The 72,089-nt window shown below is 34.4% G+C and overlaps 4 protein-coding genes, 1 long non-coding RNA gene and 1 other non-coding gene across 9 annotated transcripts; 4 read left to right on the top strand and 2 right to left on the bottom strand.

The window, feature by feature from the left end:
* Window positions 1-18,115: 18,115 nt before the first annotated feature.
* LOC141701549 (uncharacterized) lies at window positions 18,116-18,505 on the bottom strand. Its single transcript, XM_074505182.1, has one exon. The coding sequence runs from the start codon at window positions 18,503-18,505 to the stop codon at window positions 18,116-18,118; it is 390 nt and encodes a 129-aa protein (XP_074361283.1).
* An 8,574-nt stretch (window positions 18,506-27,079) lies between these two features.
* LOC141701547 (uncharacterized) lies at window positions 27,080-30,162 on the top strand. Its single transcript, XM_074505181.1, has 2 exons — window positions 27,080-27,685; window positions 29,761-30,162. Exons 1-2 carry the CDS (start codon window positions 27,194-27,196, stop codon window positions 29,803-29,805), a joined length of 537 nt encoding a protein of 178 aa, XP_074361282.1. The 5' UTR covers window positions 27,080-27,193; the 3' UTR covers window positions 29,806-30,162.
* LOC141701546 (uncharacterized) lies at window positions 30,034-35,455 on the top strand. Of its 2 annotated transcripts, XM_074505180.1 has the most exons (4): window positions 30,034-30,163; window positions 32,234-33,276; window positions 33,900-34,157; window positions 35,177-35,455. In XM_074505180.1, exons 1-4 carry the CDS (start codon window positions 30,133-30,135, stop codon window positions 35,243-35,245), a joined length of 1,401 nt encoding a protein of 466 aa, XP_074361281.1. In that variant the 5' UTR covers window positions 30,034-30,132; the 3' UTR covers window positions 35,246-35,455. The 2 variants fall into 2 exon arrangements, with proteins under 2 accessions (XP_074361281.1, XP_074361280.1); XM_074505179.1 differs by lacking the exon at window positions 30,034-30,163 and having other exon boundaries at window positions 31,870-33,276.
* A 4,616-nt stretch (window positions 35,456-40,071) lies between these two features.
* TRNAA-AGC (transfer RNA alanine (anticodon AGC)) lies at window positions 40,072-40,144 on the top strand. Its single transcript has one exon. It is a non-coding gene; the product is annotated as a tRNA-Ala (tRNA).
* Window positions 40,145-44,326: 4,182 nt separating this feature from the next.
* LOC141701544 (uncharacterized) lies at window positions 44,327-45,410 on the top strand. Its single transcript, XR_012566819.1, has 4 exons — window positions 44,327-44,469; window positions 44,549-44,577; window positions 45,015-45,082; window positions 45,213-45,410. It is a non-coding gene; the product is annotated as an uncharacterized LOC141701544 (long non-coding RNA).
* A 9,213-nt stretch (window positions 45,411-54,623) lies between these two features.
* On the bottom strand, window positions 54,624-60,909 carry LOC141701545 (DEAD-box ATP-dependent RNA helicase 11-like). 3 transcript variants are annotated; one of them, XM_074505178.1, is made up of 7 exons: window positions 60,712-60,909; window positions 59,617-60,464; window positions 59,442-59,525; window positions 57,538-57,780; window positions 57,074-57,241; window positions 56,175-56,288; window positions 54,624-55,547 (listed from the first exon to the last, which is right to left on the bottom strand). In XM_074505178.1, exons 2-7 carry the CDS (start codon window positions 60,322-60,324, stop codon window positions 55,050-55,052), a joined length of 1,815 nt encoding a protein of 604 aa, XP_074361279.1. In that variant the 5' UTR covers window positions 60,325-60,464; window positions 60,712-60,909; the 3' UTR covers window positions 54,624-55,049. The 3 variants fall into 3 exon arrangements, with proteins under 3 accessions (XP_074361279.1, XP_074361277.1, XP_074361278.1); XM_074505176.1 differs by having other exon boundaries at window positions 59,617-60,445; XM_074505177.1 differs by having other exon boundaries at window positions 59,617-60,409.
* Window positions 60,910-72,089: the final 11,180 nt, after the last annotated feature.

Below are 72,089 nucleotides of genomic sequence, written 5' to 3'. Positions count from 1 at the left end.
GTAATTTTGTGAAGTCACGAGTTTATAACAAAAATTCAGGTAATTTCATAATTATTTGAGTTTTAACTTTTAAAGCACGATTACCTATACATACAAAAAAACATATACTCCGTCGGTCTCTTTCAATTATTTACATTTCTGAAAAAGTGTCTGACACGCGTTTTAAAGTGCATAAAAAATATAGTTTTGTAACTTATTTTTACAATTTTCTTTTTCTAAATAAATGTTGAATGTTTTAATTTTTATTCAGAGAAAAAAAAATTATAAAAAAAAAATCACAGAATTATACTTAATATGCACCTTAAAATACTTGTCAAACATTCTCGCAAAAATATAAATAATCAAAAGGGACGGAGGGTGTTTAACAATAATACATGATTTTATTTCGAAACGCTTTTCTGGGAGAGAAATGTTAAGAAACCAAAATTGAATATAAAAAATAGTTCTAAAATAATGTGTCACGTTCTATCATTTTGAACTATTTTAACTAGAGTGATTGATATTAATGTATGCAGATTTCTTCAATTGCTTTTATCTCATAGACTCTCAACCGGATTATAATACTCTAGTCAAGCCTAAAGTATGTACATAAATTCTGATTGGTCTGGTTAAATTTATTCAACTATGTGCGAACTTGACTAGACTCGGCTTGCAAACTCGAAAGCCCGGAATTAACTCGAACTCGTTAATGATTATATTAAATTATTATTGTAATTTATTTTTATAATTGATAAATTCAAGGTTACTAATATTTTCGATTTTTATTAATTTTCAAATTTATGAGCTCGAGAGTTAACCGGTTCGTCTGGTATAAATTTATTAGCTCGCAAATATGTTCAACTTAAATAGTTAATGACTTATTTAAACTTGACTCAGTTAACTCGCGAGTGTATTTGACTCAATTCGCCCAGGAGTATATTCAACTCCTTAGATTAACAAGTCAAGTTACATCAAAGATTTGAGCTAATTAATCGGACTCGTTTATCAAGCCTCCCCATGCACTCTTTTTAGTCAAAATTTGAGGAGAATTAAACAAAAAACGCCTCCAACAGCTTACTTGTACCTCCCTAAAATATTAGGATCTCTAAATCTTTCCTCATTAGTGAGGAGCATCTCTTGTCTCCTCTTCTCATTTTATATTAATATATATTGAATGCAGTGAAGTACAATCAGGAACCTGGATCCTGTTTTATTCATATTTAATGAAAAAACAGAAAAAAAAGATTGATAAAGAAGAAAACTCAGAAGGCTTGTTGGAGTGCAAAGAAAAAAATAGATGTTAAATAACTAAGAGGCTATATAATAATATATTTAATGAACAGAATGATAAGTAACTCTTGGAATTGCTCTTATAGCCCTATTTTGCATCTCTCTAATATGAGAGGAGCGGTATGAGTATGACACACATCCATATACTTCCCCCCACACGTCGTTAATTTTCTAAATCCAAAATATTATAATTCCTCTCGTTTTACTTATTTTATAGCACTTAAACCTTAAACCTCAAATATCTACGTTAAAGGAATGTTCCACCGATAATTATATTTGTCTTGTTATATTTTGGAGCATTATTTACATATACAAGTTAATACGCTACCATGATTCTAATATATTTTTAAGTTGAAGCTGGTTTCCCAACCATCTAAACTAAATGCCCAAGACTTTTATGCTCTCATTATTTTTATTGAAACCATTTTATTTCCATTTTCTTTTGTGGGGAGATGTATTTTTACTTAATATAAATTATATGGAAACATTTATTGGATTTTCATTTAATTGTACACTTGTTTTATATTTCTAGCATTTTACAACAAAGCAAGCATTTAATTATTTATTTACTACGCCATCCGTCCCCCTCATTTCCTTATGTTTTTTTTCAACTACTCGACACGCACTTTAAGACTTCTATATAGTATAGTTTCATAAATTATTTTCAAAATTTTCTTTTTCTGAACTAAACTTTAAACATTTAATTTTTATTCAGAAAAAGAAAATCTTAAAAAGAAGTTATAAAAATATAATATATAGAAGCCTTAAAATACGTGCCGAGCATTAAAAAATAAATGAGGGGGACATAGGGAGTATTTAATAACGATCAGTTCGCATATGACCTCATTGTGCTCTAATTCTTGTCAAACGGTCGGGATGTGATGAAGCTGTCGGAATAGGCATTGTCAGTAGGGGTGAAGGCCTCGCAGAATCTCTGGCGGTATGAGAATGAGAACGTGATCTCGGAGAACAAAGATAAAGTAGAGATAGTATAGTTGTGTGTATAAAATTGAAATTATCTCAGCACTCTATCCTTAGTCTATTTATACGTCAAGGATTTGGGTTTTGGGATGTTATCTCGTAATTTGAACTGTTCATTAGCAGGACAACAGGATGTGTGAACCGCGCAGATGACGTACATGTCCGCGAGGCGCCTAATGGTGAACACGTGTAAACATCCTCTTGGCGTGTAAAAAGTCACGGATGAAATGTGCTGATAGTGACAAATAATCATTCCTGCTATTATTTAGAGTATGTGATATAATATTCGCTCTGCCATGTCAGACTTTTACGGGATCACTGACACGTTTCTTTATGATAAATGGTTTGATAAGTTTGAGATTAATTTTTTTTTCAATATATATTATGTTGTCTGGATGCTCTGTGACAGCCGGATGGATTAAGTAGTCCGGACTTATTATGTCGTCCGGATTAATACATATAAATCAAATAAGTGTGTGCGTGAGTAAACGAAATCAAACAGAGAAAGAAAGGATATAACCAAATGGAGATCCTCGAGTCCAGTTGAAACTGTCTCCTTAAAGCTATTTCACCTCTCACCGTATGTGCGAGTCGATGGCCTCCCAGGATAAAACGAGATACCAATATAATCGATAGATCGAATATACTCTCAGCGAACTTGAACTAAGTCCGAGAACTATCACCAGAATATTGGAAAAACTTAAGACTAAAGAGACCGATAATGAAAGAGATGACTCTTATTCCCTTGACTTAATAAAACTGATGCCCTAAGACTCTATTTATAAAGAGAGGCTTGAAAGGACTTGTTTTTCTTTTCGATGTGGTACATGGTATTTATAAGAAAAACTAAGGAATAGGTTTGTGCTACTCTCGATGTGGTACAAAACCACTTTTCATATTAAAAGGTAAAACTTTGGAACATCAGTTCTCATTTACCTTTTACTCATTTTGAGCGTGTAAATATGCTTTGGAATCCCCTCGAAGAGGAGAATACGTTCCAATAAATACACACCACTAACACATAATGTGTCTCACTCATATAGAGTCTCAAAATGATTCACAACTTAGTCTAAAATACTAAGTTTGTCCAACAATCCCCCACAAATGAGATTGATGGTCCAGTAGCACGCACCACATAGACAGACAGACATGAACTTGACTTGGTGATAGTTCCGGCGGTCAGATATAGCATACGATAGGTAGAGAATGCTCCTTGAACCTCCGCTCGAATAAATATATCGACTTTACTGGTAGACAGTATGACACAATGTCCTTGAACTGTTCGACCGTTTGTGTAAACGATGACATACTTATCACTATATCTTTCCTGACTCATTCAATTCTCATGATTATGTCCATTTTGGCCATGGAACATCGTCCTGATTCTGCAGGAGTTTTTAAAGAATTGTGCCTCGCAATTCTCCTTTGAAGCGGCCCCACTTCTCTCCCATATAGGTGATCTTTATCTTATAGAGTAACCCGCGTTTACTCAACTGAATTCCATGCATTCACTCCTGAACTCCATGTATTCATAAAAGATCATTAAAAGCTCAAACCTTAACCTCGTACCTTATGGGTCTCACTGTTTCCTCATCATAGGAACAGGCCAGGGGTTACCCCCACAGTGATTTGGTCATCATGATTTAGTTGTCCCATTGAACCAAGTTCTTGGGATCTCCAGTTAAGCAATAGGCTTAAGGCCCATCCCTCTCGATGATTTCTCAACCACTTCTTTTGATAACCCTTTGGTTAGTGGATCCGCGATATTATCTTTTGACGGTATATAGTCAATAGTGATAATTCCGGTTGAGATCAATTGTCTAATGGAACTGTGTCGTCGTCGTATATGACGAGATTTTCCATTATACATCGTACTCTGTGCTCTGCCAATAGCGGATTGACTATCACAATGAATCCCTATTGCAGTTACAGGCTTTGGCCATCTTGGAATATCCTCCAGAAACTAACGTAGATATTCAGCCTCTTCGGCGCATTTATCTAGTGCCACAAACTCAGCTTCCATCGTGGAATGAGTTATCACCGTTTGTTTTGAGGATTTCCATGTTATTGCCGCTCCAGCTAATATAAACACATAGCCGCTCGTAGACTTAAGTGCTTTCTTGCTAGAAATCCAATTTGCGTCAGTATATCCTTCTAATACTGCTGGGTATCTGCCATAGTGCAGTCCATAGTCTCGAGTTCCCCTCAAGTACCTTAGTACCCTTATGATCGCTTTCCAGTGATCAGCTCCCGGATTACTCATAAACCTACTCAACTTGCTAATTGAGTATGCAATGTCTGGTCTTGTACAACTCATGAGGTACATCAGACTACCAATTATCCTCGAGTATTCCAATTGGGAAACAGCTACACCTTTGTTCTTGGATAGGTGCAAAGTCATATCCACAGGTGTCCTAGCTTTCTCAAAGTCATCCTTAAGAAACTTCTCAAGGATCTTGTCAACATAATGTGGTTGACTTAATGCGAGACCCTCTGATGTTCTAGAAATTTGAATTCCCAGAATTACATTTGCTATGTCGAATCTTGATTTCAACATGTCCTTGGTAGATTTGATCACTTTATCATTGCTTCCGGCAATAAGTAGATCATCTACATATAGCGTCATCATGACATAGCCACTCTCGTTATCCTTGTAATAGGCACAACTATCACATTCATTGATTTTGAAGCCATTAGCCAGCACGATCTCGTCAAATTTTTCATGTCATTTCATAGGCGCTTGCTTCAAACCATACAATGATTTCACCAATCTACAAACTTTCCTTTCTTGTCCTGGGACAACAAACCCTTCGGGTTGTTCCATATAGATTTCCTCATCTATGTCCCCATTTAGGAAGGCTGTTTTCACATCCATTTGATGTACAGTTAGATTACGCATTGCAGTAATAGCAAACATTATCCTTATGGACGTTATTCTCGTTACATGAGAATATGTATCAAAATAATCAAGGCCTTTTTTTTGCTTGTATCCTTTAATCACAAGTCTGGCCTTATACTTATCAATAGTGCCATCAGTTTTCAACTTCTTCTTGAAAACCCACTTGCTACCTAATGGTTTGCAACCAGTTGGCAAGTCCACTAGTTCCCAAGTATGATTCTGCATAATTGAATCAACTTCATTCTTGATGGCCTCTTTCCACATAGGTCTATCAGGTGAGGTAACCGCCTCCTTATAGGTTTTTGGGTCACCTTCTTCGAGCAAATAGGTCATAAAATCAGACCCATAGGATTTCTCCGTTCGTTATCTTTTGCTCCTTCTCACTACCCCCACATTTTCGTCTTCACTTTCGTCACTCTCATTATCGTCATCTACAGACTCATGAGATCGTTTAGACGTCGTAGGTTGTTGGTTTCCTGGATTACAGGGAAACATCGTCTCAAAGAATGAGGCATTCCTTGATTCCATAATGGTATTCTTTTGAATATCAGGAATCTTGGATTCATGAACAAGAAACCGATATGCAGTACTGTGTGGAGGATATCCGATGAAGATACAATCCACAGTCGTAGGACCTATCTTCACCTTCTTCGGTGTAGGGATCAGTACCTTTGCAAGGCACCCCCACACTTTCAGGTGTTGGTAACTTGGTTTCTTTTTCTTCCACATTTCATAAGGACTTACATCCTTATTCTTGCGTATCGTAATATTTAAAATATTATTTGCGCTTAAGATGGCTTCTCCCCACATCGATTGTGGAAGCCCAGAGCTTAACAACATCGCATTCATCATTTCTTTCAGAGTGCGATTCTTCCTTTCAGCCACACCATTTGACTGAGGGGAGTATGATGCAGTGACCTCATGGATTATACCATATTGTGAACAGAATTCTCCAAATGGTTCAACATATTCACCTCCACGATCACTTCGTATCGTTTTGATTTTCTCAGTCTGTTGTGTCTCAACTTCTTCCTTATAGATTTTAAATTTATCTATAGCTTCGTCTTTGCTTTTCAACAAATATACATAGCAGTATTTTATACAATCATCAATGAATGTAATAAAATACTTGTTTCCTCCTCTTGTTGGAGCGAATTTTAAATCACATATGTCGTTATGTATTAGGTCTAGCACTTTGGTGTTCCTTTCCATACGTTTAAATGATGATCTCCTTAATTTTGCCTCAACACAAGTCTCACACTTATGTTTTGAATCGATAGTAAGTTTATGTATGTATTCTTTTGCACTTAAACGTCGTAAAGTGTCATAATTTACATGTCCTAATCTAGCATGCCATAAATTAGGAGACTCAAGCAAGTAAGCAGAAGAATTCTTCATTTAATTATCGTCCTTAACGGACATTACATTGAGCTTAAAAAGCCCATCGGTTAAATAACCCTTGCCTACAAACATACCACTCTTAGACAAAATAACTTTATCTGACTCTATTACAATGCGAAAGCCATGCTTACTCAACAGAGAACCAGACATAAGGTTCTTGCGTATATCAGGCACATAAAGTACATTCTTCAAAGTCAGATTCTTCCCAGAGGTCATCTTCAGGATCACCGTGCCTTCACCCTCAATGGTAGAAGTTGCTGAATTCCCCATGTAGAGCTTCTCACCAGCATCGGAAGCTTTGAGGCTAGAGAAAATCACCTTGTCTGAGCAAACATGCCTAGTAGCACCAGTATCAATCCACCATTCACGTGGATTAGAACCGACCAGGTTCACTTTAGAGACCGTAGCACAGAGGTCTGTATCACCTATTTCCTTTGAGATATTCTCTACCATGTTTGCTTCTTTCTTCTTGTTGGGCTTCTTGGGCTTCTTGGGCTTCTTGCAGTCAGAAGACCTATGACCAACTTTATCACAGTTGTAGCACTTCCCCTGAAATTTCAACTTCGAAATCCCTCATTTGGGTGCCAGCTTTGCCCCTTTACTAGAATTAGTCTTCTTGGGCTTGGAGCTTTGAGCATGCTCCACCATGTTTGTCTTCTCAGTGGCAACATTAACTTTCTTCTTGGACCCTCTATTTTCTTCTTCAATACGAAGTCTAACAATAAGATCCTCCATAGACATCTCCTTTCGCTTGTGCTTAAGGTAGTTCTTAAAATCTTTCCATCCAGGTGGAAGCTTTTCAATAACAGCAGCAACTTGGAAAGACTCACTTATGACCATTCCCTCAGCATGAATGTCATGAATGATCACCTGCAGTTCCTGCACCTGACTGACCACAGTCTTAGAGTCTGCCATCTTATAATCAAGAAAGCGGCCAACAATCCACTTCTTTACCCCAACGTCCTCGGTTTTATACTTATGGTCAAGTGACTCCCATAAGACCTTAGCTATTGGCTTCGCGCTGTATACATTATACAACGAGTCAGACAAACAATTTAACACATAATTCCGACAGATGTAGTCGGAGTGCTTCCAAGCATCAGCAGCATACACAGTCTGCATGTTACTCTCAGCAGTGAGCAACGGTGGTTCTTCCTTAAGGAAGCGATCCATATGCAACGTGGTCAGATAAAAGTGCATCTTTTGTTGCCAACGTTTGAAGTTCGTTCCATTGAACTTCTCAGGTTTTTCAGCATGTGTAGCAGTCACAGTTGGCATAACAGGTGCAGCAGGCACCACAGGTGGAACAGATGGTACGTGCGTCTGTACTACAGGTGTAAGCACACCAGTAGGCACCGCAGGTATGATCGGAGGATTGAATCCTGTCGATATCTGTCCAAGAGGAACACTAAACTGTCCAATGACAGTGTGTCCCACAGGAACATGTCCCGAAGGCACATGTCCAACAGGCGTTTGACCCCCAGCAAATAGTACGATCCGTGCGTTAGGGTTAATCGGCTGCTGGTGAACCCCATCAGATCCAGTGATCTGTGCGTTGGGATCAGCCATCATGTTCATCGGATCGTTCACAGTTTGGTTCTCCATCGATCTGTTACTCAACAAAATAAGCAGATACAGATGTATCAGTCACAGATGTATAAAATATAATAGCTTTAAGATTGTAAATACAATATGTGATTAATACATATAAATCAAATAAGTGTGTGCGTGAGTAAACGAAATCAAACAGAGAAAGCAAGGATATAACCAAATGGAGATCCTCAAGTCCAGTTGAAACTATCTCCTTAAAGCTATTTCGCCTCTCACCGTATGTGCGAGTCGATAGCCTCCCAGGATAAAACGAGATACCGGTATAATCGATAGATCGAATATACTCTCAGCGAACTTGAACTAAGCCCGAGAACTATCACCGGAATATTAGAAAAATTTAAGACTAAAGAGACCGAGAATGAAAGAGATGACTCTTATTCCCTTGACTTAATAAAACTGATGCCCTAAGACTCTATTTATAAAGAGAGGCTTGAAAGGACTTATTTTTCTTTTCGATGTGGTACATGGTATTTATAAGAAAAACTAAGGAATAGGTTTGTGCTACTCTCGATGTGGTACAAAACCACTTTTCATATTAAAAGGTAAAACTTTGGAACATCAGTTCTCATTCACCTTTTACTCATTTTGAGCGTGTAAATATGCGTTGGAATCCCCTCGAAGAGGAGAATACGTTCCAATAAATACACACCACTAACACATAATGTGTCTCACTCATATAGAGTCTCAAAATGATTCACAACTTAGTCTAAAATACTAAGTTTGTCCAACAACAACAACTTAATCGTTTATATTGATATCACCTTCATATGTATTGTCTCAATATGAACCTTAATTGAAAATAATGCAAGTTAGGCTCTTTGAAAAATAATTAGAATTAATCAACAAAGTGTTATAGTATTGGTTGATATCGTCATTAACGGAGGTCAAAAGTTCGCATTTTATATACGTTTAACTATCATAAAAATGATTATTAGAGTTAATATACATAATTTATGTATGATAAAGTATATAGAGGAAGAGAGAAGAGAGAAAAATAGGGTTTTATTATAATGTTGACATGTTCTCGGTTATAATAGAAGAGGGCCTTTATATAGCCAACAACCAAATAATAATAAAGTAAAACATCCGTACAAGAAAACTAATACAATAATGAAACAATCCAATAATAATATTATATATTTTAACACCCCCCCCCCCCCCCGCAAACTCACGATGGTGAATTGAGAGTTTGCCAACAAGAAACGGAGTTACAAAACCAAACGATTCAAAGTTGCAACTGAGAAAACAAAAGTATCCAAACGAAACCAAATATAGTCAAAAATCCAGAACAATCAAAAGCTTCCAATAGAATCCACAGCGCATCAACAAAAAAGAATGCATCAACAAAAGAGAAATCGTCCAAAGACGCAGCAACCCAAAAGAAAACAAAGCAATCAAATCACCAAAGTAACAAATCTGTAACCATAAAAAATAATACCAAAATTGCATGCGAAAATTAATCAAAATCCAAAACTAAACTCTATAATCAACCCAATACAAGCTCCAAATAATCGAATTCAAGTCAACAAACAATATCCAATCCTCAACCAAATAAAAATTGTATACCAATTCAAACTGTATCCAAATCTAATCAAATCTCGTGAAGTGCCAGTGTGCCTAGAGCACCAGATAAACTAAACCAATGTGCCTAAATCACCAAATAAATTAAATCAATCCCCACGAAGGGCCAATATGTCTAGATTACCAAATAAACTAAACAAATCCCTTAAAGGACCAATGTGCCTAGAGCACCAAATAAACAAAATAGTCTCTCGTATGGCCAATGTGCCTAGAGCACCAAATATACTAAACCAATGTGATTAGAGCACAAATAATCTACACCAATCCCGTGAAGGGCCAATGTGACTAGAGCACCAGATAAAATAAAACAAAATGCAGAGAAGTATACAGATGTGCCTAAAGCTACCCCAATTATCAACACAAGAAAATGAAAGGAAGATGAGAGGGAAATAAAAAAATAATATTATCAAGGAGCCAAATATCATTAAAGCGGGACCGAGAGTGTGTATTAGTGTCCCAACCAAATCCAGCAGAAAAAATATATGAGAATTCCCACCAAAACCGGCAGAAAATTGTATGAGAGTTCCAACCAAAACCAACAGAAAAGTTGTATGAGAGTCCCAACCAAAATCAGTAGGAAAAAAAACTTCAACCAAAATCAAGTACCCATGAGAAATCCAACTAAATCGAAGAAAAAAAATAATGATTATGATTAAAACTCAAAATCATCCGAGAAAAAGAAAAATAAATAACGGATTTGAATAAGAAGAAGACAAGAAGAAAGAATAATCATAATACACATTTTAAATCCAATATATGAAACCCAACTTGATATAACTAATTATCAACATATCCCGGATCGAACCATAACTCTTTTTATACCATGATAAAGTATAAAGAAAAAGAGATAAAAGAGAAAAGTACAGTTTTATTGTAATATTGACTTGTTCTGAATTATAATAGAAGAGAGTTATATAACAAACAACCAAATAATAATAAAGCAAAACATTCTAACAAGGAAACTAATACAATAATGAAACTATCCATTAATAATTATATGATATATGTTAACAATGTAAAATATGCACGCTTTTTACTGCGACCCTTGTGGATCGATCGATAAATACTATAATTTTTTTCCGTTTTCTTAATATTTACTGTATCAAATGCTAGTAGAAAACATAATTATTGTTTTTTTCCTAGTTATAAAACATATTTATTGTTGCAAGAATAGCAGTTATAAAATGGATCAAAATGCAAGAATTATCAAACAATGAAAATGGATACTGTTGACAGAGGAATTTGGGAACAATAAAACTTGAGGTTAGTAGCCGGAAATAAGATCTGTGATGGCAGTTCTTCGTCGGAAACGTGAACAGTAACCGATGAATCCGATGAACAGTATTCGTCGGAAAAGATGAACAATGTTTGGTGGTGATGATTATTGGGGGCTGAGATTGCTTAGGGTTAGTGGTGGCTCCTTTGCGCTCTCGCTTCTGACCCCTCACAATGTGCCTATGTATCCCTATTTATAGGAAATCAAGCCCACATAGTTCTTGGGGAACAAGAAACCTAATGAGCTTAGATTTCTTATCCCGAGGCCCAGTAGAAAACCTACCGAAAACCGTCTTCTACTAGCTTTAGGAATGTCCGCCGATGAGGCCCAACCACAAAGGCCCAAGGCTCGTCCGCGGCTTCGAGACTTCACGGATAAGGCATCTCCCTGGCCAAGGATAACCCTCCGCTACCAGCTGTTTCTCTAGTCCGCGGACGCAGGTATAGCCGTGGTTCACCCCAAATGTTGGACGCATCATTGTCCCCCGATAAGGAGCCCCTACCAGATTGCAGAACAAGTGATCCCAAGCTTTTGGGTGCAAAGTGCAGGATACTCCAAAGTCTCCCAACGAGGACACCCGTTGACTACAGGGACAAAGCTCCCAAAGCACATACCAGATTTCACCCCACATCCCCAATGAGGACACCCATTGACTACAGGAGGAGGCCTTCAGTCCAGGCATACCCCTGGAGGTCTCTAACCACGGACACCGCCCTTCCTGTAGCTATGCTACAGGAAGGAGTTCTTCAATAGAGTACCTGCATCAAATAGGTTAGTAATAACATTCTCCATCTTCCTTGAATCTTCCAAAGAGTCCATCCAAGTAGCATATCAAAGTTGCATTTATATGTCAAGTAGAAGGTAAGGGCGCGCCCTTACATTCCTGTATGTTGGCGCCGCCCTGTGTCGTCAGCCTTTGATCTCTTCCTATATCATTCTACATCATAGGGCGCGCCCTAAATTATTCATCGTTAGGGCTTGTTCTAACTCTGTCCAAGCCAAGGTGTGAGTCTGTCAAAGCAATCCGTCCAAGGAGCCTTTCTTACTTAGGGCGCGCCTTAAAGCTCTCCGTAGGACAGATTCCAATCAAGGAATTCTTCTCCCATTTTTCAATCATTGGACGCGCCTCCTTATTACGTTTGAGGGCTCCTTTGGGGATAATAACCACAACCGTTAATCAGCTACCCAATCAATGGGGTGCGTCCCTAGGGCGAGCCTTCTTTTTTATGGAAAGTCAATCTTATCTTTTCCTAGATTTTAGGCGTTTCTCCTTCGATTTTGCCTATTTTATCAATCTCAATCTGAATATTGTTTATACCAATTTTTGGGCATAATAACTACACCCAAATTCCACATGTCATTGAAAATGGGATTGGAATTTTTCTTATCCTTATCAAAATCTGTATAAACAAATCTTCCAATACTTTTTACAGGGTGCGCCTTAAACAGGGCGTGCCTTCCAATTTCTCCTTACAGTTTCAATGATGCCATCATAACCAAATAAGGCGCGCCTTCAAGAGGGCGCGTCTTAAAAGTTCAAAAGGTTTAAAAATAGTCCCCCTTATTATTAGGGATTCGTGATTGATGTGACTGATTTGACAGCTGTCTTCTTTTTTACTATAAATACTAGTCACAATCAGTCATTTTTTTCTTTTACTTTTACCCTCTCTCTTACTTCACCCCTTTTTTCCTTTTCAGAGTACCACCACCGGCGGCACTATCCTTCTGCTCGGAATCCTCTCTCTCGGCCACCATTTCTCCAATTTTTTCCGATCATTCTCTTCTCCATTCGAAAAGGTATGTAAAGCTTCTTTCTTTTTTGAATTTTATTGCATAAATCACATTGCATGCTACATTGTCTTTTCATCTTCCTTCACTGTTCTTGATGATATGCATAAAATGATGTATATATCTGTGTATGTATATGTTTAATTCTGACTTCTTGCTGTTTTTAGATCTAAATTTATTAGGTCTAATTTCTAATTTCATGTTTCTAGGAAGCCTAATCGTTTATCCCTAAATTCAAAAGCATATATTTTATGATAAGGCGCGCCTTTACATTTATACTGGGCGCGCCGTCGTCATCTACTTATCCGATAGCTTATCGCTCATAGCAGTCTCTATGGATCCTTTAAATGTTAGGACGCGCCTTCTTAGCGTACGATCCGTCTCAAAGTAAATTGTCATAGATAATAGGAAACATCATTTTCTTAAGCCTCCTCTTATTTTCTCTATTTCTTTCATACTTTCGTATCTCATTCTTTCGCACAGGGCGCGCCCTCAAAATTTCTTTTGGTTTTCTTGATAGCTAGAAGACGAGGGCGCGTCCTCTCCTTTTCACCCTTTCAAGAATTTCCTCACAAATTTGGGGATCTATTCGCCTCCAAATACTTACTTTGATCCTCAACCCCCAAACGCCCACCATACTCCTGACTTTCTGAACCGGGTGGCGCGCCTTCTTCAAGACTCCAAAAAGGGTACTTTAATGGCAGATTCCTCAGGTAGTTCTTCTATGGACAACATTCCTTTGTCTAGTAGACATGGGAAGAATAAGCTGGTCCAAAAGGACAGATCCCCAACCCCAGATAGGACAGAACTGAACGACGATGACTGGTTTGAGAGTTTGAATGCTGATAGGTATAGGGGTGTTGAGAGGGGTGTCAACGTAGGTGTAGGACCTTCTAAAGTATCCTACAAGGCTGTATCCCCAAGCCCATCTCCTCAACAAATAGAAGACGCGCCTACCTCTCCCGTCCCTGAGGGCGCGCCTGAAGTAAGTGTGTCACCTCTACGTGATGAAGAAAAATTCTTTGACGAGGAATCCTTCCAATTTTCTACCTCTCCTGAGCCTTCTCCAATTCCCTTCCAACACTGGGAAGTTTCTGATAGTTAATTAGACTTTGATTGGGATGAATTCGAGCCATGCAATGAAGCTGTGAAGAAACGTTTCAGGAAGGAGCACGGGAAGCTTTTCTGCGTGGGCCTGTCCTCAGCTTGTTCAGATGAGCAACCGGGATGGCTCATGGAATTTTATGACATGGAGGGCATATGGGCGCGCCCTTTAAGCATGATGCGGCCCCATATCTTCAATTATGGGAGAAACTTTAAAATTTCCAGAATGGTGACCAGCCCCACTCCAACTTTCTCCCAACAGCTACAAGTTTATCCTGGCTCTGTTCATCCTCTATATGGACTTGGGTTTCCCTCAACCGTCAATAGCAGAAGTTGCTATTTTTTCAATCTAAGAAAATCTGACCATGGGTACTACTATTTGGTGGTGGACAAGCAGCACAACAAGAAGAGTTTTTCCTCTGGCAAGCTTAGCCATGAAAAAGGTTGGAAGGAAAACTTCTTTTACCTGTACGATGTTCCCAAAATAAGGATAAGATTTAACAAGTCACCAAGTAAGGGCGCACCCTTTCGTTTCTTTCCTTGCGTTATTTCTATGTTCTTTCTTTCTTTTCTCATCCTTATACTTTTTCAGACAGACCAGCGTCCAAACCTCTTAAAGGCGAGCCCAAAAAATGAGCTGAAGCCCTCCTTAGAGTGGCTGCTGACAGGTGGAACTTAAAAACCTTAGTCACCCGAACTAACTTGATGCGAGTAGGAATTCTTTCTAACCAAGTAAGAATGAAGTGTAAATATGTAAAATTTAGGAAGGGTGCTCCTGTTTCTCGTGTTATTGACTTAGACAGTGAAGAAGAAGCTGAAGAAGAAGAAGAAGAAACAGAGGATGGCTCCTTACAAGGCCAAGATCCTTCAGGTTTATTAATTGTAGAATCTAAAGGCGCGCCCTTTTACTATTGGCGCGTCCTTCTTCTCTTCTGTTAACTTTTTATTGTCATATTGGATAAAAACTTCTGTTTATTTAATCTTTCCATGTCTTCAGGGCGCGCCCTTTTGCTCTAGGCATAGCATTTTACACATGTTTATCGATATTGCCTTTATCAATTGCTTTTATTTATTGCTCTATTCAACATACTTAACTGTCATGCTTAACTAATATGTTCTATGTTTTGTGCAGAAATGGCTCCTCCAAGAATTCCTAAGTCTTTTGGGGCGCGCCCTGGTGACAAGCCTAGGCCTAAGCGAAAGAAGGATGCTCCTGCAACACAGGCGTCCGTTCCAACTTCTGCCCCCATTCCTCAAACAACACCTGTTCCAAAAAGGCCCATAATTGATCTCACAGAGAAACAGGGCACGCCTAAGAGGCATAGAGCAAAGGGCGCGCCTTCTGGACCTTCTGCTGCCTTGAACGCTCTTGGCCCCATGGGTTCCCTTCATGTTTCGGATGAAGAAGTGGAGCAGTGGCAAGCCATGGATTTGGGAGATGCCACTCGTGCTTCAATAAAGGCATCTTGCCAATTGTTCATCCACTCCACTCGAGTGGTGGACAAGCTACTTGAAGAGGGGGCATGCCTAGAGAGGCTGCAGGGCGACAACAATATTCTGAGAAACACCCTCAAGGACAAGGACTTTTTGCACGCTAAGGATATTAAGGCCAAGGATTCTGAGATTTCATTCCTCAAGGATGAGGTAGCCAATCTCACTTCTCAGCTAGAAATTGCCAACAAAAAGGCTACCTCTCTCCATACTGAGCTTGGTGCAGCCAACTTGAGGATTGAGTATTTAGAGGAGCAGCAGAAACTGGGATGGCCTGATGAGAAGAGGGAAATGACTGATGAGGCATTTGCCAATGGCTTCCACTTCTACAGGGTTGGTTTTGTGGCCAATGACCCTGATTATACCTTTGAGAAGTTTGGGGAGGAGACAGTTGCCGAGATGGTGGAGTTTAAGAAAGAGCATGTTGCTGAAATCAAGGCGAGGAGGATAGAACTTGGGTTGGAGGAGGAAGAAGGTGAGGGCGCGCCACAAGAGGAAATCCCCAAGGACGCGCCTGAAGCTGATCCCACTATCCCTCTTCAAGCTATTCCTCCAACAGACCTATCTCAAGGCGCGTCTTGATTTATTTTAGCTTAAATTTTAAATACTTCTGAGGAGCCAGCCCTCTTTTGATGCTGTGCAAAGTTGTACGACTTACTTTTCTGCTACTCTTTGACTTTTGCATGTATGGATCAACGTTAGTTTTATCTTTCCTCGTACTCATAAAAATTTGTTAAAGCACTTTGATGTTTTTCTTGGCCATGACTTATATTTTCACGATGGCGCGCCCTCGCATCACCATAAATCTTGTCAGTTCATTATGTCTGATGTTGCTACAAGGCGTGCCTTTTGATATCAGAGCTTGTTTATTTATCATGTTTTGTGGGTGATTTCTTTTTACGTGATCTCGAAGTTATAATCGTCCTTTTTATTGTAGCGCTTAGATATGAGGGCGCGCCACATTGCAAATGATACATACTTTTTCCTACCAGTAGTACCTTTGCAATATTTTACTTACCTATTAGTCCAAAGGCGCACCTTAATTTGGGGAGCTTTTGCCTCAGCTTATTTTGCTGGCCATGTGCATTTATTCCTTTCATCCTTGTCTACTATGTCTATCTTGATTATGAAGCAGAAGTTATCAGACAGGGCGCGCCTCAACATAAGGCGCGCCTCTGATGTTTTTCAAATGAGAATTTTCATGTCAAGCAAATAAAGTAATTTGAGGTAACTTTTCTTTTATTGATAAAGCGCTCTAGTGTATATATTACACCAGTCCCATGGCTATTATGCTCTATGGGGAAATCATTAGAAATTTTTTTCTTCCTTCTGCTAGTTTCAAGGTTCGCAGTCACATGTACTACCCCCTAGGCTGGGAGGAATTTATTTGCTACTAGCCTATTACATAAGAATCAAAATAAGAAAATAAGGAGGACACAGCCATACCCTACTGATAGTACTTCCGTAAATGTTCTGCATCCCATGCTCGAGGAATAAGTTTACCATCCATATCTTCTAAGCGATAGGTTCCCTTCCAGAGTATAGCTTTAACTTTGTACGGTCCTTCCCAATTAGCTCCAAGCACCCCGTGCTGAGCTATCTTAGTGCTGAGCTATCTTAGTGTTAGGCATACCTTGCGACCCTCTGCTGATATGCAGCAAGCTTCAATTGAGCGTTTGTTCGGGCTTCGTCTAACAGATCCAAGTGGAGCCTCTGGTTAACTTCTGCATCTTCCTCGACAAACACGTCTCTCCGTAGGGATCCTGCTCCTACCTCCACGGGAACCATGGCCTCATACCCATAAGTCAGCAGAAAGGGGGTTTCTCCTGTGGTCGATCTAGGGGTCGTATTGTAAGACCAAAGGACCATGGGCATCTCTTCTGACCAATCTCCTTTTTTCTCTTCTAACTTTGCCTTCAAGGTGTGTTTTATGATTTTGTTTATGGCTTCTATCTAACCATTACTCTGCGGATGATAAACCGCGGTGAAGTCTTTTTTAATCTTTAAGTCCTCACAAAGTTTCCTTAACTCTTTACTATCAAATTGCTTTCCATTGTCTGAGATGAGTTTGTAGGGGATACTGAACCTGCATACTATGGAATTGAACACAAAATCCCTTATCTTCTTTGTCGTGATTGTGGCTAGTGGCATAGCCTCTGCCCATTTGGTGAAGTAGTCCACAGCCACCACGGCATATTTCACACCCCCCTTAGCTTTGGGCAATTCTCCAATGAGATCAATTCCCCACATGGAAAACGGCCAGGGGCTTGCCAACGAGGTAATGGTGGATGCCGGGGCGTTGGACTAGTTGGCGAATCGCTGGCAACGATCACAAGCCCGGACAAAATTGAAGGCGTCTTCCCTCATAGTCGGCCAGTAATATCCTTGTCTGAGCACTTTTAATGCCAAAGAACCACCCCCCGAGTGATTGCCACAAATCCCTTCGTGCACCTCTCTGAGAATATAATTTCCTTCTTCCATATCCACACAACGTAACAGTGGCTGATTAAACCCCCTTTTGTTAATATCCCATCATATTCCACATACTTTGCAACCTGGTACCGAAGACGTCGAGCTTGTAATTTGTCTTCTGGTACAACTCATGTCTGAATATAGTTATGGATTGGGGTCATCCAGTTTTCTTTTGGGATTTCTTGCATTTGAAGCACCTCTACCTCCGGAATACTTGGAATTTCCTGGATTCCCAAAGGGATTTACCCAAGTTGAACGCTGTCCATCTGTGAACCCATCTTGGCCAAAGCATCTGCATTACTATTTTCTTCTCGCAGAACACTTTCTAGCCTGGCGTTTGAAATTTTTTTCAGTGGGCGTTGCGCACATCTCATATATAGCTCCGTTCGCGGTCCCCGGGATTGGAATCCTCTGTTGACCTGGTTCACAACTAATTCGGAATCACTCTGAACTATCAGATTCACGGCCCCTACCTCTAGAGCTAATTTCAGACCGTTGATCAGGGCTTCATATTCAGCATCATTGTTAGTAGCATAAAACTTGAAGTGGATAGCACTCATCAAACGGTGCCCCTCCGGCGTGATCAAGACAACCCTGGCACCTGACTCATTGTTGTTCACTGCCCCATCCATATGTTATATCCACCAAGGGTGGGGCAGTCCCTGCTTCTTTTCATCCTGATGACTTTCTTGCGAGGTTGGTTCTGCCAACACTATGGCCTTATCATCAACTTCTTCATCGAACTCAAGTATGAAATCGGCCAGCGCTTGTCCTTTGATTGCCGTGCGAGGACAATATTCCAAATCGAACTGCCCTAGCTCCACGGCCCATTTTAACATTCTTCCTGACGATTCGGGTTTATGTAGAATATGCCGGAGCGGATAAGCGGTGCGAACTTCTATTCGGTGAGCCTGAAAATACGGTCTTAACTTTCGTGCCGCAAGAATAAGAGCGTACACTAGTTTTTCCATGTTGGTATACCTGGTTTCCGCATCCAACAACCTTTTGCTTACATAGTATACGGGCCACTGATGGCTTGCTTCTTCCTTTACCAATATTGCACTGACAAAATATTCAGACACCGCCAAGTAAAGAATCAATGTTTCTCCGTCTTCTGGTTTGGCCAACATCGGAGGATTTCCCAATTGCTCTTTGATTTTCAGAAAAGCTTCTTCACACTCAGGAGTCCACAGAAAATCCTTTCCCCTTCCTTTGATTGCCTTGAAGAATTCTTTGCACCTATCCGACGACTTTGAGACAAATCGATTTAGGGCCGCAATCCTCCTTGTCAGACTTTGTACTTGTTTGACGCTGGTGGGGGATTTCATGTCTAGCAGAGCTTTGATTTTTGCCGGGTTAGCCTCAATCCCCCGGTGATTGACCATGAATCCCAAGAACTTCCCCGACTCCACACCGAACACGCACTTCTGCGGGTTTAGTTTCATCCTATATTTTCTCAAAATATGAAACATTTCAGCTAAGTCGGCGATGTGGTCTTCCGCCCTTTTCGATTTGACGAGCATGTCATCCACGTACACTTCCATCGTCTTCCCAATCTGCTTCTTGAACATTTTATTTACCAATCTTTAATAAGTGGCACCGGCGTTGATCAGTCCAAATGGCATTCCGATATAGCAGTAAAGCCCTCTATCAGTGATAAAAGATGTGTACTCCTGGTCAGGCTCATACATAAGGATTTGGTTATACCCGGAGTATGCGTCCATGAAGCTGAGCAAAGCATGTCCTACCGTGGCGTCGACCAACTGATCAATTCTTGGTAGGGGAAAACTATCTTTCGGGCACGCCTTATTCAGATCGGTGAAATCCACGCATGTTCTCCATTTGCCGTTGGACTTTTTTACCAACACCGGGTTTGCTAGCCATTCGGGGTAGAAGGATTCCCGAATTAGTCCAACGTCCAGGAGCCTTTCTACTTCCTCTTCCAGGTCTATAGCTCTCTCTCCGCTTACGGCCCTTCGTTTTTGTTGAACCCCTTTATGCTTGGGGTCGATATTCAGTCAGTGGCACATTATCTCTGGATCAATTCCTACCATATCGGAATGGCTCCATGCAAATACATCAAGGTTCGCCAAAAGAAATATTGAAAGACCTTCCTTCAACCTTGGTGCCAACTGGGATCCTATTCTTAAGACTTTACTCGGATCTTTTTCATCGACAGGGATTTCAATTGTATCTTCTGCTGGCCCCATCTTCTCCGTCGGCATTGGTATCCGGGGATCCAGGTCAGGTGAATCATGGATTTCATTGTCTTGCGGAGAGGGCGCATCCCCTTTAGGAAGAGTGTCGACTTCTTTAGAAGGCGCGCCTTGCATAGCAGGGGCATCAACTTCCTTGGTATGTTTTGCGGATAAGGGTGCTCCTTCAGGGGGAAGGGCACCATCCTGTTCGAGGCTTTGCAAGATATCGAATCTCCCTTCTAACCGTTTCCCATGGAAATCTTTTTGGACTATGGTATCCATCGCCTCCTCTTCTTCTAACATCTCAATTCTGACTGCGTCTTCTAAGTACAACATTGTTGGGGGCAACCCGGAGGGATGCTCATCTTCTTGCTCAACATAATAGTGGACTCGAATTTCCTCGGTTGGTTGCTCAATGCTTTTCTCTTGGTCTACGTCCGGAGTATCTTCGGCATGGGAGTCTTTTCTAAAGCCTTTCATAGCTTGCCTGTAGCACTCCCGAGAGTAATACTGAGAACCCTTTATACTCCCCACCCCATTTGGCGTTGGAAATTTGATAGTTAGATGGTGGATTGAAGTGATAACTCTCATCTCCCGCAGAAAAGGTCGTCCCAGCAACACGTTGTGGGATGATTCCTGATTCAGGACCTTAAATTCAAGCATCTTTGTCACCGACAACAGGCTTTCCCCCAAAGTACATGGAAGCCGAATCAATCCCATGACTCTAACTCCTGCGCCGGAAAAGCCATAGACCCACGAATCTTCTCCCGACATATCCCGATCAGGCAGTCCCATCTTCTTAAAGGTGTTGTAGTACAAGATATTTGCCGAGCTTCCATTATCCACGAAGGCCCTGTGAACATTTTTGGTTCCGATCTGGATGGAAATAACTAGCGCATCATTGTGGGGATGGTGTACCCACCGGGCATCTGCTTCTCTAAAGGTAATATCCATGGACTTGCCCTTAAACACTTTGGGCGGTCGAGTTTCCAACCTGTGAATGTCCGTGAGAGGCCTGAATCGAGCTTCCCTGGCGTATCTTGCCAAGGCTCGGTTACTGCATTCTATCCCGGGATCTCCCCCGTAGATTGTTCGGATACCGCCATCCCTGACAAATTTAATTTCCTCCAGGGTGTCATTGTTCCACCCGCGCGGGGCTCGTCTTTCTTCTTCCCTCGTTCTGTCATCCTTATGTTTTCTTACTTCCTTGACTACCCATTCTCCGAGGTACCCTTCCTTGATAAGCGCTTCGATTTCATCTTTTAAATGTCAGCACTCATACGTGTTATGTCCAGATGATTCATGGTATTCGCAATATTTTTTCTTATCTTTGCTTTGCCATGATGATAAAGCTTCAGGTTTTCTAAATAGCCCTTTATTTTTGTTTACTTCGTAGATATTATCGATAGATGCGACCAAAGGTGTGTACCGGCTTGTCCTGTAGTCATAGTTTGAGGGAGGACTCCATCCCCTCCTTGTGCTTACTGTATTCACCCGGTCCGGGCTTCGACTATCTCTTCGGTACCTTGGGCTTGGAGACCTATCCCTCTTCTTTCCTTTGTTTCTTTGACTCGATTGTGAAGTCGGTTGTACTTCTGCCAAAGATTGTTCTATAGCTTTAAAATATTCTGCCAAAGCGAAGACATCTGCTAGAGTGGCCGGATCTTTCCCTTGCAAGTGCTTCCAAAAATCCGAACCAACCCTTAATCCTGCGATCAAGAAGCTTTTCAGGGCTTCGTCCGATACTCCCCTCACGCTAGTAGATTCAGCGTTGAACCTTTTGAAGTACGATGTCAAGCTTTCATTTTCCCTTTGCCTAACATTGGCAAGAGTTGTGACAGAGGGCGCGTATCTCACCGCGGCTTGGAACTTGGTTAAGAACAGAGTCTTCATCTGATCCCATGAGGTGATCACTCCTGGCCCGAGCTTTTGAAACCACTGCTGGGCACTTTCTCTAAAGGTTGCCGCCAATAGACGACATCGAGCCAAGTCCGGGACTTGGTACACATCCATCTCTATATTAAAACGACCCAGGAATTCTACCGGATCTGAGTTTCCGTGGAAACGGAGATCGCTAGTAGTGTTGCGATACCCCGCCGACAACTATGCCTCTCTTACTGCCACCGAAAATGGGGAAGGGATTTCGGCTGTGGCCGTCACCCTGCCCTCCAGGTGGTTGAGTAGCCTTTTTAAGTCTCCCACATTGAAAGTTCCCACGCCTGGAATGGTCTGCATTTGAGGCTGCGGACCTTGGGGCTGTAATGGAGGTACCTCCACTTGATTCCCTCCGAGAAGGGATTGCTGCTGGTTCGTATCCTGGGCATCTTCGGGTATCACAATTACTTCAGGATTTCATCCTCGATTTCTCCCTTGATTCTCTTCTCCACCTTGGCCGCGGCCTCGAGCCGTACCGCGATCATAGTTTCCTATATTTCTGTGATCATCATGTTCCGCATAATCATAGCCATCTGCTTGGTTATTCCAGCGGGAATCAAGGTGACCGCGGTAATTATCGCGATGGTATCCCTCTAAATATCTACCTCGGCCTCCACCTCTTCCTCTCCATTGAGGCCTTCTCCAACGATCGTTTCCATACCCACGCCCATATTGATCCAGCGATCTGCGGGGAGGAGCTCTCTCATGATCGCGGTGCCGCTCCCGATTTTCCTGGGAATTCAGGGGCACACGCGTTGGATCGCGGTGCCGCTCCCGATTTTCCTGGGAATTCAGGGGCACACGCGTTGGATCGCGGTGCCGCTCCCGATTTTCTTGGGAATTCAGGGGCACACGCGTTGTATCGCGATGCCGCTCCCGATTTTCCTGGGAATTCAGGGGCACACGAGTTGTATCATGGGGCGTCACATCTCCACGATCAGCTTCTTTCTGCCATTCAAGTAACACCATTCTCAAATCATCATCGCCCAAGCGAATCCCCAAACGATCTTTCAAAGCTGCGAAGCCCCGTTGCTGATTCTCCGGCATCGACTCCGCCTGTCGGCGTTCCTCGAGACTACGTCCAGACCGGTGCGGATGGGTGGCTCCCCGGGTGTCTGTTCGCAGAATTTCCCGTCCATCAGCATCTTCTTCCACTAGCTCGATGATTGGGGATGTGTCATTAGAATAGTCCAGGCGTCGCGGGGTTATCGGCACACGCTCTCCTTCAGTACGGCCATGGCCGGCTGAGACATCCCTATCAGTCATGGGTGCTTTTTCAGGTGCATGAGTCGCTCGGTTGTGGCGAAGACCCCTCCTGGCCTTGCGTCGTTCCACAGTGCTCAACCTTGAATCGAAACCATTCAAAGCATCGCCCATGCGATACAGTTGTTCCAACAAGTCGGCGTGGCTGATGAGCACAGGTGGCTGTCCTCCAACGTCCGGCGTGGGACGATCAGTCATTGGCGGAACGTAGGGTTCATATTCATAGCCATGATAAAAATCTTCTTCAGAACTTCCATCATAAAAACTTCCATCATGATATTGAGACATCCTTCCTCCCAGATGTAGATCTTGATTAGCCCCTCCTTCTAGCGCCAATTTGTTGACGGAGGAATTTGGGAACAACAAAACTTGAGGTTAGTAGCCGGAAACAAGATCTGTGATGGCAGTTCTTCGTCGGAAATGTGAACAGTAACCGATGAATCCGATGAACAGTATTCGTTGGAAAAGATGAACAGTGTTTGGTGGTGATGATTATTGGGGGCTGAGATTGCTTAGGGTTAGTGGTGGCTCCTTTGCGCTCTCGCTTCTGACCCCTCACAATGTGCCTACGTATCCCTATTTATAGGGAATCAAGCCCACGTAGTTCTTGGGGAACAAGAAACCTAATGGGCTTAGATTTCTTATCCCGAGGCCCAGTAGGAAACCTACCGGAAACCGTCTTCTACTAGCTTTAGGAATGTCCGCCGATGAGGCCCAACCACAAAGGCCCAAGGCTCGTCCGCGGCTTCGAGACTTCACGGATATGGCATCTCCCTGGCCAAGGATAACCCTCCGCTACCAGCTGTTTCTCTATTCCGCGGGCGCAGGTATAGCCGTGGTTCACCCCAAATGTTGGACGCATCCTTGTCCCCCGATAAGGAGCCCCTACCAGATTGCAGAACAAGTGATCCCAAGCTTTTGGGTGCAAAGTGCAGGATACTCCAAAGTCTCCCAACGAGGACACCCGTTGACTACAGAGACAGAGCTCCCAAAGCACACACCAGATTTCACCCCACATCCCCAATGAGGACACCCATTGACTACAGGAGGAGGCCTTCAGTCCAGGCATACCCCTGGAGGTCTCTGACCACGGACACCGCCCTTCCCGTATCTATGCTACAGGAAGGAGTTCTTCAATAGAGTACCTGCATCAAATAGGTTAGTAATAACATTCTCCATCTTCCTTGAATCTTCCAGAGAGTCCATCCAAGTAGCATATCAAAGTTGCATTTATATGTCAAGTGGAAGCTAAGGGCGCGCCCTTACATTCCTGTATGTTGGCGCCGCCCTGTGTCGTCAGCCTTTGATCTCTTCCTATATCATTCTACATCATAGGGCGCGCCCTAAATTATTCATCGTTAGGGCTTGCTCTAACTCTGTCCAAGCCAATGTGTGAGTCTGTCAAAGCAATCCGTCCAAGAAGCCTTTCTTACTTAGGGCGCGCCCTAAAGCTCTCCGTAGGACAGATTCCAATCAAGGAATTCTTCTCCCCTTTTTCAATCATTGGACGCGCCTCCTTATTACGTTTGAGGGCGCGCCTTTGGGGATAATAACCACAACCGTTAATCAGCTACTCAATCAATGGGGCGCATCCCTAGGGCGCGCCTTCTTTTTTATGGAAAGTCAATCTTATCTTTTCCTAGATTTTAGGCGTTTCTCCTTCAATTTTGCCTATATTATCAATCTCAATCTGAATATTGTTTATACCAATTTTTGGGCCTAACAGATACCAAAGTACTAAAATATTATATTAATTGAAATGAACTTAAATGAACAAACTCTTACTGTACTTGGCAATTCAGTTTAAAAAATAAATAAAACTAAATTTAATTCCGATCTAATTCCGGACCAAACCAAATACCATTAATAAATCCATTCTCATATTCATTTTTCCCATTCCACTCTTTCTATCTCATTTATTTTGATAATTATTTTTTCCATTCCACTTTTTCTATCTCATTCCTTTCGATAATTCAAGTGCCCTCTTCTTACATTCTTAAATAGTTGTGTTGTTTGAAATTTGAACAATCAAGTCAAATAAGAAATTTATAAATACTATTTAAAATTCGTACAATGTACAAATACTTATTATTATTTAAATATGTATTATAATAATATTAGATTGATAAGATTTAAAAATAAATGCTTAATTTAGTTAGTAGAAGGGGGATCTGAAACTGAAAATTTGGTTGATCAGATTTTAAAATTAATGTTTAATTTTAAAATTAGTTCATAATGATCTGGATGATTCATGTCAATAACTTTTCTGAACCATTAATATCTTTTTCGTTTACAAGAAGGTGGTCGTATTTATTTTGCAATCACAACATTCCTCAATTCAATGTTAGCATTTGATTACTTTTATAAAATTAATGAAATATGATATTTCCTCCGTCACAAAATATAACTTCTTTTATTTTTTACGTGTATTTTAAGTTATATAAAAGTAATAATTTCGTATTTTTTTTAATTTGTTTTTTTTCTTAAATTAAAATTTAATATGCATACTTTTATTCAAAACAAGAAAATTTGAAAAATGATTTGTGCAAATATCTTTTTTATTCACCATTAAAATACATGTAAAAAGTCAAAATGACTTGTATTTTGGGAAGAAAGGAGTATGTTCATTTTATTCCATAAAATGAAGACTTTTTGTTGAATTTTGTTATTTTTAATTTTACATTATACATTTTAAATTAATTAAAAATTACACTTTACATTTGGAGTTTTAAATCTATAAGTAACCTATAGTTTATAACAATATCTAGGTACTTATTTTTTTGCTAATATAGTTTATAATCTTACAATTTAATATTGGTTCTAATAAATTTTTGGGATGAGTCAGAGTCGGAATCAGTACCTCGGACGATAAAGTTAAACCGTTAACCATTTCTCTAATTGAATTAAAATATTTTAATTAATAAGATATGTCAATAAATGAATATGTAAATGATTAGCAGGAAAAAATAAGAAATATTATTATTCAGACGTTTTAGAAATAAATTTACCAAACAATATTAATCATCCAGAAATTTATATTTATGATTCATTCATTCATTCTTTTAATTATTCAGATATTTCTGGTTCAGATTAGCCAAATGACCCCTAACTTGAAATTTTTGGTGATCTATAATTTTAGTATTTAAATTCAACAATTATGATAATTTGATTTAAAAAATCTAACAGTCAAAATTGAGATTGAATCAAATTATATCATATTTCAGTTTTTATATGTAACTGAAATAGTAAAAAAAAATCATTTTAGTATGTAATGGAAGGGGGTATATTGCATTAAACTAGGGTGTAATCGAGTCGAGTCGAGTCGAACACTGTCAGACTCGAATTGAACTCGATTAAAATAGCTCGAGCTCAAGTTCGACCGAACTTTTACTTTAAAATTCAAAACTCGACTCGTAAAAAGTTCGGCAGACTCGAGTTTATCTCGAAAACTCGAATTTCTAATTTCCCTAAATATTAACAAACCTCGAAATATGATCGGTTTCCCTCGAGTTCGATTCAATAATAAATATAGTAAAAAGTTAAAAATAATATTGATTCAGTAAGCCTCGCAAATTTTACAAACTGAATAATTTGAAATTTAAGCTCCACTTAATTAATTTTCTGAGTCAAATTTAAATTTTATATGAACTAAGTTCAAGTAACTTACCAACAATTTGACCCGTTTAAGCCCGTCAGTCGTGCTTTGGACATTTGAAAACGTGACGGCTAGAAAAAAGATATGCGAAGTCAAAAATCTTACTACCTAATTACATTTCTTTTCTACTTCGATTTTCATTTTTCGATAATGTTAAGTTATCTTCCAACATGTGCAAAGACAAAACACAACTCAAACCCCTATTCCCAACAACTCAAACATAAACTCTCTCAACTCAACTCAAACTAAACTCATCTTCACCACTTCCAATGTCTTCCCAACCTCAAAACCCCCATCTTTTATTACAAATCTTGATTATAATCTCTCTTACAACACACTCAATCTCTTCAAGCCCACCAACAGTCTATGAACTCCTCCCTAAATTTGGTCTCCCAAGTGGTCTTCTCCCAGACAATGTCAAATCTTACACACTCTCAAATGATGGTGCTTTTGTTGTTGAGCTAACAAAGACTTGTTATATTGACTTTGATTATACAGTTTATTATGATAAAAAGATTACTGGGACTTTGAAATATGGGTCTATTAGTAATCTTGATGGGATTCAAGTTAAAAGATTCTTTTTGTGGCTGGGTGTTGATGAGATTAAAGTTGATTTGCCACCTTCTGATAATATTTACTTTCAGGTGGGCTTGATTAATAAGAAACTTGATGTGGGTCAGTTTGAATCTGTGCATGCTTGTGGTGATAAGGTTAATGAGAGGGTTGGATCAGATTTTCAGTCTTGGAAAAGGGTTCTCGAGGTATGTGTTTTGTTAAATGTTTTTTTTGTTGTTTTGGATTGGGACTGATTGTTTTTTTTGCGTGTTTTCGGGTTTTTTTTGTTGTGGTTTTGGATTACAGAAATTTAAATACTTGTGCATATGTGTTGTTTGAGGTTTGGATGTATGATTAGGGAGAGGGTTATTGAGGAGAGGTTGGTTTGGTTTTGAAATTTTTGTTTAGGAGGAATTAGGTAGTGTTTGACTGTTTGGTGAAAGTTGGCATGTTTGTAGGTGTGATATTTGAAAAGTGTCGTAAATACCACATTTCTTAGAAGGGCCTATTCAAATTGCTTATATGAGAAAGGTAAAGGGTAAAAAATGGTGTGGGATATTCCACCCTGAAGTGCATATCTGGGAGATATGCATCAGGGAGTTGCAATCTTGCGGATCTCTAAAACATTTTTAAAAGAGATGCATATTCCAACCTTTTTGTGATAAAGGCCAAAGGGTGATTTATTACTGTCTAGAGATATTTAGTTAGGTTAGGCTAATTGGGAAAATGCATGATGTGAGTCAGTCGGGCGGTCATTTTTGTGTTGATCAGGGTAGCAATCCTTTTGTCCATCTTCCGAATGGGGGTTTCGGGTATATAATCTTCTAACAATCTTGATAATTTTTTAGTTTTGCTCCTGTATTTGACAAAAGAGAATAAATTTCAAACTTTTTCAAGTCTATTTGGAAGATATTAAATTTTAGACATGAAGTCATTAGGTCCTGACGTCCTGTTACTTTAATAACTTAATGTATAAAATGGATGAACTATTTCAAACTCGCTACTGATAGCAAAATTTGTTTTTGTAAAATATCTTTATAGAACTCTATTTAAGATTAAAGAATGCTGGGATTTGACTTTAAAAAAGCAAAGATTAGTCTATTTTTGTGGAATATTTTGATGTATTAAAGTGACAAACACGTCCAAGGATTCATGTGTGCATCGTAGAAGCAGTTGGGACTGAATAATATAAGTGGGAGTAGTTGTGCTCATCTATGTACTTCTAAATTATACGATAATTTTATATTCTCACTATTGTGACATCTTCACTATTTTAGAACTACTTGTTGCCTTATCTTGAACTATGGAAAATGACTTCTTTAGACATGATATATGGAAGAAATGTTTAATTTGACTTCATAACATTTTCCTTTTCCTCTTTGATCCTCTATATGTTTGAATATTGAGTATATGAAAGATTGATGGAAGAAAAAGTTGAATTCATCAAAAGAAATGAAGGTTCGGAGTTTAAATGCACTGTCTAAATAAATATTTGAACTTGTTGAATAACCGTCGAGCAACTATTAGAGATATTTAAGTATTTTCTGAGAGATAGACAGTGTGTAAAATTTCATTTATTAGATCAGAAAAAAAAATTATAATATAATAGGCTCTAGAAATTTTTTATTAGGGTTAACATCGTGCAATGCCAATATATCGTATGATCAGAGAGGTCGTAGTCAAGTACTTCTGCTGCTGTCTGTTTTCTTCTCTTCTTACTATTCCACATAGTACCTTCTGTCCGAGAGTGTTTGTTAGCTGCTTGCCTATCAATTCTTGGAGAGATTGTGTTACTTGAAAAGAGTCAGTGCACTACATTTGAGTAATTGTAAATTGGGGGCCTAGTGCACTGCATTTGAGTAATTGTAAATTGGGGGCCTAGGTATAGATTGGCACGACTAGGTGCGTATTGAACGATAATGCGGAGCCCTGGCCGTTTATATACATCAGAGTTTTGCGTGCAACATATGGTCAATTTTAGATGTATTTTTTTTCCTCTTTAATATCTCTTTGGACGTATATCTCTTCTTGTCATTGCTTTGAGCAGAATATGGGTATCTCATTTCTGCAACTTCTGTTGAATAAGTTTCTCAAAGAATTAGACCATAATGTGATGCCTAGTGTTGTTATATATATCCAATTCACCGAACCTTAGATGAGCACACACCCATACAATACATCTTGTAAACTGTTATTTTAACTTTTAAGTAGCCATTTTTAGGGAAAGTATTTTGTTATTATTGAAAGTAATCCTTACCAATTGTAGCTTTCCTTTTGGCAGCTCCCAACTCCTGTGGAGGAAATTGAAATGTTAATCACGGAGTAGGCTACAGCATAAATAGTGAAGTGTACCGCAAAGCAGAGAGGATAATGGAATTTTAACCCATTTGCATTTCTAGTTTTGCATCTTTGAAGTTGTATTATCGATAATGTTGCTGCAGCCATGTTGATCTTGCTACAAGTATGTGTACCACGCCTAAAGATGTGCCGAATATATACTATATGTATTATAGTTACTTTGAAATGTACCACGACTGAAGTATATTTCAAAGGCATAGTATAACTGTCTGTAAGTTCCACTTTGTGCAGTAGCCTTCAAGTACTGATCTCCCAGTACTCAAAAAAACACTGTACCTATGAAGTTGTATTATCAATGTTGTCGTCGACATTTGGTCTTGCTTCAGGTATGTGTGCCCCTCCTATAGATGTAGTCTATATAAGTTTACATTTCAGTAACCTTCAGTTGAATATATATATAGTTATACTAATCAAGCACTCGTCACCCATCCCGGATAAGATCTTCGGGTTTCTTGTATACCTCAACAGCTTCCCAATTTTTTTCCCTGCATTGTTAGAACATCATAAACTGAACTCATCATACTCAACTACTACACTATACACAAGTGAAATTCTTGATGACAAGGTAGCCTATCACATTAAGAGGTTCTTTTTCAACCTTGTTTTCGGTACTCTTCGGAAATGTACTAGGACATGAGTATAAAATCAAAGTACTCAGAAAAGGCTCCAATTCTCTGCTTGTTCAGCTGATTGGATATGTCGAGGAGATGTTGACACACACAGGGAAATTTGATACATTAAAGTTCCAACACAAAATGAACTGACAAAAAAGTGCTCGATCTAAATTTAGAGGCCCATTACATAAAGTTGAAAGTTTTTTTGCTAATTTATACACTTGCGTTACTCATTTTTTTATAACTAAAGCATGAGTGCAAGACTATAATTTGGAATGCCTAGCCCAGCTGTTCTGATATGTAGAATTGCACATATATTACGTCAATTTTAGTGAATCAGTTTTTCCAAACTTAATAATAATATATTAAATAATTATAACCGAAATTTTTGATAAAGAGACTAAAATTATTTTTGCTTAATTTTTTAAAATAATTGTGTATTTTTATTTCAACTGTAAATATTTTCTTAATCAATATTGACATTATTAATTGAATTTTGAACAAAAATCTTATAAAATTTCCCCGTTTTTCAGAAAATTTAAAGCAATTGCTAAAGTTATAAGATTACAAAATGTGTTCTAATTAGTACAATTTATTTTATTTTTAAAAAAATTATTCTTTTCCATTGACTTTTTTTGAACATATGCTAATAATAAAATTGCATGTTTGTGTTGTATTAAAGATAAAACATGGGGAAAAAACAACATTTTCTAAAATTAGTTTACGCTTATTTATTTATTTCTATGGACACCAATTAATAGGCACATATTTAGAATATTTTTTCAAAGTATAACAATTATAAAGTACATGGGGTTTTCGGCAACTCTTGGACTCTAGGGAATGTAACCAAAATATTGTTTTAATTTTGAGTTATAAAACCCTATATTGGATTATTTTATTAAATATTTTTTATATCTTATTTAAAAATTAGGCTTGCTCTTACAATATTTTCGGAATAATATTAGGTTGCAAAGTAAGTATAAAAAAATGTAAAAATAATGAATTTGGTGGCATATTTCATTATTTCATTGAATTGTCAATAGATGAAAGATCATATTTGAAATCATACCATTTAGTTGTGAATGTGTATAGTATTAATCTATCAAAAGTTAAATATTATTTTTGTTTAATATTTATTATTTTTTCTAGAAATTTGAAAGTATTGTATTTAATTTTATATTTAGCTATAATAAAGATATCTAGTAAAATGATAACAAATAATCATCTTAAATATTTTAATTGATAAAAATGTTGTATTGGTCGATTCAATAATAAGAATAACATTAATAGTTAATAGTTCTACATAAATAAATTAAAAAATAGAATAATGTTACTAGTCATGTGAAGATGAAGATGTACACTGGGCGGTACACTTATAAAACATTCACAATAAACGATGAACAATGTACACTAACATTAGTCCCGAGAACACTTGTCAACCATGCAGGAACTGAAATGAACACGTGTATCTCACACCATGTTGCTCGTTGGAATTTTGAAGGCGGTTTACTCTAGCACTTGCACTTTCATCATTCATATTTGTATTCATACATATCAAATAAACCTACAAAAGCATAAAAAAGATATCATAGAAAAAGTTCTCTCTTCCCATAGCTTTAGCTTAAGAGAAAGAAAAGATGATGAATGGTGTGGCTTTACTTCTTATTTTAGGTTCAGTCATGAGTGGAAGTGTCCTTTGGTCTCCTAAACTCACTGAAAACGACCAAGATCCAAATATTATTCTAAAGGAAGGTCATTCTGTTGTTGTGGTTGAATATGCAGGTGAGGGGAAAGAAGGTAACACTAAAATCTCGATTTATCCAAGAGACTATTATGATGGTTTGGAAAAACACTCAGTGAAGGAGGCTGTGAGTGAAAATGTTGGTAAGATGAAAGAAGTTGTGGGTGAAGGAAGTAGTAAGGTTATGGATGGAGTTCATAAAGTAGAAGAGGTTGCGGGTGAAGGAAGCAGTAAGGTTATGGATGGAGTTCATAAAGTAAAAGAGGTTGCTGGTGAAGGAAGTAGTAAGATTATGGATGGTGTTCACAAAGTCAAACAAGCTGCGGGTGAACAAAGCGATAAGATTAAGGATGGAGCTGAGAAAGTAAAAGAGGTTGCGGGTGAAGGAAGTGGGAAAGTTAAGGATGCAGTTCACAAGGTAGTAGAAAGTGATATAGTGGACACACCCAAAAGAGCAGTAGAGGATATCAAGCGTAATATTTCAAACCTGGCAGAAATTGACAGGACTGATATTGAGGAGTTTGTTTGTGATGCGTTCGGTAGCTGCAAAGAAGGTTTGGAAAAAGCTAAAGGGGCAACAAAGGAGGGTGTGACTAAAGGTGCTGGTAAAGTGAAGGAGATTGTGGCTGACACTAGTAGTAAGGTCAAGGATGCAACTAAAAAGATAAAAGATAGTGCTGTTTTAGATACGCCTAAAAGAGCAGTAGAGGATATTGAAAGAAATGTGTCCATGATTGGAGATACTGTGATAGAAGCTGCTCGGATGAATTCTCTCATTGGAGTGGTTCAGTTGCTAGGATTTTCCATGTCTTTTGGAATGTCGATGTGGATGACATTTGTTTCATGTTATATTTTAGGTGATGCTCTGCCAAGGGAACAATTTGGGATGCTACAAAGCAGGGTTTATCCTATATATTATAAGATTCAGGCGTATTCTATTGGAGTTGCTTTAATAGCCCATCTATTCAGCTACTGCAAACAGATTGTCTCAAGCAATGCTGATATTTTTTACTCCGTAAACCTAGTTATGTGTCTCCTGATGTCATTAGTGAATTTTCTATATCTTGAGCCAAAAGCCACTCAGGTATGCATCTTTACTTGGGAGTTTCTGGATAATGTTAGTTTTCATTTTGCATCATGTAACTTTTGAGTATAAGTTGGATACTGAACTGAGAATGACATTTGTTGCTTACATTTTAGTATATTAATATACATCCCATCATTCCTTTAATCTCTTTTGAGAGAACTTTGTAGTAAGGGCGGATTCATGTAGGGCCAGCGGCTACATATAAATATGTAAATTTTGTAAAGTGTCTCCACTAAAAAAAAATTAAGTGCCCCTATAATGCTAATATATCTTTCATAATTTGAGTTTTATTTAGTTTTATTTATAGTTATATGATTATAAATTGGATTTTAAATGGTTGAAATGCTAATTTTGAGCAATTAAATATCAAAAAAATCTAGTAAAAATGATCAAAAAAAATTGAATTTGGACAAGTGACACTTAATATTGCCAGTTAAGCACACGGTGCCCCAGAGAAGTTGGAAGTTGGGGGCTGGATCCGCCACGGGTTATAGGAGTCTAGTAGATCTGTTTCTTTCTTTCATGTATAAGATAACTTTCTAATATTTTGCAAGTGTCATGCATATATTTGTGAAAACTGATATAGTCATTGAGTTCTTTTTTCTTTTGATTAATCACAGATAATGTCAGAAAGATTTAAAGAGGAGAAAGAAGAAGGGCGAGAGAGAGTGACTTCTCACCCCAGGTCTGGCATAGCTGATGATGCAGGAGATCCAGTGAGTGCAACTACAGAACATCAGGGGGAAGTGAAAGCAGAAACGTACACTGCCAGGCTGAGCGAGAAGTTGCAGATGATCAACCGACTTTCTTCTTATGCTAATATAATGACACTGATATCACTTTCGATGCATATGGTTTATTTGGGACTCCAAATTCAGGTACTTAAAATGCTTGGTAACAATCAGTTGAATCTCAAAATTAATCACAATCTTAGTGCATGTAAACTACTACTTCTAATTAGCTGAAATAACTAATGCACCTCTTTGAATACTCTACATTCGGGCTAGGCCATAATTTTACTTCTGGATTTAGCTAATTAGCTCTACATGACAATCCGACAGAGGCACAGAATCACAGTTATTTGATTATGAAAACATTATCCAACAAAAAGTTACAAATCTTAACAATCTCGAGACTTCTAACACCAGTGATTTTGATCAAGCCTGGATTTTGTGATTTCAAGTATAGGCTTAAGATCTCAAACTGTGCATGTGCAGTGTAGTGTTTAATAACCACTAGATTAGCAGTTATAGAGCTTGTGGTTACTGAAAGAAGTCTATATGTAGTACCTGCATTTCTATTCAGCTAAAGCCTAAAATGAAGGAACAATTCCTGAATTCTAACTTATAAGTCGCATATAGCTTTACCCTATTTTATCTCAGTCATTTTGAATACATTAAATGTACATATCTGTTCCACAAGCATCTTGTGCTTTACACATGTTCATTGAATTTTAAAGTCGATGGCTAGGTATTGTAGTCGTTAACGTTGTTTTGGCAATATCAGTTGCATCACATATATTTGTGGGAAATATTCACTTCAAAATTCTGGTAGTTTGTCCTGATGATTTATTGTCATTGTATAAAAACTCAATCTTGACATGCTTTGGCTCAATCATTTTTAGACTCCGTGCTATCTTTAGACGCATCAAAACATTTGTTTTATCAGATTAATTTCCTGGAAATTCAGGACAGGAAATATGACTATGACGGCTACTCAGAGCTTTTTATCTATGGTAACACACATTTTTCATCATCTTTTGTGAAGCTGTTGCTATATACAGACTAAGTCGAAAAGCGTTCCCGCGTCTCAGAATCCCGAATGCTCAATGGCCGAGTTATGAATCAGTTGATGACTTGATGTGCTAAATGCTAATATTACAGTCCAAAAATTGCAGGATTCCGGTGCTGAGAAGGTTGGCTTTGGACATGCCACCGGTGCTTTTGGAGGACCACCGCCTAGTTGAAGCTTTGCTCAAAGTTTCGATATCATGCCGGAGACATAGCTGTGATATCTGCAAAATAGAGACCGGTTGGTTTCATGGTGTGCACTGGAACATCATTTCTGGTGCAATGTATGTTTGTTTATATTCAAGTGTGTCATGTAACATCTATGTTCCAAGACCTTTCCAGTTGTGTAAACTTGGGATATCCAACTAGTTTGTTAATTAAATAAGTTCTGTTTTAATTTAATTAAGCTTCAATATATTTTTTTCGAATTTGTTCAGCTAACTGCAATCAAAATTAAACCGAAACCGTATAATCATCGTATAATCCCTCTGGTCCATTATGTAAATTTTTATTTTTTTTATATTTGGCACGCATTTTAAGGCTACTATAGTTTTATAAAAAAATTAGAATTTTTTTTCTGTATAAAAAATTAAATATTATATTTTTATTTAAAAGAAAAAAAATATATAAAATTATTTAAAGAAACATGATTTACAGGAGTTTTAAAATCCGTATATCACTAGTATTGATATCACTAGCTAGTTACTAACTTACTATATGATAAGTTTGTAGATTCATGCATCATGACCAAGTTATAACTAGTTACTATGATAAATGAATGTAAGATTAACGTGATTACTATTACTTCTCATGTGTTCATATACGTGATGTTTTCTTTTAAAATAGATTGAAATGTAGTTGCTTAAATGCAATTATGTTTTTATTACTAGTAACTAAGATGTTGGAGAAAACCAATTTTATTTGAAAAAAAGATCTGTTAAGAAGATGAATATATCATATTATTTAGAATAATTTTATTTGTACAAAATTTGAATCAAGTTTGTCGGATATTACATTCGACAAAATTACCATTATATATTAAAATCATTTAAAATGTTAAAATTTGGAATGATTCATGTCTCCATTTTTACTAATTCTTATCTAATTTTGTTACTTTGATATTTTCATAATTTTTTAAACGGTTTCATATGTTTATTCATTTCTCCTACGGTCTTATTTATTTGTTTTTGTCCATTTTACTAGTACAAACTATAACTAATTCACTTTATAGTAAAATTTTAAGTTTCTTAAAATACATGGACAATGATTTTAATTTTTGGTCAAACTTTATTTTATTTAATTAATTATATAATAGTTAAAACCGACACATTGAATTTGGAGTCTAGTTTTAAATGGACCAAAGTTTGGGGTGGCATTGTTAGCGCAAATCTAACGGTAATCCAAATCTAAATTTAGGGCAGATTATCCCAAATTTCATTTCAATAGTAATCCAAATTTGGATCAATTAAGATTCAAATTTGGATCACTTGATATAATATAAAATAACTGTTTTATTATTGTAATTTATGAGATTTTAAATTAGTTTTTAATTTTTTAATTATATAATTAATAACAGAATGTAATTAATAGTTAGCAAAATTTATTTTTTAACATAAAATTTAAAATAATGAGAAAACATAATTTAATTAAAATTTAAATAAAAGTACAATATGATAATCGAAGACGAACGTGATTTAAGTGTACCAATTGAATAGTGAGAAATGTCGGATCTATTAATTGAGTATTTGTGGGAGTAATATACTAATTCCGAAAATTAGTGTGTATCAATGATATTTTGTATGTTAATTATTACAATAAATGTGTTTTCGTGAATTTAGTGCACAATATTAATATTTTTATGTGTATTATTTTTTTTTTTGATTTAATTAATTTATGAAATGTTATATAATTTGTTAATAATGATTAAAAGATAAATTTAAGATAAAATTGCTTAATATGATATTAATATATTATTATATGTAAAAAGTAATTTGGATTAAATATTTGGATCACACTGTTAGAGTTGGTCATAAATTTGGATCAGTATTTGGATCAGTTGTTGATCCGAATTTAAATTTTTGGATCACAATTGTTGGAGATGACCTTAGCATCTACGCATTAACAATTAAAAGTGAATTTGTTTGATAACAAAAAATATATAATTCATTCCATTAATAAATAAAAATTATTAATATATGTGAACTAAGTGTATATAATAAGAGGCCGATAATATTTAGATGTATATTTATAAATTTCAACACAATTTAAATATTTTATGTTATTATTTCAATGCTAGTTTCCCAAAATTCATTTCCTAGACGCTAAGAATGAGTTGTCATGGTGGTATTAAATAGTTATTTTGAGAGTTTGAGATTAATTGTGTATTAATATGAATATTGTTAAATATATTTTACATGTCATGTCTAATATGATTAATATTTAGTTTTCAGATCTTAACAAACATGAAATATTAGGTTTTACTGAAATTAGGACTTACTAGAAGTCGGGACTTAATATCAGAACTTAAGGTCATATCAGAACTTAAGCACGGGAAAACTTTGAGGAAGCAAGCGCGGGAAAACTTTCATATAAGGAAGGAAACTGATTTATCGAGACTGAAATAAAAGAAGATATGCATGGAAAGAATTAGAAGACTGGAAGATTTGTAGAAGATATCTGATTGATCTAAAATAGGAGACAGAATTATATTTCATATCAATTAGAAATTATTTTGTAAGTGTGTACTATATAAACATAGACTTAGAGTTTACACTATATGTGTTATCATTATCGAGAATATTATACATTGTAACCTAGCAGTTCTTAGTGATATTTGTTCAGTGAGAGAATAACCGTTTTTATTGTAACATAATTTATTCAATATACTTGATCTTTGTTATATAATTGTGTTAAATCGATTTGATTGTATTAACAATATATTCAACCCTTTCTATAGTGTTGTGTGACCTAACAAATATCACTAATGAAAAAAGACATTTGTCATTTTGAGAAAAAATTTGAATTATTTTTTGGATATGTAATATTACTCTTATTATTATCTTTTATTCTAATTTTTATACGATTAGAATGTATAAATAATTTAAAAAATTTAATTAAAATTTAAAAAAAAAACACAATTTGAACAAAATTAAAAATCTCAAAATTTCGCAAAAATCAGAACCAGGACAAATATATTTTTTTTCACATTTTGATATTGGTGCAGGTTCGAAACATTCCAGATTCCAACTTATACATGATTTAATTAATTAATTTCTGATCAATTTTTTACAAGATACGTTATTGATTCGATTTTTGAAATTCGATTAGTTTTTAAAAAATTTCTTTATCGAGGTGTATTAAATAATTTAATAAAATTGAAATATTATAATCATTTAAATATAAAGAATTATAGAATTAATGATATAATAAAAATATATTGGTTAATAAATAACTAGTATTATCAAAAAAGGTTAATTATATTTTTAATATTAAAATACATCCCATTTTTATTCCGAACAATTTTTTCTATTAATATCCAATTTTTGATCAATTTTAAATTTTTAACTTGGCCGATTAAGGCTCCGTTTGGTATTGGTGTTATAGATAGTTACAACAGATTTTTGCTCAAAAGATATCACAGAAGTGTTTGGTAAATTTTAAAAACTTCTATTTGAAAAACGTTTTTGGTCTAATTAGCAAAAACATGTTCCCATACTTTTGGAAAAAACTGTTTTCAGTTTTTCATTAAGTAGTTATCAGTTCACCATCAAATCTTTTCAAAAATATAATTTTTATACACATCACTTTTTTCACTGGCACTTTTTCCCACACCCACAGCAATTTTAAACGGCACTCCTAACAAATTCCCCATTTCTACAAACCTGTCAAACGCCATTGGTCTTCTGTTTTTATTAGAATTCTCCAAAAAAAAAAAACAAGTCATTGACCCTCCTAAAAAACCAAACACAAACACAATGCCTCTCTCTCTTCAACTCCCCTGTCTCTTCATCTTGTTCTTGATCACAATCTCTCTAACTTCATCAACCAAAGACATCCATGATCTTCTCCCAGACTACGGTTTCCCAAGAGGGCTCATCCCAAACGCTGTCGTTTCCTACACTATATCATCCACTGGTGACTTCTCTGTCATGCTAAGTCACCCATGTTATGTTGAGTTTGATCAGCTTGTTTATTATGACAAGGTAGTTAAAGGGAAGATGAGTTATGGGTCAGTTACTGATGTGTCTGGGATTCAAGCTAAGAAGTTTTTCATTTGGGTTAATGTTAATGGGATGACTCTTGATTCTGGTAGTAATATGATTGAGTTTCATGTTGGTGGCTTGTCTCAAAAGTTGCCAGCTGATCAGTTTGTTGAGATTCCTGATTGTAAGAATAAGGCTTGTCAACATAATCATACTCTTCTTCATCAAACAATTTGAGGAGGTATGTTTGTTGATTCATCATATATCTATAAAATAGACCGGTACATAACATAAGTGATACTCCCTCCGTCCAAATTATCTGTCGTATTTGACTTTTTGTGATCAAATTGACTCAACTTTGACCTTAAATTAAACATCAATCGTTCATTATTTTGAAAAATCGAAATAATACATATTGAAGTAGATTACGTGTAATTTCTAGTGATATAAATTTTTACAATTTTTTTCGATTATATACTATATGAAATTTTCAGTCACAATTGGGTCAATTTGACCGCAAAAAGTCAAACAGTACAGATTAATTGAGAAGGACGGAGTAAATGATAACCTGTTATCCTGTTATCGATATGTGTTTGTGAATATTTAAATTTTTGCATTCGGCCTTTCAAAAAATTAAATTTTATGTGTGGACTTTGATTGTTTGTTGCCTTGTGGTGACCTAGTGCCTAGTGTTATAATTATTGTATATTTGTTTGTTCTTTAACTTTTTTTAAATATTTCTGTTATTAAACCTCTTAATAGTGTTATTCTATAATGTAAGGCTATTTTGTATATCGTCTGGGGATGTAGCTCAGATGGTAGAGCGCTCGCTTAGCATGCGAGAGGTACGGGGATCGATACCCCGCATCTCCATTTTTTTTGCTTCTTACTGGTGGGAACTTGAAAAGTATGAATTGTTTAGGACATCTCAAGACTCCAACTGCCTTTACAATCCTTTTTCTTATTCAGTTCCATTTAGTTTCACTATTTCGAATATTAACCATCGAAAAGTATGAATATTTTGGTCATTTTATTTTGCAAGTTACTCATGTTTGAGGACTATCGAATCTATTTAAATGTCGTACAGATGTAAATGATCACTCCAGCCCCAAATAATAGTTTCATGGCTGTTTGGCACACATGTTTAGGAGTAAAAAACACGTAATTGCGTTTAATAAAAGTTATCAACTTTTATCAAAAAAGAATTTAGAATTCAAACTTTGATTTTTAGCATTGGCTACCTCTATTGTTTTTCGTTCTTAAATATGCGAGCCAAAAAGTAAAAAAAAAAAAAAAAACCCTATTATTTAGAACCGGAGGATGTAGTAGTAAGTGGTGACTAGCATTCCTAGTGTGCTTCATTGTAGATGTAGTGTATATTGTTTTTTTGTGTTTACCTAATGTATCAGTTGTTGGTTCCAAATGTTAATCATAAGATTAAACTTGAGAGGCTAACAGCTTAGTCTATAAAGTTTACTATGAATTGTGTTAATCTTCCTTTACTCTTATCCCTTGCTCCCGAGTTTTAATTAGGAAGGAAAGCAAGTGGTGGGTGAGTAAAGTAGTTTCACTTGCATTCATATTTGTGTTCCCGAATTTTTAAAAAGAGTGAAAGCAAGTGATAATGAATGTAAATTTAACAAACTTTCATTCCAAAACTTTCACTCCAAAAATGGCATGAAAGTACTTTACCTCCTTATCACTTACTTCCTTCCCTTTAAAAAACTCGGGAGCGAGGCCTTAAGAAGACAAAAACTGTCTTTGACTGCTAAGCTTTTAGTTAAGTTCTTTCATAGACCCTGATTCATTAGTAACTGATATTACTCGGATTCTATGGCAGGTACAGGCCATATTTACAGCTCCAGCAGGTCCAGGCCAGGTCTTTTCTCGCAATTTCAAACGTATTCTCATGCGATGAACAAACTTAATGCAGGCTGCCTTATTTGCATATATCTGTTGTTTTGATAAAATAATAAACTTCAGATTCACCTCAAATTTGTGGGATAAGGATTGTGTGAAAGGTGGGAGTGTAAGCGTCTTTCTCAAATTTGTATTGTAAATGTCAAAGTTGTGTCGTATATACTATATATTTCATAGTAACGTAAAGAATATTTCAGAGTTCGGTGCAAGTCCGTATTCCTGAGGATTTTCTGGAATGTGTGTTTGAACCCTTTGTGAGGGTGATAATCAAGTTTTAATTCTGTTATTCATTACTCCCTCCGTCCTTAAAAACGTTTCTTGTGTTGGACACGTTTGCCAATCCACGCTTTTAATTTTTAATATCTTTAATTTCGTATTAGTATTAAGAGTTAATTGCACTTTGCAATCCCCACCTTTCATTTAAAATCAAAACAGTATACATACTTCGTAAAATACAGTTTGCAACACTTAACTTTTAATATCAACTACAATGCATCGCTTGCAGTTATAAAATTGAAATTGAGATGTTAATATTAATAACTAAAATTTCATATTAATTAAAATATTTATTTTAATGCATTTTTTACATGAAAAAAATTATAACTAATTTCTATTAGTAATACTCTAAATTAATCATAATACTAAATACTTAAAATATATTTATTAAGTAAATTATATATTTATATATATAATCATAAAATTTCTAAATATATCTATATTTTAAAATTTTAAAAATTATACCGAGTAATAAAATAATTGACATTAATATTATTTTTATAATTTGAAATTCTAAATTTTAGTTTAATTTTAAAAAATTATTATTTAAATGTTTTGCTGAATTTCAATTTTACCCTTCACAATATAAATATTTTTAACAAATTGGTTAAAATGATGCATATTATATTTGATGTCTAAAGTTAGGGGTTGCAAACTGTATTTTTGAAAGTAAGTATATAGTTTTGTTATTTAATGAAAGATAGGGGTTGCAAACTGTAATTAACTCTAATATTAAATATAAAAATTTCATTATATTAAAGTATTAATAAATACGAATCCAACAATATCACTTATGACTATATTTGATTTTATAAATTAGATGTAAATTAATTGTCAATCATTTAACATAAATAGTGTCTTAAGTTAATATAGGAAATGTATAAAAGGACGGAGGGAGTATTATTTTCCTTTCTAATCAACCAAGCTCACACACTAGCCTTCTCTTTTGACAATATTCAAACATTCACATCTAGTGAAAGATATATCATTATACAAAGAGGTGTTGGGTTTCTCGAATTCGTTATTCATTTTTTATTGATTCTTTAAAGTGCATCAATGGTTTACTTCTTGTTTAAGCATATTCAAGTCATTACACTTACATCGAGATAGCCTAAAAATTATATTATCTTTAAATTCAACTCCAACTCAAATATTTACATCATTTTTGTATTATATAAATTATTTTATTACTAAAAACAAAATCTATATTATCTTAAAAGCTATTAATGCCCATTTAGAATTTACCCACTAAATTTACCCATAAATTTACCCATGATCCATTTTATTGTTTTACACATAAAACTTTATATTATACACATATTCATGGATCTTTCACATTTAAATCCATTATAACCATTTAGAAACTAACCTAATATACACCTAACCCACTCCCTGATTGTAGCAACTGAATAGTACGTTTGAATTTTTTTGAATTATTCTCTCTCAGAACTGCTGCATAACTCCAGCCTCCTCTGATCTTCTCATTCATTCCATGCTCCGTCGACTACGTCTACAATCACGATATCAGTATCCATACATATCTCTGTGAATCTGTAATATGTACACACATATATATATGCTTATCCATGTATTTGATTCTTTATTTGTATGATCCTCATAATTTTGAATTGTATTTTTGCAGATGATTACCGATGGATGCCTCTGAAAAGCGGGTAATCATTGTATTTCATTAATGATTCAAAAGCATGCCTATGTTTTCATTAATGTTTCGATTATGTAAAAACTTAGGTTTTGCACTCCAACTGTTTGATTGTGATTCTAAATAACTATGTTTTGTTATTTTTGTTGTTTTCTTAAAGAATGGTTTTAAAATGAAGGATGAGGAAGTGTAAATTAATTTATCTTATGTATGTTTGTATTTTTCATCTATCTAGAGATAGTTACTTGGTTTTTTTACTGTTTCAACTAATTTGTTCTCAATGTTATTATATATTATTAGTCTAACCAAAGATGATTTTTCGTGTTTTTAGTAAGCATGTGATTATTAGAGTTTGTCGAAATTAGGTTGAGTTTAATTATTTGATTATTAATTGTGTATATGTAAATGTTGTCTTACGATGTTGCCTCATTTTCATAATTTGATTTTAGGAACAACTATATTTTCGTATTCTTAGGTTTTAGCTAAAAGTTAAAGTTTGATGAAACTGAATGATTTGTTTATTTTGTTGTGGACCTCAATTGTTGTTTTTATAATGTGATTTTGTAAGCATCCACTGAGGCTGCATCTGCGAAGAAAAAACGGTTGACGCTTATTGACTTTGACATTGGAAAGCCTTTTGGAAGAGGAAAGTTTGGGCATGTGTATCTACTAAGGGAAAAGAGGGTCAGTCCTTTTTTCAATCTTTATATTCTTGAATTTAGGTTATTTTCGTATAAGCATTTGGATTCATATACTTGATCTCCATCTACTTTCCCACCATATGTTGTCTTTTTGTTTTGTAAAAAACTAAATATTAGTTTTTTGATGATTGTGTGGTGATTGGAAAGTATATGCACAATGAGTTGGCCCTGATGGAGCATCAGCTACGCCACAAAGAAGGTATCCAAAACTATCACGGCACCCTAATATTCTAAGGCTTTATGTATATATCTATGATCAGGTACTCAAAAATAGTTAGCTCAATACATCAACAAAAATTGATCAAGCAAGAATATAACAATAATTTTTTTGAGGAGGTTTTTTACAACCTTCCAAGAATTTAATTTTTTATTAGGGTCCAGATTAAACATTTAGCATATGTGTTTATTTCCTTTCATTTTTATTAGAGTTCAGCAGGTTGGATGATGTTTGTATATGTTATTGTATTTATCATTTTATGTTGACATATGTAGGCTATGTATTTTGGACAGTGAATTTTGATGTATGAATGGTCATGGCTCAGCAAAGTATGCAGCAAAATTCTTTTATTTCAGGTTCTGTGGGATTTTCGCATAGCAGTGCTAAATCACCAAATCAGCAGTGCTAGGATTGGCTCAACAAAGTATGCATCAAAATTCTTTTATTATGATTTGATTTTATACTCATCATGAAAATCAAACCAGTGATACAATTATCTGCAGCGATGGAGGACACACAATGCGAACTTCAGGTCACTACTTCATTTTTTGTAGATTCTTCTTATAAAAATCGAATCAAGTTTTCTCACCTTCCCATCACGTCACCCTAATATTCTAAGACTTTATAGATATATCTATGACCAAGTACTCAAAAATAGTTAGCTCAATACATCAACAAAAATTGATCAAGTGAGAATATAACATCAAATATTTTTTTTGAGGAAGTACTTTACAACCTTGCAAGAATTTTTTTTTATTAGAATTCAGATTAAATATTTTCCATATGTATTTATTTTCTTTCATTGTTATTAGAGTTCAGCGGGTTTGGACAATGTTTATATATGCTATTGTATTTATCATATTATGTTGACATATCTAGGCTATGTATTTTGGACAGTGAATTTTGATGTATGAATGACAATGGATCAGCAAAGTATGCAGCAAAATTATTTTACTTCTTTTATTTCAGGTTCTGTAGGATTGTCGCGTAGCAATGCTAGATGAGCGAATCAGCAGTGTCAGGATTGGCTCAGCAAAGTATGCAACAATTTTTTTTTATTATGTTTTGATTTTAGACTCATCAAGAATATTAAATCAGTGGTACAATTATCTGCAATGGTGGAGGACACACAATGCAAACCTCAGGTAACTACTTCATTTTTTGTAGATTCTGCTTTAAAAACCGAATCAAGTTTTCTCACCCTTCTAGAGGACATGTCACTAGCAGTTTCTAGAGCACTATTGTGGACATGTTCTATGTTGAAATGGAGGTTCCAGATCAGTACTTTGTTAATCCGGTACATTACAAAACTTGGCCCGATGAAGAATCTTGAAAAGGCCCCTCACTTCATGATTTTCTATGTATTTTTTTCTGGTATTTTTTAATGCCTTTTGTCTCTATATTCTTATTATTTAAGAGGGATTAAAGTTTTCGAAGACATGTATCTTTAATTTTTAGCTTCATGACTACGTGATATTTTATTATTATTTTTGTGTAGAATAGACACTTTGAAGAGGCATCTCCCCTTATATGGACAACGGGGATTGCAAGAGCTCGAGAAAATTTATACTGTTGCAACCATCCAGGTTATATACCCGCACATTGCGTGTATTATTTGAATGTTACAATACGTTAACTCTATTTTGTCATATTTTCTTCAGAATATTCAAATTTTAAGAAAGTTGATTATTGAATGCAATGTAGCTTTGTCATGATATTTTTATTAAAATCTTGAAATTATTCAATTTCATAATGATTATCAAAGAAATTTTTTATTATATATGCCGACTATAGAAACAAAGTATATGATGCCTAATTCTATGTGGTCTAACTCCTCTAATAAATGCAGAATCCCTCAGATCCAGGTAAATGTCCTTTTGTACTATCAACTATGTTAAGTAACACATGTTTTCTTAGTTTCTGTTTTTATTTGATTTTGAAGATAATATGTAAAATACATTTTGATGTTAGAATACGTGCATGTGAAAATGAGAACAACCTAACACCTTCAACCTCTTCCTACTCAGGTTTGTATTGCACGTGCACCGTTATATCGACAACTTCCAAGATGGGTGATGGACAATTTGTTGATGTTGTATCAGTTGAAAATTATAAAGTTTGTCTACAATCACCCAGGTACATAGAAAGGACAAAGCAATATTAAATGAGATGTTTCACAAATAATAATTTCTTACACTATTTGACATGTCGGATAGATGTAATTCATGCATGAATATGAGCATTGTTACATGGAATACATTTTAAGATTTGGACCCCAGAACAGGAGATGTGATTGCTCACATTACTAAAGGTGATAAATAAGATGTTGGCAGAGCAATAGTTGCTGCTCGAAAGAACTACTTCTGCAAAACTATATCCTTGCCAATAAAATCGCAGCTTAGGCAGATCAAATTTTCAGTCTTACTATTTCTGATGGGTCATATCATGTTCATAACATTTTTCTTTTCATTATTACATATGGAAATGTATAGCCCTTTTAAAGGAGTTTTACCTTTTAGAGGAATTAAAAGTAAAAGAAAATATGTATGATGAACCTTTATCGAAAATATGCGTTAAAATTGCTGAATCAAAGAACAATCTAGCTATTAGTGTGCAAACTTCAGAGACTCTTATGTTGGTCAACTTATATATTAACACTTAAAGTAAGATCAAGTGATAAATATGGACTTAATGCACCTTCTCAGCTTACCTGTATAATTAATGACGGTGTGCAGTCATCATTGGATCATAATTATCGGTGTTTTCGTTGAAAAACTAAAGTATAATTAATTTTGTTATAAAATTTAATGTTTCATGTCTTTAACAATAATAACTTAGTTATGTTTATCTTATTGATTACATATGTTGATCTTATTAATTTTAAAGGTAAAATAATTTTTTTTCTTAATTATTTTTGGACATTGGTCTTTTTTTTCTCAGCTTATTGCAACATGGACGAGCAAGGTTTATTTCATAGTTTTGGGTAATGCTGGGTATGTTTGTATGTGTTCATGTTGACTCTGTATTTTCAGCTAGGTCAAAATAGATCGAGGGATACCACATCACGTATCAAGAGGGCTCAACATTCACAGGTGGTAAAGTTGTTGGATACAAGAACCTTTTTATTTTACGTGAGGAAAAGAAATTGGAGTTTAGCCCTCATCTAATTCCTATGTTGGTTACAAGTACCTTTTTGTTGTATCCAGGGGTTCAAATCATTTGTATGCTAATTGATTATATTCTCTGAGTACTGTATCTTTAAAAAATATTGTGTTAATCATTAAACATTACTCAAATTCATTTTTTGTTATATAGGTTTATAAATTTACTTTATACTTTGTTGGATGGATCCTCTATTGATACAAAATTTGAGGATGATTGCCGATTGATATATAATATTGTCAAACTGTGTACATTATTCTTTATACGTTTTGCCTCTATATATTAAATTTCCTGGTGGTATAGCTTGCTCTTACAAGCACTTGCAAATGACAAGATTCACTTAATAAATTTGTTTCAAAAGTTATAGAGCAAGAAATGTCGTGGATTTATAAGAGTTAATTGATCAAATTATCATTTGGCAGATGCACCAGATTTGAAACCATCTGGTACACTAGGTCTAACTAAATAGGTAAATATAATGTCAATTATGTGATACAAGACTATGGAGATGAAGTTGGTTGAAAATGTTTTCTCACAAGAAGGTAGATAACAAATAATTTAGTAAAAAAAATGTTAGCAAATCTTCTAAAATATATTCCAAGACAATGAATTGAGAGTCATATTTAAAAAGAAAAAAAAGTGTCTTTTGTATGGTCTCCAGGTACAAAATATTTTTTTAATTTTGATGATTTTTTTTTGGCAATTACTCCTTCATTATATAAATATATATGAAAAAAATTAAAAATAAATTAATTTATAAATCATTTTCAACTAGGTTGATTTAGTTAAATTTATATCTCTATATATAAATGATATAAATATTTAATTAATGAATGACCTATTGTCAAAATAATTATATTCAAGTCTCGACTAATCAAACTACTTTTAATTAAATATTCTATACACTATATTGGGAATCAACCTAAAATTATCATTTTTCTAAGAATTTTTTAGATTTCATTTCATTCATACTATACAAAGTGTGCATTATCCACCGGGGTACAAAATGCACTGAATTGATTATCCACCGGGGTACAAAATGCACTGAACTGATTATCCGTCGGAGTACAAAGTGTACATTATCCGTCGGAGTACAAAGTGTACATTATCCGTCGGGGTACAAAGTGTACATTATCCGTCGGGGTACAAAGTGTGCATTATCCACCGGGGTACAAAGTGTGCATTATCCATCGGGGTACAAAGTGTACATTATCCGTCGGGGTACTAAGTAAGCATTATCCATCGGTGTACAATGTATGGATTATCCATCGGTGTACAATGTATGGATTATCCGTCGGGGTACAAAGTGTACATTATCCGTCGGGGTACAAAGTGTGCATTATCCACCGGGGTACAAAGTGTGCATTATCCATCGGGGTACAAAGTGTACATTATCCGTCGGGGTACTAAGTAAGCATTATCCATCGGTGTACAATGTATGGATTAATATATAATTTTAATTTTATTTCAATTAAAAAAATTATTCTATATCATCTTTTATACTATTTTAGTTGCAGAATATGAGGTGTCGTCGAAAATGACGCTGAGATACTGTCAATAAATATCTTATTTTGATTTTATTTCAATTTCAAAATTATTATATATCCTTTGTTATGATGTTAAATATGCTAGGTACCCAAAATTGAATCCCAAAAGCATTCCAAAATTTCATGTGTCACGTGTTTATTGGTCATGACATAATTAAATAAGATGGACCTCATGCATTCACATCAATCCTCCTAATTAAAATAGCCTAAATTGCCACATCACCAATGGCACATTATTTTGGAACTCATTTTTGAAACCAATTTTGGGTACCTGTCACTACACTTAAAATATTCAGTGATAGAAAATGAGGCGGCGTTGAAAAGAAAGTTGAGAAACTGTAAATTAATATTTTATTTTAGTTTTATTCCAATTTCAAAATTATTTTATACCCTTTTTTATATCTCTTTAGTTGCAGAATATGAGGCGTCGTCAAAGACGACACCGAGAAACTGTTAATGAATATTTTATTTTGAATTTATTCCAATTTCAAAATTATTGTATATAGTAGATTATATATTTTAGTTATAGAATACGAGGCATCATCGAAAATGAAACCGATAAATATTAAATGAATATTTTATTTTGATTTTATTCCAATATCAAATTTATTGTATATCCTCTTTACACCTTTTTAGTTGCAGAATACGAGACGTAATTTTCGATGATGCCGGGAAACTATCAATAAATATCTTATTTTGATATTATTTCAACTTTAAAATTATTGTATCACCTATATTATACTTTTAAGTTATTGATTACGAAGTATCGTTGAATACGAGGATGAGAAACAATTAATTAATATTTTATTTTAATTTTATTCCAATTTAAAATTAATGTAAATCCTCTTTTATACTTTTTTAGTTGTCGAACACGAGGCATTGTCTTCGTCTGAGAAACTATCATTAAATATCTTATCTTGATTTTATTATAATTTCAAAATTATTGTGTATCCTCTGTTATACTTTTTATTGATAGAATATGAAGTATCATCGAAAAAGAAGTCAAGTAACATTCAATTAATATCTTATTTTGATTTTATTCCTATTTTAAAATTATTATACGTCCTCTTTATACCTTTTTAGTTGATGAATACGAGGCGTCGTATTCGACGATGCCGAGAAACCATCAATAAATTTCTTATTTTGATGTTATTCTAATTTTAAAATTATTGTATATCCTCTACTATACTTTTAGTTATATAATACGAGGCGTCCTTGAAAACGAAGCCGAGAAACACTCAATTAATAACATATTTTGATTTTATTACAATTTCTAAATTATTGTAATTCTCTTTTTATTCCATTTTAGTTACAGAATATAAAGCGTCGACCAACGACGCAGAGAAACTGTTAATAAATATCTTATATTGATTTTATTCCAATTTTAAAATTATTGTGTATCCTTTGTTATACCTTTTTAGTGACAGAATAGGTGGCGTCGTCGAAGACGACGACGAGTTATTATCAATAAATATCTGATTTTGATTTTAGTCAAATTTTAAAATTATTTAGAAAAAAATATAAGTAAAAAATTGACATGATCTGATTTTTATAAAATGTAATGACCGAAATTGTGAACTACAAAATTTTGCATTATTTTTTAATTCATATTTTTTTGTTAAATATACATATTTTAGTACTTCAAATATACATATTAAGATATATATATATATATATATATATATATATATAATTTAAATAAATTGGGGATATTCATAAAATATAATTCACAAAATAATATATTTTATAGTGCTTTAATTGTAGAACATAGATGGTCTCCGAGTTTTCCGATTAAATAGTGGTCTCCATAGAAATTTTCTATATATTTATATATATATATGTATAACTTAAATATTTTATTTTAACAATACTTAAGAAAGTTTATTTGACATAGTACGAGATCATATTTCTTAGGCATTATAGTATGGGATTTCTAATACATTTGTTTAACATATAGGGATTTATTAGATGTACATATAGGCATACCATAATATTATTATCTTTTTAATAATGATCGAGAATAGTGATGAATCGTGTAGCATCTAAGCATTCAATTTTCATCTACACACAATAACAAAAAAAGAAGGCTTTAGTACTGTAAGGAAGTTTGGGACAAATGACGATGTTACATTAGTACCTCAATTGCAAAATATATTTTTACACTTTCATCTTACCCATTTTCTGTTTTCTTCTTCTCCAAATCTTCGACAACAAGATCATAGAATGTTGTCAGATCGTACTCGATTGTTGCAGTTTATTTGGTAAAAAAAATTCATGTAAATTAATAAAACAACAAATATGTACCTCTATGAGATGTAGCACTTAAATTTTTTTCTTCCAAACTGTATTTATCAAATATATATGTCACAATACAGATATTGTATGCGTATTATAAGTACAAGTTGGATTATAACATGTTTGTTCTGCATTTAATTATTCTATGGATTTCTCAAATGCATGATTGTAATATTTTGTACTAAATATTCTTTCAACTCAGACTCAATCCCCAAGTTTTAATTACAATTCATTTTCATCTATAAATGTTAAATCATTATATGCTTGCTTAATAGCTATTTAATTTTATGATATGAAGAATATGCATGGATGAATAAAATCAGATTAAAACAATTACTTAATTAAGCTCATTACTAATGTTCAACAAACCTAAAGATATATAAAAAAGTATCATATGTAATATCATATGTGAAAAAAAATCAATCATATAAGGGTGCATATAGAGGAGGAAGTAACAAAATGGACTCGGTGAATAACAATAATACCTCCATTTTTTATTCAAGTGATGGTTAATCTGTAGTTGTAATAAAGATAATAACTGAAACTTTTTGGTGTTGAAACCTGATAAAAAGAATATGAGATGTGTCAATTATATTTCAATTTGGTCACAATTTGGTATATATATATATATATTTTTTCATAAAATTAAACCACATTAATTAATTTATGCTATTGTCTAATTTGAAACTTTTGTTTTTCTCTTATATATTAGCAACAAAAAAATAAACTAACATCATATCGCAATTATCTGTGGCAGTATTATTTGAGAGGCTTTTACCTAAACTCGACACCATGATTTCCAGTGAAAAGTAAAATATTCAAATCATAAAAAGAAATGGTAAAATAATTTATTTAATGCTAATCATAAAAAATAATAAAATTAATATTTTTTTGGCTAGCACGCGTAGCGCGCGGGCAAAGGTGCCTAGTTAAAATTAAAAGTAATAAAGTAGTGGAATATAAATGGAACAAATTTGTTTTTAATAAAGAAGTATAAGGGCAACATGGTAATATATAAAAAATTTAAAAATTTAGTATGACATCAAGTTTGGTAAAATTCATGAGATTAATATTTATGTAAAACATGTGGTTTGTGGGAATCGAACTTAAGATATTTCATTCACATGTACAATCTTATATCACTACATCATATTGTCACATGTATTTTTTATCATATACATAATATGTAAATATGTTAAATGAATATTTTATTTAACTTTAAAGACAGTTTCTTGAATTGTACAAAAAAATAGATAGTTAGGCAAAGTACATAAATAGATAGTTACTTGAAAAATATATTGTTACTTGAATATTTATACAGTAAATTTTAAAAAATTGAATTCCATATATAAATTTAGGCATAGTACATAAACTGAATAACTATTTAAATTATTAATCATCTTTTAGTTTGAAAATATATCTCATATATTTTAACATATTTTAATAAAAAATAATTAAAGTGTACATATATATATATTTTAAAGAAAATATTGAAAATAGAATCTCTTCTATATAAATAATCTATATTGCTATTACATATTTAGATAAATTCGAATTATAATGAGTTAATTCATTTTAGTTTATTTCGAATTTGAAACCAAAATTTGGCCCATTATTCAAAAAATACTCGAAAAACATCGTCACATTCTACGTTTAGTAAATTTAAATTAAAAACTCTGCGAGAATATCTTACCAATAATAGGAAATTTTTTAATATCTTATGTTAATATAAATTAATGTGTTTGAGGTCTTTATAAGATCAAGTTAATTGATTATTTGTATTAAAATGATTAAATTCACTGGTAGCGCATTATTGTTTTTGGGATTTTTCCCGATTTTAAAAATATTCGAAATTTGATATGAGATCTCACGAGATTTGTTAAAATTACGATGATATATTAAATCGATTTATTTTTCATTTTTCATTTTAAAAAAATAGCTTTATTAAAAGAATTCTTTTAAATAAGCAATATTCATTGATCAAGATAATATTTTACAAATATTTTGAATTATTTTTAATATTTTGAATTATTCAAATAAAAGTTATATCTATCCTATATTGTAGCATTTGATTAAATGCATTTTATACTATTTAAGGAATATATATATATATATATATATTGTTCAATAATTTGAAGGAATTATCCAGTTTAACTGCTATTTATAAAACTTTATCGAATTAAAAAATATTTATTTTAGGAGAATAGCATACAATGTTATCAAATTATTATATGAAGAAATTTTAGAGCCGTAATGAAAGAAATATAAAAGCGGTTTAAATAACGATATTTTACAATTTTTCTTCGAATTCTTAAAAAAAATCATGAATATCAATAATAAGTCTTTACAATATATAATTTATTTTTATGTTACAACCATGATTGATACTGCGTAAAAAATAGATATGAATTATTTGTCAGTGATAATTTGAATACCATATATAAATTATCGCAATTTATTTATTACATAATTTTAATTTTTGAATAATTATAGATGCATGTTATTTAAGTAATCAATTGTCTCACTAGATGTTAATAATGATTATACATGTACATAAATCAGATATTTATGTAACATATGATAATTTACATGTTGACACACACATACAACTTAATCTTACTTTGTTAAGAGTAGTGTAAATAAAAAACTAACATTTTTCGATACATGCATACATTAAATTTCAAAAACTAACATTTTTCATAAAATCAACTTTTATATTAGCAGTTGTGTAAATTTTACATTATTATATATTATAATTGCAAGTCATTCTGACTTCAGTTATGCATTTTTTTATCTTTTTAAATTGAGTAAGTTAATTGTAAATTAGTAGTGAACTCAGTAATAATTAGACCGGTACATATAGTTTATTTAAATAAAATTTAAAATTTTTGGTCAAATATGTATTCAATATATATGTTAATATTTAGTTTTTTCTTTGTAAATATACTAACGGCATTCTATAGATTAAGTTTAATCGTTTCATTTTAAAAGTACACTGACTACCGTGTTTATATTGATTCATTAAATACAAATTATACAACACAAATAAGAATATATATATATATATTGTATAATGAGCTATATTAATACACGTTCATAAACAATCAACTTATATTTGATATACATTAGATATTGTACAATATTTATAAATAAGAAAACAACAAAGAATATTATAATTGCATGATATAAAAAAAAATTTAGAAAATAATCCGTCCCTCAAAGGATTATTATGCTAGTTTTAACTAATAATTCCACCCTCTCCAAACTCTGCTAACCGGGGTGGAGTGGCGATTGCATCATCGCAGTGCACTATTACAAACAGTTTTCAGATTCTGACTTTTGAATAAAGAGAAGAAAATTTAACTTCGTGCATCATTATTATTGTCATCACCTTTTAAGAGATTGGTGAGAAAATTTCTAGTGAAATTTTGGCATTAGTAGTATACTCTTTACCCCTAAATTCAAATTCCAGTCAAACTGTTAAGAGGATCACATTGACCACTACTCAACAATGAACAAAATAACACTTCATGTCATGATAACCACTTCAGCCTACTTGTAAAATGCCTCCAAGAAAAGGTAACAAAGAAACTGCAGTCAATAAACTACAGTATTCATAGTTTGCTTAAAACAATTTATGGGCGAAAGTTTTTTTTTTTTGAATAATAAAAACTATGGAATGTCAAGCTAATGCTACCAACAAATATATAACCTAAACATCCCTCCATATTTCACATCCATTCATCCAACCACATTCAAATGTGGGAAAAGACTAACACGGGTACAGGGTAAAGAAAACCTAGACAGTAGTATGTTACACAGCCTACTAAACATTAAACTAACCCCCCACCCTATCTCTCCCCTTCAAGCGAAAACCTTCTGAATTTGTGAGACCATGAGGGCCTTTTAAAGAGTTGAGCCAATAAAGATGCAAAGGACAAAAACGTTTGCGCTATCAAAGTTATACGTCTGTTAACTTCAATTGGTATGATTTTAGATGTCAGTCCCAAGCACTTGTCACCCCTGACCCATATGCTCCACCATACCCCCCACTCGGTGCCCCGTATCCGCTGCTCATGTTACCACCACCACCACCACCATAATAGTCTGCTCCACCCCTGTTATAAGCGGGGTCTCTTCGAAAATCACGACCACCAAAACGGCCTCCACCGCGACGATTCTTACCGCCGCTATATACAGCCCGGGCTGCAAAGCGAGAAAGCCATGCAGGAACTTCTTGATTTGCTTCTTGCATTAACTCGGACAAAGACCTGGCCATATTGGAATTATTCTCGTTAAAGAATGCAGTAGCTAGACCAGACTTTCCGGCTCGTCCAGTTCGTCCAATACGGTGTACATAATCATCAATATCATTTGGAAGATCAAAATTGACCACGTGCGCAACATGTGGAATATCAAGACCCCGTGCTGCCACGTCTGTAGCAACCAAGATTGGAGTATGACCACTTTTAAATGATCGCAAGGCTTGTTCTCTTTCCTGTAGAAAAAACCTCCAAAACGAGATTATTCACCAATACATATTAATTACAGTTTCTGGTACTTGTGCAGGTAAACAAACTTACTACATGTGTAGACACATCACACGGACATACATATGATATCATACACAACAAGTCCACTTACTGGTCAAGCACAAATTGGTAGTTTAATCATATATATCATGACACGTCTTTTAACCAATATATGCACAAATTATACAATTTCATATCTAGCAGATCAAATATCTAATAATTTCATTTCTAGCAAATACAAATATCTAATAATTTCATTTCTGGCAAATATAAATATCTTAATAAATTACTACGAAACTACAATTTAAGTACATTAAAAAACTTCAACACAACTTAGAATTCACATTGGAATTTAAGAAATGAAGCACGGGTAAAGACTAAAAAGCACATTCTGTTTTTTCCATTTAGTAATCCATTATGTGAGCATCATTTTAATAGTTTTTTATTCATAATCTAAGATTATTAAGAACAAATTTTGTTACCACTCTACATAATTTAGTATTCTGAAGCAATACAATTTCATTCAGAGCTAATACAGGCACTGTCATAAAGAATGCAAGTACGACAAAAACCTAGGATTTTAGTGAAATTACCATCTGTGATCTATCACCATGGATAGTAGTAGCAGGAAAACCATTACTACACAGCCAATATTCGAGTGCATCAGCTCCTTTCTTCGTCTCCACAAACACCAATGTAAGAGCTTGCTGTTAGAAGAGGATGGGTAATTTTAAGAATCAGTAAGAGATTTAGGTGTGTCAAAAGTAGCTCACCATCATACAGATGAGGAAAAATGAAACAACCAAGAAAAGTACGTCGGAACACAAATACAAGTAAAGATCAGGAAATATAGTCATGAGCTTCTAATGTAATATATTCTAAGACCTATGTCCACGCATTTCTACCACAGAGTATTGCTATAATCTAATGCTACTAGACCCATATTTTCTCTCAAAGAAAAACTTAAATTTACATATGCAATTATAAAAAAATGGATACTTGTTTCTTATTCATTTGGTATACACAACCAGAGGATAGTGCACAAATAAAAAACATCCACCTTTTACCAAGATACCAGACACTATGGCTAGCCAGCTTCTAAACGAATTGATATAATTTTGCTTCTAATGTAAACCCCTTTGTAGACACCTTTCTTTGTATGATCCATGCAAGGCACATTTGAATACACTGCTTTTACACATAGATCTCAACAGATATCTTGTTAGTTCTCTACAAAATACATATTATATGACTTTATTAAATTTGTTGCACATATGAATCAAACAAAATATCTAAGAGAAGTCTATTCATAAATTAGTAGCTTAAATCCATCATTTACTTGAAAAGTATTGCAGTAATGGGTTCCAGAAAGCTCCAAAACATGTATCACCAAAGTATAACACATATATACTGCTGAAATTAAAAGTAATTAGGGTCTTGATGGCATTCAATGAGCAATGCCTCGAAAGAGAAAAGGTCTCAATAAAATTACCTTTCCATGAGCACCATTTGCCCTCTGAGCATGGAGGAGGTCCATGAGGTGACTTCTTTTATCACTCTCCTGAACATATTCAACTCGCTGCATAATTAAATCAGTACTCGACCCAACTCTTCCAACAGCCAAAAAGATGTAATTAGCCAGAAAATCTGAGGCCAGTCTCTGCAAATTAACCAAATTGTAAATGTGTCACATTGCTGATATTATCATTTTAGAGGCACAACTATAAAATTTGATTCTCATAAAATATGCATATATTTAAATTAGGTAGCTACATGTGCCACCTGAGTAACAAAGAGAACAGAAATGGGGAAGGAGACTGAAATAAGACTGACAGCAAAAAACAAAAGACAAAACCTACAAGTATGTCAACCTATTAATTGTAAGATCCTAAAAAAGAGAATAATGCAGATAACACGTGATCAAAAAAACACAAAGGCTTTAGGAACAGTGCGTACCTGTATCTCTTTTGGGAAGGTGGCACTGAACAACATTGTCTGCCTCAGACCCGGAGGAGGCATATCCATTTGTTGCACAATTTTCCTAATTTGAGGTTCAAAACCCATGTCCAACATCCTATCTGCTTCATCCAGAGCTAAATATCTTATCATCTGTAACGAGACTCTAGCTCTCTCCAGAAGATCTACCAACCGTCCAGGAGTCGCCACAAGAATATCAACACCTCTATCCAGTTCCCGGAGCTAGCCATGTCAAACTTACATTAGTCGACAGAAAATAAATATTTACAATCAATAATGGATAAGAACTAACTATGATAGCCATACTGCATAGAACATGGAAGAAGTAACTTACAATAAGTATAGTGAACTTGCAATTTTGTAAACATGTTAGCAATCATCGTAGATGCATCTCTTGTCAATTAATTTGATAAGCACTTATTAAAATAATGGCAAGGTCAGGATTCATATTTCTTTGCCCAAATCGAAGTGCCCAGCACCTATAAACTACATATGAAAAACTATAACCTAATCTAACAAATCAGTGGCTCAATGCTAAGACCTGGTATGAAAGGGAGATTTTCAATCAATTCTTCCAGATCACCAATTTAAATCTTACAAGTTAGCATATAATAGATCGCAGTCTACAAATAGGAAGACACTGAGACCTGGACGAACATACCGCTTTAATCAGGAAGTTGGAAATGATGTAATTTAAGAGTGATCAAGGAACACTAAATCCAAACAATAATCCTCATAACAGAATAAGTTGAGAAAAAATTATTTGCTGGTTTTGATATGGACTTAAGGATCCTAAAGTTAACTTTGGATAATTATCTAAAGTTAAGTGAGTTTTCAATACAAAGTTAAGGGTATTTTTATAAATGTAGAGGGTTAATTCTATTATTACAAAAATGCCATTCAACTTTTATATGCAAAATCCTAGTAACTTTAAATAATTTTCCTAAAGTTAACTTAAGGAACCTTTTTCTCTTTTAATGTATACATCTTAATATTGCTTTCCATTTTCTACTCATCTAATTTAATCAAACGATCAGATTTGGCAAAGCTTCTACCTTTGCATATCACATATTTAATATCAATCTCTCTTTTATACAATTATAAACTTCATATAACTTGAAATTTCGAAACGCTAATATTGCTAATGAATACTGTCTCAAGGACCAGGTTACTTGAGAAGAACACCAGATCACCGATAGAAAATTATTTGAAGATCACTAACTAAAATATATTCATTTGAGTGTAATATTACTGATGATGAGATAAAAGATATACTTCTCTATGACCTGTTCATTTGAGTGTAACATTAGTGATGATGAAACAAAAGATATACTTCTCTATGACCTGTTCATATTAGTTAATTACTTGCTGAATATATATAAATATACATTGCACCTGTAGAAGAAAAAGTTATCCAAGTAACAAACTGTAAATTTATCTATTTTCTCTTAGATTTAGTTCATGGCTTAAACCAAACAATCACTTCACCCATACGTACTCTTCTCAAAATTTATTTCGGAGCAAAATAAAAACACAAAGGTAGAGCACTTCTAATGATATACATAAATGAGAATGTCACTATAATATTCCACATATATAAGGTTTACCCTGCGATTTTAATCACAATAAAAATAATTGATAAGGCACTTCAATACTAAACACAAACATGGTAACTTTGACCATATTCTTGCCCTCTTTTAGTAATATATTAATTTAAATCTTAACACCACATTTTTGTGTTTGTAGTCTGACCCAGTAATAAGAATAGATGCAACCTTAACATTTGCAAGCAGTTCAAAACAAAAAATTTGCTACCTGAACCTGGTTGTTTACATTTGTAGTGTACAAACATGATACAACACAGGTTAATAAAATTTTGATACCTGTTGGTTAATAGGCGCACCTCCATAAGCAACAACAACTTTGACCCCAGTTTGATATGAAAACTTCCTAGCTTCTTCATGGATCTGTAGTTGACCTCAATATCAAGATTCATAGGCAAAGTAAAAAATAAATTTTTATCACATGATAACAAAAAGAAGTAAAAGGAAAACCTACTTGGCATGACAGCTCCCTCGTCGGAGACAATATAAGAGCAAGTGGACAGGCCATGCGCAGCATACGTGGAGCCCTCTGAGCAAACTGACCAGTCATAATTCCGCTAATAATCGGGAAGCAGAATGCAGCCGTCTTGCCAGACCCAGTCTGAGCACAAGCCATCAAATCCCGTCCAGCAAGAGAAATTGGTATAGCATGTCGTTGAACAGGAGTCGGCTTGACATACTTGCACCTCTGAATATTCTTATTAAGTGCTTCACCTAAATCAATCTCAGCGAAAGTATTCACCGGAGGAGGCACATTATCCCCACTAGTCTCCACCGGAATATCTTCATAAGCATCAAAATTAATCCCCGTATTCTCCTGATCACCCACTTCCGGCTCCACCTCATCCTCATTCCCAAACGGATTAGCTTCCCGCTCCCTCCCACGATCCCACCCCCCAATCCTATTATTCCAACCACCAGAACGACCACCCCCGCCTCCATACCCAGATCTGCTATACTCATTCCTCGGTGCAGCCCAACGATTCCCACCTAATGGGACATTTCCACCTAATGCAACATTTCCACCACTCGGCCCACTCTGCACGGAATCCGAGGAAGGTGGCCTATTACGAAGATGCGGAGGAACATAAGCCGGTCTCCCACCACCTCCAGCACCCCCAATAGCAGCATTTTCAACCGAATCAGCCCAAGAAGTAGGCATACCTCAATAATCAAACCACTCGAAAAATCTCCTTTCTTAAAACACCCAAACAAAACCCTCAAAAATCTCAATTTCTCAATTCAACCTAAATTTTCATCATCATCGTCATCAAAATTCAAAACTACAAATCATCAATTAACCTAACATCAAACAATCAAATCATATACATACAAACAGCAATAATCATATAACAAAATGCAACACAATCACTATCTCAAATAACAAATCTCCATATATCAAACATTTAAAAACAATACAGGGACAGAGACAGAGAGAGAGAGAGGGAGAGAGAGGGAGAGAGAGGGCGAGAGAGGGAGAGAGAGGGAGAGAGAGAGAGAGAGACGGGGAGAGAGAGAGAGATGGAGGGAGAGAGAGAGAGAGACGTACAATGGAGGCGAGAGAGGAGAGAGGATGGGAGAGATCAGAAACCCTAAAATGCGATCGGGAAATATCTTTGAATTAAAGTGGACGCTACGTTTCTCTCTCTACAATGGGGAAGATATAGATCTTTTTCTCTCACTAGAATTTTGTTAGGAAAGCCAGTAGATTTGGGGAAACCTTCTTTCTCCTATTTTTCCCATTTACTATTCTTCTTCACCTATTTTTTCAGCCCCAATTTCAAATGCCTGCCTATATTTATTTTTTTATTCATTCATTCTAATTTTTAATTAGCATGTCTTTAAATATCTTTTTTACTATCATAAGTAATGCTCAAAATATTAGTTTTTTTAAAGTTTTCAAAAAATATGATCTACAACTTAAAATGTAGCTATAATTAAAATTCTATGAAGGTTGATTAAAATTTAATTTTATACTAAATCAAATTTTATTTGTGATTGTAAACTGAATCACTTAAAAATATTCTAGATCGCATACCATATTTTGAAAAATTGTTTTAGAGAATAACTATATTTTTGAAAAAGTTATATAAAGTTTTGTTCTTAAAAAATTCTCAAAACCCAGTTATTCACAAAAAAAGTGGTTTACATAAAATGAGATAGAGTAAGTAGATGAGTAGATGTCTTCCGTGTAATTTTATGTTGTTAATCAATTATATGATTTTATGTAAAATTAAATCAAATAAAACATACAAGTAATAAAAACCAAGAGTTTGGTCAAAAAAATCATAGAGGCTACTTATTTTATATAATAAATCATAGAGGCTACTTATTTTACATATAATTACTCATGTTATAATTCAAAAATATTTGCGATATAAAATTTAATATCTATTTATTTATATTTAATTTAATACACATAACAAATTTTTATCAGGCATTCCTTCATTTCCCATCAAAATTTCCTTCAACGGTCATGTAACGTGAACATCCATCATTAACCCACGATTAAACCACTTCACTCCAACCACTTTTCATTTTTCTTAGTTTACCATATTTGTCGTTACATAACAGCCACATATCTAATTTCTTTCGTTTCACCGTATTCGAACTTTCCTACCTATTATAATCATAATATTATTACTAGACTTCCGTGATAATTATGATATTAATTTCAACTACAATTTCACTGATTTTCAATCTGAAATATTACTAATTTAACTTTACAAGATATATGTGTAGAACAATGGTACTTTTTAGGTTTTGGTAATTTTGTGTGAAATTTGATCACTAATGTTGACTTCTACGTGATTCGACAATTTAGTATATTATGATATTTAGTGAATGACATTGGTAGTGGTGGTAGTTTAAAATTTGACAATGTTATTTCATTTTTTTGTGATTTTGATGGTTTTTAATTAACCTTATTTTAAATTTTGTGGTGATATGAAAGTGTATTGGTGGTGGTGACCTCGTGGTGATGTTGATAGCTATGTTTGATTGTGATGGTGTGGTGGTGATCAATGATAATGGTTGTGTGGTTATGATTTTTTTTATTTGATTATGATGTTATTTGTTTATTTTTATTTAATTATGGTGATGTTTTTATGATGTTGATATTTTAGTATTGGTTTCCCGAGATGGTGGTCGGAGGTGGTTGTCGGTGGTGGCCGCAGTAAAAAAATGATAGTGGAAGATGAAAAGAACATTGTAAGGGATGGTAGGAGATGAAGATGAAACATATAAATGAACAAGCATCTCATCAACTCATATATGTATCCTGAGACAGATTCATGGAAAAAATACATCCACATATCAACACAACTAAAATTATATGTCATATAGGAATTATTACTGCATACACTATTACAGATAGTACATACAAACCATTATTTTACAGAACTGATTGCAATCTCTTGTCATCATAAATAACCACTTTTTTATTTTTTCCTCGACACTATTCACATTTTATGTCTAATTTCACCTATTATTTTCTTTATATGTAACATATTCCGGAGTGTATCCTTATAATATTGAAGAAGATCTTACACACACACAAGTTACTAAAATAAAAAAATATGGTGTGTAACAGGTGAAATTCATAAAATAATGAGTCTTAGCTAAAAACAATTGGACATGAGTGACCTCATAGTTAAGGGTGTTGGGTTATGGGATAATAATTATAAGTCATAAAGGTTCAATTCGGCAGCCCAAAATCATCACACTGTTATACTTATTTTACCAATCAAATATCCGGAAATAACACAACACTATTTAGGGTATAATATCAAGCCAAAATACTCCAAAATACAAGAATGTAACCACACCTTCATGATAAGTTTCTACAAAAGTTCTTTCTGAGTAAAGACCGGGAATTGAATGTGTACTATGGGAACCCGCAATACGACCTTCAAATGAAGCCACTTTTTTCAAACCCTCAATCTGACCTTTTGGTGAGGAGCATTTGTATGCGGTGATGAGCCTTTATTACTGCAATTTAGTTTCTTGTGGATTTTCTTTTGGCTAAAAATTGCTTCCTCTCCAAAAAACAAATCAAATGTTAGATATGTCCTTTTGTGTATTCCATCAAACAACATAAGTCCATAATTCAACCTGTAATCATTGTACTTCAATATGCTTAACATAATTTTTGAAATTTAAATGGGCAATTTACATGTAAATGAACACTGGAAAAATAATGAATATGTCATGTTTATCCTACAAAAGGTTACAATTAGTTTTAAAGACTGTAAATTTAAAACAAATGGCCCAGTATACAGTACAAACCAAATTATAACAAAAATTGTGAACAAAATAGATTTATAAATAATATAAAATGCAAAGAATTAAAAGAAACAAGTAAGTTTTAAAAGAAAGGCAGACCCTGGTAACTTTTAAAGAATGCGATTTCTGAAATTTGGCCGCCAACAAAATAGATCTATTAAAGACAACTAGCATCATAACTCGTGCAAAGCACGGGTCATATTAAATATCAATTTTTATTTCTTCGATTGTGGTGATAGAGTCGGTTCATTTTTCGTAACAATCCACTTCATGTGTCTCAGTTCAGTCGTTGGTAGCGGTTAATCGACATTTCTCGAACTTAAAATATGGATTTTTCTGTAAGTAATATATATTGGTAACTCTAAAATAACTATCGAGTAGTTATATATATATATATACCAAAAGGACGTTATAGGACCAACAAATATTAATATAAATAGTAGGGAGAGTAATATAGTAAGACTAAGACATGGTATGCATATTAACTAAGTCATGGCAAAACATAAGAATTAATACAAAATATTAAAATATGATATGAACAAGAATAGGATTTGAAATTACTTGGAAACACTTTTGATTATATAACTGAAAGCAATCTGCTAGCCTTTGTGTACAATTTGAGAAAACTTGGGAATAAACTTCGGAAATATGAACTGCTATCACCGGTACAAGATGTGTATATTATCTGCTCTCTAATTTCAAGTGTGTTTATTACTCTCTTCTTCTTCCAATTTATAGAAGGATGAGGAGTCTAATTTCTTGAAACAACATCATTCTTTTCTTGTAGTGGAGTTCTGCTTGTTGGATTTTAATCACAGCGGGGCATGGCAAAACACTTTTACACATATAAAATTCAAATAAAAGCATACAGATCATGAATAAAAATTCGAGGGATCGAATCTAACCTTTAAAATAATTCGGAGACAACGATCAGAGATCCTTAGCAGTTGCTCCTCAAGTGTGAAGCACTCCACCGGTATCCACCAAGAAAATGATGTTAAGGAGGAAGGAGGTGGAGAGAATTGGGTTTTCCAAACTTTTTGGGTTTTGGGGTTCGAATCAAAATAGGGTCTATAATAGTATATTTATAGGCAAAATTTTCAGCTGAAATTTTTCCATAAATATTATTATTATTATCCCATTTATTATTCTCATTAATAATTAAAACACCTTTTAATTATCAATACTTTTCCTAAACACTTTAGAAATAATTCTCTCTCTTGATTTAATTTCCAAAAATTAAATCCTTATTAATAATATTAAGAACTTTTCTTAATTAATTTATAATCAATTAAATCCCATTTAATCAATTATTAAATTTTCCAATTAATTATTTATTTCATAAATAAATAATTATTAGTCATTATTAATTAATTCCTCCACCATTAAATCATTCTCTTTTTATGGTGTGACCCTGTAGGTTCAATATTAAGCCGGTAGTAGAAATAAATAATAATAAAACTATTTTATCATTATTTATATAAATTCTCTAATTTATTAAATATGATTAATTAATTAATCACATTTATTCTACATCGTGAGGGATACTTCTCAGCATATCGCGACTATCCGGATAATATGAATTCACTGCTTAGAATACCAAGAATCTATTCAGTGAATAGTTACCGTACAATAAACTCCTTCTACCCAACAATGTCCCGATTAAATACAAGGCATGGATCTCGTGTCAAGCCTATCTAATTCAATCACTTGCTTACCATTTACTATGCTTAGTTCTATGCAAATTAGAAACTCCTTTCTAATTTCATTCACTCTGGCCAGAGATTCCTGAACTAGCATAATTGGATCAGCCTTGAACATTCGCTTCCTTCACTGGAAGGGGCAGATCCTTTATTGATCATACACTATCTTCGTGTACAAATTCTTATACCCAGAAGAACCCTAATAATTGTCCCTGGAGACTAAGAACTAAACCAAAGCATAGTTCAGTGTACACAAGATTACTATGATGACCTCAAGTCTAAGGATACTTGTACAACTATCATTATGTAAACAACTGCTGACACGTGAGTGAACTCCATCAGTTGTTCAGCTGTGCGAGTCATGTTCAGTGAACTTATTCTATAATAAGCACCTACATACTAGCTATAGTGTCACCACACAAATGTCTATGAGAACAGACATCCTTCATAATGAAGCAAGCATAGTATGTACCGATCTTTGCGGATTATTAATTACCAGTTAGTAATCCTATGATTAGGAACTATTTAAGTTTAGAGTTATCATCTTTTAGGTTTCACTATTATGATCTCATCATAATCCATAAAAAGCTTTACTATAAACTATGGTATATCTTATTTAAACACTTAAATAGATAAAGCCCGTAATAAAAACAAAACAAGTCTTTTATTAATATCAATGAAATCAAAACAGATTACATAAAAGTTATTCCTAAATCCTCATACATGATTGGACTTAAGACATATTCCTTTCACTGCTTTCCTGAGTGGACAACTTGACTTGAGTGGGAGGTCCTCTTTTTCTTAGTGGAGGGGCTACTTTCTTCACAGGATTTTGAGTATGATTCCTCTTCCACAGAAAGTTGCTTTGTTTGGAGAATACTGTTGAGTTGGTCTCAGTGAAAATCTTCTTTTGTGTCTTCTTTGTCTTCTTTTGAATAATGTTGAGTTAGTCTCAGTGGGAAGTGTCTTCTTTGTCTTCTTTTGTGTCATTTGCTTATTTTACGGAGAAATGCTGATATAATGAAAATTGGATACAAAATTTAAATGTTGTACAATATCCTTTTTTAAGTACTTTTTACCGTTTTACCCCTAATAATTTGGAGTAAAAAAGTATCTATACAAACTGATTACAATAATGAAATAAAGGAAAACTAAATAATATAAAATGATGTAAATTTGCATAAATTTTTTGGGGGTATTTTGGACTTTTTTCTTTTCTTTTTCTTTTTTTTCTTTTTCTTTTTTTTTCTTTTCTTTTTCTTTCTTTTTTTTTGCGATTTCAATCAGTGGAAACTACAGGGGAAAATATCCAGTGGCAGTCATCTTCGTTGTCATCTCCTAAATGAACCGGACTGTTGTCGTCATCGGAATCATAAATTGAATTTGCGAGTTGAAGTAAGGATTCTTTGTATTGGCTTCTGGTTTTTGCTTGGGCTAATAATGCCTGGGCATTTAATTTTTGGGCAAAGAAAGTGGTAACTTCTTTGTTGGTAATAAAATTTTGACTTGATAACCATTTTTGAATGATCTCTTTGGAAATCTTTTGGCCTTCTTTGAAATTGCTCCACCATTTGACTTTAAAGGACCGAACAATACAGGACTGTATTTGGTTGAAATGAATTTTAAACTCCCAAGAACAGACCTATGGAAGAAAGAAATTTGAACATAACATTAAAAGATGAGGAAAACGTCTTTCGTATTCTGTGGGTTTGAAGTGTATTTTGAACAGTTTTAGACATTCAGATGCATTTGGAGAAATAATTTCTTCAATTGCTCCGAAGAAATCCCACCATTGAAGGAACCAAACAGGGAGTTCCTGAACTTGGATTTTGGTGTTGAAATAAAACAACCAGGAATGACTATTTTTCTGATTTTGAATAAAGAATGAATTATGCCATGCTTGCTGGTAATCCCAGTAGGAATATGAGGAGCAGTGGTTTAATTGTCTTTTGAAGTTTGAAGGAAAAAATTTTGGACGGTGGAGTTCTTAGCCCCATTGACTTGGGTGGATGACCTTTTATATTTGACATGTTGTGTATGAAGGCTCTGAGTGTTCTCTATCCTGGGCATTGTAAAAATGTTTGAATGTGACCGATTCAGTAGACAAGAGAATTGCTTGATAATAGTCATTATTTTTTTATAGATCCCAGGGTTTGAACATCCATCCTTTAGGGAAAACATTTGAAATTTCTAGGGAGGCATCGTCATTGTTAAATCCCCTTTCAACTGATACTATTTTTTGATGGTTTCTTTTGGTATAGTAATCAGAATTGGATTTTGAAAAGTTTGATTGGCTGACTACTACCTCCTGGTTTTACATTTTTGGGGTATCAATTTCTAATTTTGACATAGGTCTCTAAGGAACTAAGAGGGTTGGGTTTTGAAAACTTACTATTTGTGTAGTTTGAAAGGGAGTATTTGTAGGTTGGCTGGAAGAAGTGTTTTGTTGGGTAACTTTAGTTGATTTTTCTGAAGAGTTTTGGGAGGCTATTGAGGGATTTTGGATGTTGAGGCCATGGGCTTTGATGGTTTGAAGGGCTAGAAATAATTTATTGTCTTCTTCATCTGCAATTACCTTATCGATCTAGGATGTGATCGGTTTTCCTGAAGTAGTACTCGCTTTGCTTTGTTGATTGACCGGGAGTTGTCCGGGAAAGGCTGGGGTTTTTCCCCCACCTCTGCCTTTTCGAGGCATGAGACTATCTGTTTTGTAGAAACTCACGGGTCAGGAAATCAGGGACACAGTTCATATCTCCCTTAATGTGTTCAATATCAAAATAAAAAATGCTTAATAATGCTTGCCATCTGGCAAAAATTTGTTTTGATGCAATATTTTGGACATCTTTTTGTAAAACCTCTTTTGCAGATTTACAATCGACTCTAAGGAGAAATTTTTGATTTAATAAATCACTCTGAAATTTTGTAATACATAAAACAATTGAAAGTATTTCCTTTTTTATAGTAGAATAATTTATTTGACAATCATTCCAATGTGCAGATGTAAACTGGACTATTTGTTCTTTACTATTTATTAGGTATAGGGTATCGTACCCATCTTAAGGCTTTATTTAGAGGCTTATAATTGATAACTAGCCTTGGTGTCCCTCTCTCAATTTCAGCATTTTTGTTTACATAGAAAGCTGCACAGGACCACGGGGATCTGGATTTTGATATGATTCCTTTGGATTCGAGATCGGTGATTTCTTTTCTGCAATGTTGTTCTAGGTCGGAGTTCATTTGGATAGGTCTCGCTTTTGTTGGTATTTCCTTCTCATCAAAATCTTTTTCATAAGTTAAATCAATCATATGTTGTTTTCTATGCCAAAATGCATTTGGTAAGTCAGGACAGAGTTCCACTTCTATTTGTTTTAGTAATTTTAAGATTTGTTCTTTGATAAAGCGGTCTTGTAACTGCTTCTCAATCTTGTGAGAGGAAAGATCTTGTTTTAGATGGGATAATTGTAATGTTTGCCTTGTATTAAGGCATTTATCTCGTTATTATATATAGAATATGCCTTTATTGTATTGAGGTTCCTTTTTTTGGGTTTTTCAAGAAATGGGAAGGTAAGTTTGGTGTCATGGGTGTTGAAACTAATACCTTCGTAGGTGACAGTATAGGGGGTTATTAAATTGAAGAAAGGTGTACCTAATATGACAAGATGATGTATGCCTTTAACTAGGAGAAAAGATGTCTTAATTTGGAAGGTTTTATTATTGATAGAGGCATCAACCTTACTAACTACATTTAGGTTTGAGTTATTAGCGGCGGTTAATTTTTTGTTGGTATGTTGATGAAATCTTTTTGGACAAATAGTCCAGTTTACATCTGCACATTGGAATGATTGTCAAAGAAATTATTCTACTATAAAAAAGGAAATAATTTCAATTGTTTTATGTATTACAAAATTTCAGAGTGATTTATTAAATAAAAAATTTCTTCCTAGAGTCGATTGTAAATCTGCAAAAGAGGTTTTACAAAAAGATGTCCAAAATATTGCATCAAAACAAATTTTTGCCGGATGGCAAGCATTATTAAGCATTTTTGATTTTAATATTGAACACATTAAGGGAGATATGAACTGTGTCCCTGATTTCCTAACCCGTGAGTTTCTACAAAACAGATAGTCTCATGCCTCGAAAAGGCAGAGGTGGGGGAAAAACCCCAGCCTTTCCCGGACAACTCTCGGTCACTCAACAAAGCAAAGCAAGTACTTCTTCAGGAAAACCGATCACATCCTGGATCGATAAGGTAATTGCAGATGAAGAAGACAATAAATTATTTCTAGCCCTTCAAACCATCAAAGCCCATGGCCTCAACATCCAAAATCCCTCAACAGACTCCCAAAGCTCTTCAGAAAAATCAACTAAAGTTACCCAACAAAACAATTCTTCCAGCCAACCTACAAATACTCCCTTTCAAACTACACAAACAGTAAGTTTTCAAAACCTAACCCTCTTAGTTCCTCAGAGACCTATGTCAAAATTAGAAATTGATACCCCAAAAATGCAAAACCAGGATGTAGTAGTCAGCCAGTCAAATTTTTCAAAATCCAATTCTGATTACTATACCAAAAGAGACCATCAAAAAATAGTATCAGTTAAAAGGGGATTTAACAATGATGATGCCTCCCTAGCAATTTCAAATGTTTTCCCTAAAGGATGGATGTTCAAACTCTGGGATCTATCAAAAAATAATGACTATTATCAAGCCATTCTCTTGTCTACTGAATCGGTCACGTTCAAACATTTTTACAACGCCCATGATAGAGAACACTCAACGCCTTCATATACAACATGTCAAATACAAAAGGTCATCCACCCAAGTCAATGGGGCCAAGAACTCCACCGTCCAAAATTTTTTCCTTCAAACTTCAAAAGACAATTAAACCACTGCTTATTGGGATTACCAACAAGCATGGCATAATTCATTCTTTATTCAAAATCAGAAGAATAGTCATTCCTGGTTGTTTTATTTTAACACCAAAATCCAAGTTCAGGAACTCCCTGTTTGGTTCCTTCAATGGTGGGATTTCTTCGGAGCAATTGAAAAAATTATTTCTCCAAATGCATCTGAATGTCTAAAACTGTTCAAAACACACTTCAAACCCACAGAATACGAAAGACGTTTTCCTCATCTTTTAATGTTATGTTCAAATTTCTTTCTTCCATGGGTCTGTTCTTGGGAGTTTAAAATTCATTTCAACCAAATACAGTCATGTATTGTTCGGTCCTTTAAAGTCAAATGGTGGAGCAATTTCAAAGAAGACCAAAAGATTTCCAAAGAGATCATTCAAAAATGGTTATCAAGTCAAAATTTTATTACCAACAAAGAAGTTACCACTTTCTTTGCCCAAAAATCAAATGCCCAGGCATTATTAGCCCAAGCAAAAACCAGAGGCCAATACAAAGAATCCTTACTTCAACTCGCAAATTCAATTTATGATTCCGATGACGACAACAGTCCGGTTCATTTAGGAGATGACAACGAAGATGATTGCCACGGGATATTTTCCCCTGTAGTTTCCACTGATTGAAATCTCAAAAAAAAGAAAAAGAAAAAAGTCCAAAATACCCCTAAAAATTTCATGCAAATTTACATCATTTCATATTATTTAGTTTTCCTTTATTTCATTATTGTAATCAGTTTGTATAGATACTTTTGTACTCCAAATTATTAGGGGTAAAACAGTAAAAAGTACTTAAAAAAGGATATTGTACAACATTTAAATTTTGTATCTAGTTTTCATTATATCAGCATTTCTCCGTAAAATAAGCAGATGACACAAAAGAAGACAAAGAAGACACTTCCCACTGAGACTAACTCAGCATTATTCAAAAGAAGACAAAGAAGACACAAAAGAAGATTCCCACTGAGACCAACTCAGCAATATTCTCCAAACACAGCAACTTTCGGTGGAAGAGGAATCATGCTCAAAATCCTGTGAAGAAAGCAGCCCCTCCACTAAGAAAAAGAAGACCTTCCACTCAAGTCAAGCTGTCCACTCACGGAAGCAGAACTCCACTACAAGAAAAAGAATGATGTTGTTTCAAGAAATTAGACTCCCCATCCTTCTATAAATAGGAAGAAGAAGAGAGTAATAAACGCACTTGAAATTAGAGAGCATATAATATACACATCTTGTACCAGTGATAACAGTTCATATTTCCGAAGTTTATTCCCAAGTTTTCTCAAATTGTACACAAAGACTAGCAGATTGCTTTCAGTTATATAATCAAAAGCGTTTCCAAGTAATTTCAAATCCTATTCTTGTTCATATCATGTTTTAATATTTTGTATTAATTCTTATATTTTGCCATGACTTAGTTATATATAATATGCATACCATATCTTAGTCTTACTATATTACTCTCCCTACTATTTATATTAATATTTGTTGGTCTTATAACGTCCTTTTGTATTACGCTCCCTACTGTTTATATTAATATTTGTTGGTCCTATAACGTCCTTTTGGTATATATATATATATATATATATAAGATTATAAATTTTTGTAATCACCCATTTGTATATATTATAAGAAGTTATCGATATTATCATTACAATATTATCAGGGTAATATAATGTATTTAAATATTATTGTAAGAGAATTGCTAATTAAGTGTACATCTCATATATTAAGTCTACATGAAATTATTTGTAGTTTTTATTTTTGTAATTTCAGTCACACCCCTACAATATATGAAAAAATTATTAGATCATTATAATATTTTTGAATCATTGTATTTTTATATTTAGTTGATTATAATTTGATTAGTCTAAATGTTTGCTTTTAAGTTAGATTTGTTAAATAACAATTTTTTATTCCTAGTTGTGTGCAAAAGTTGAGATTATAAATTTCATAATGAAACCTCTTCATGACAATCTCATATAACTTTTTAGTAGGTAAAAAGATGTTTTTTATGTGTTAACCATGCTGAA

The sequence above is a fragment of the Apium graveolens genome, unplaced genomic scaffold (assembly GCF_009905375.1).
Source record: "Apium graveolens cultivar Ventura unplaced genomic scaffold, ASM990537v1 ctg4042, whole genome shotgun sequence".
In the NCBI taxonomy this organism is placed as follows: Eukaryota; Viridiplantae; Streptophyta; class Magnoliopsida; order Apiales; family Apiaceae; genus Apium; species Apium graveolens.
Note: the sequence above shows the minus strand (reverse complement) of the source record. Positions and strands in the feature narration are given on the sequence as shown.

Bases quoted from the DNA above. Each gene is read 5' to 3' on its own strand.
- LOC141701549 (XM_074505182.1), bottom strand. From the start codon at position 18,505: ATGGATGGGGCAGTGAACAACAATGAGTCAGGTGCCAGGGTTGTCTTG.
- LOC141701547 (XM_074505181.1), top strand. From the start codon at position 27,194: ATGTCTTCCCAACCTCAAAACCCCCATCTTTTATTACAAATCTTGATT. The intron at 27,686-29,760 runs GTATGTGTTTTG...TCCTTTTGGCAG, and splicing joins CTTGGAAAAGGGTTCTCGAG to CTCCCAACTCCTGTGGAGGA.
- LOC141701546 (XM_074505179.1), top strand. From the start codon at position 32,089: ATGATGAATGGTGTGGCTTTACTTCTTATTTTAGGTTCAGTCATGAGT. The intron at 33,277-33,899 runs GTATGCATCTTT...GATTAATCACAG, and splicing joins TTGAGCCAAAAGCCACTCAG to ATAATGTCAGAAAGATTTAA. The intron at 34,158-35,176 runs GTACTTAAAATG...CAAAAATTGCAG, and splicing joins ATTTGGGACTCCAAATTCAG to GATTCCGGTGCTGAGAAGGT.
- LOC141701545 (XM_074505178.1), bottom strand. From the start codon at position 60,324: ATGCCTACTTCTTGGGCTGATTCGGTTGAAAATGCTGCTATTGGGGGT. The intron at 57,242-57,537 runs GTACGCACTGTT...GTTAATTTGCAG, and splicing joins CCTTCCCAAAAGAGATACAG to AGACTGGCCTCAGATTTTCT. The intron at 55,548-56,174 runs GTAATTTCACTA...TTTTTTCTACAG, and splicing joins ATGGTGATAGATCACAGATG to GAAAGAGAACAAGCCTTGCG.